This window comes from Chenopodium album, chromosome 14 (genome assembly GCF_948465745.1).
Source record: "Chenopodium album chromosome 14, dcCheAlbu1.1, whole genome shotgun sequence".
NCBI classification, from domain to species: Eukaryota; Viridiplantae; Streptophyta; class Magnoliopsida; order Caryophyllales; family Amaranthaceae; genus Chenopodium; species Chenopodium album.
In genome coordinates, this window is record NC_137847.1 from 48,304,812 (window position 1) to 48,375,984 (window position 71,173).

General features: G+C 34.9%; 8 protein-coding genes and 1 pseudogene across 8 annotated transcripts in view; 3 read left to right on the plus strand and 6 right to left on the minus strand.

The window, feature by feature from the left end:
• LOC145579397 (transcription initiation factor IIA subunit 2) overlaps positions 1-373 on the plus strand; it is a 3,225-nt gene extending 2,852 nt beyond the window's left edge. The window contains exon 4 of the mRNA XM_081636642.1: positions 1-373. This exon is cut by the window's left edge and continues 47 nt beyond it. Coding sequence (XP_081492768.1) covers positions 1-94 — 94 coding nt within the window. The 3' untranslated portion in view covers positions 95-373.
• A 714-nt stretch (positions 374-1,087) lies between these two features.
• On the minus strand, positions 1,088-1,513 carry LOC145578213 (egg cell-secreted protein 1.4 pseudogene; annotated as a pseudogene).
• Positions 1,514-7,378: 5,865 nt separating this feature from the next.
• Positions 7,379-10,317, plus strand: LOC145577394 (small ribosomal subunit protein uS5c-like). The gene is made up of 3 exons (XM_081634811.1): positions 7,379-7,952; positions 8,468-8,670; positions 9,758-10,317. Exons 1-3 carry the CDS (start codon positions 7,482-7,484, stop codon positions 10,005-10,007), a joined length of 924 nt encoding a protein of 307 aa, XP_081490937.1. The 5' UTR covers positions 7,379-7,481; the 3' UTR covers positions 10,008-10,317.
• An 11,130-nt stretch (positions 10,318-21,447) lies between these two features.
• On the minus strand, positions 21,448-27,145 carry LOC145578214 (uncharacterized). Its single transcript, XM_081635573.1, has 7 exons — positions 26,858-27,145; positions 26,487-26,630; positions 25,889-26,182; positions 23,222-23,250; positions 22,768-23,137; positions 21,968-22,345; positions 21,448-21,820 (listed from the first exon to the last, which is right to left on the minus strand). The coding sequence occupies exons 1-7, from the start codon at positions 27,143-27,145 to the stop codon at positions 21,536-21,538; spliced, it is 1,788 nt and encodes a 595-aa protein (XP_081491699.1). The 3' UTR covers positions 21,448-21,535.
• Positions 27,146-28,469: 1,324 nt separating this feature from the next.
• Positions 28,470-29,723, minus strand: LOC145578216 (ADP/ATP translocase 1, mitochondrial-like). The gene is made up of 2 exons (XM_081635574.1): positions 29,145-29,723; positions 28,470-28,739 (listed from the first exon to the last, which is right to left on the minus strand). Exons 1-2 carry the CDS (start codon positions 29,721-29,723, stop codon positions 28,470-28,472), a joined length of 849 nt encoding a protein of 282 aa, XP_081491700.1.
• An 8,688-nt stretch (positions 29,724-38,411) lies between these two features.
• Positions 38,412-39,283, plus strand: LOC145579398 (uncharacterized). The gene is made up of 2 exons (XM_081636643.1): positions 38,412-38,654; positions 38,747-39,283. Exons 1-2 carry the CDS (start codon positions 38,412-38,414, stop codon positions 39,281-39,283), a joined length of 780 nt encoding a protein of 259 aa, XP_081492769.1.
• A 3,339-nt stretch (positions 39,284-42,622) lies between these two features.
• Positions 42,623-43,996, minus strand: LOC145578217 (ADP/ATP translocase 3-like). The gene is made up of 3 exons (XM_081635575.1): positions 43,532-43,996; positions 43,216-43,488; positions 42,623-42,898 (listed from the first exon to the last, which is right to left on the minus strand). Exons 1-3 carry the CDS (start codon positions 43,994-43,996, stop codon positions 42,623-42,625), a joined length of 1,014 nt encoding a protein of 337 aa, XP_081491701.1.
• A 6,152-nt stretch (positions 43,997-50,148) lies between these two features.
• On the minus strand, positions 50,149-51,373 carry LOC145579399 (transcriptional corepressor LEUNIG-like). Its single transcript, XM_081636644.1, has 3 exons — positions 51,261-51,373; positions 50,926-51,126; positions 50,149-50,566 (listed from the first exon to the last, which is right to left on the minus strand). Exons 1-3 carry the CDS (start codon positions 51,330-51,332, stop codon positions 50,420-50,422), a joined length of 420 nt encoding a protein of 139 aa, XP_081492770.1. The 5' UTR covers positions 51,333-51,373; the 3' UTR covers positions 50,149-50,419.
• A 785-nt stretch (positions 51,374-52,158) lies between these two features.
• Positions 52,159-62,069, minus strand: LOC145578218 (transcriptional corepressor LEUNIG_HOMOLOG-like). Its single transcript, XM_081635576.1, has 14 exons — positions 61,971-62,069; positions 58,666-58,736; positions 58,471-58,568; positions 57,580-57,695; positions 57,256-57,497; positions 57,025-57,067; positions 56,872-56,947; positions 56,071-56,120; positions 55,163-55,384; positions 54,470-54,611; positions 53,680-53,789; positions 53,404-53,553; positions 52,413-52,568; positions 52,159-52,173 (listed from the first exon to the last, which is right to left on the minus strand). The coding sequence occupies exons 1-14, from the start codon at positions 62,067-62,069 to the stop codon at positions 52,159-52,161; spliced, it is 1,590 nt and encodes a 529-aa protein (XP_081491702.1).
• Between the last annotated feature and the right edge of the window lie 9,104 nt (positions 62,070-71,173).

Consider the following 71,173-nt stretch of genomic DNA (forward strand, 5'->3'; position numbering starts at 1 on the left):
CTTACAGGATGCTCTGTTCAAAAGTGAGGAGTTGCAGGAGAATGTCAGCCGAGTTAAAATAGTAGCATGTGACTCTAAGCTTCTTACTCAGTAGAGTGGCAGGCCGCAATAACCGTATGATATGGATAAGATCTTCAAATTATTGTGTTGTAGAGTAGTTTGTAGTACTTCTAATTTACTATGTGAGTGAGCTATTGAGATTTCTGATACTTGGAGCTTCATCATCCATACAACTGCCTTAATGAGTTTTTGCATGTTTCAATTTATATCAGTTTATGTGTATTAATCCTTCACTTCTTCACTTCAAAGATCTTCCAGTATAGCTGCAACGTGCTCCCATAATTTTTATTGTTCCATTTTATTTCAGCTTCCACTGTGACTATAATACTTATAAGCACTTTGATGCACAGAAACTCGCACAAAGTCATTTATTTGAAACTTGGAAATTCAAAGGAAACATTAATTTGAAGAATCAACAAGTTAAGTCTTTTAAGGATAGAAAGATATTCTATTAAACCATACTAACTCTTCTTTTTTAATATTCAATGCATTACTAGTCTATTTCTTAGTTTGTGTGCTTCCTGCTTCCTACTTCTTACAGTATGAATTTGAAGTTATGGATCTTTTATTTTCCTATGATATAGGCTTTATCATTGTGCTTTATGATTCATCATGGTAGTTAAATGGATATTTCATAATTCATTTCTCAGTTTGTAAAGCAATTTTTTTGATTTATTTAGTTTTATGATTCAACTGCCCTGCCACTTGGAAGAAGTAGATCTTTGTAGTTATCAGCGGACAAAGAATTGTTAAAAAGGTCACATCCCTGATGTCTGAAGTAGTACTGAAACTTTGGGTTGCAAATAATTATATAATGTACTTAGAAATTGGGGTTGGGGGTGTTGAAGTTCTGGTAAAATCAGGAGTATCAAAACTTGTAGTCTGACAGTCTGTTTTATTTAGAGCTAGTGTTGCTCATACTTAAACATCTGATTGAAGTAACATAGATCTTACCAAAAGAAAAAAAAAACTAACAGAAATGAAAGGCTTCAGGTAAAAAAAGGAAATTACAGCAAGAAGTGGGAGACTAAAAGTGACTGCCAGTAGTGTTATTAGTTACAGGTGGTGCACCAGCAGGTGCTGCAGTGGAGTTGTTGCTGCAGTAGGCTGCAAGCAAGTTGCCTTCTTCGGTAGTAAACCCAAGAATTCCTAGCATTGAAGGCCAGCAATGGTTGATGATGACTTCAATGGCTTGGCAGCATGGGGCATCTATGTCAGTGTATCCGTTAAGGAAGAAGCCGATGATCTCATTTGAGCATGTTCTGAGCTCTGACAGGGAACCCCAACAATCAGAAGTAGTATTAGTACCATCAGCACTTAATTGTAATCTTGCTGCAAGGTCTTTGATTTTTGGATTATTAGCAGCAGGAGGGAAGTCTCTTGCTGATGTTGCATTCAGCATCAGGAATATTGCAAGGGTTAAAAGAACGAAAACGCTGCTTTTGATGCCCATGCTGAAGTTGATTTTGTGAGATTGGTGATGGTGAAAGGGTTGTAGTCAGGTTGGCTTTTATAATGGAGTGTTAGGAGATGAGAGGTCGATGGTTTATTATGAGAAGAGGAATGGTTTTCCTGTATTAGTTTTTCAGTTGCAGAATTTAGAAAGATTGATAATTATGGTTATTAATGAATATTTAGGAATGCTTATTAATTAACCACTACTTCAGCTAATTGATTCATCAAATCAAATATCAATAATTAGACTGGACTGTGATGCTTCAGTAGTTCAGTTATTTGCACGGTCTGATTATCACAAAATGCACTTGATGTGTTGGAGCAATCGGTCAACATTTTTTTTTTCTAAAACAGTATAAATCATAAATCTTGTTTTTTTTTTTTATAGACGAGTAAAATATTTCAAGTTTCTAAAGTTTGAAAAAGAAACTGCATATGACTACAAATTGAGCGTATTGGAGATATGCTGGAAAACCACAATTTCAAATTATATTAGTTAAAAGTTGAGGAGACGAGAGCAAAGACAATAAAGGGCACGGGAGGAAAAAATGATTTCCCTTCTTACAGTGTGTTTTACCATATAGAGTGTAATTTTTTGAGTAGTGATAGACCACTACTAAGTATGGGCTCGTTAGACCCATATTAAGGGTAAAAATGTAATTTAACGTATTACTTACCCATGTTGTAAAAATGTAGTCTCCTCTCAATAACAATATTCAACACTATAATAGCAGTATACAAATCGAGAATAACAGTATACAAATCAATAATGAATCTATTTTATATATATTTTATTCCCCATCTCACGGTCATATTTGAGCTCTATGGGACTATTTTTATTACTAACGTACATTTTCTAGTGTTTTTGTAGAGTTGGTATTATTTTATAGGAATTTGCAGAATTATGTTAATTCCCGAGCTTATTGAGCCACTACAAAAATATTAGAGTCGGATCGTATTTTATGACCGTATATTTAAAACCCAGGACCGAGTTTAATTCGATGATTAAGGGCTCGATTCGTGAGGAGGTCTAAGATTTACAAAGTTATTATTATTTCGGACCAAGAAAGGAAATTGGGCTAAAGCTAAAATCAATGGCCCAACTTGCTGACCCAAACGAAGAAGCAAGCAGCCAATTGAGAACAGCTGGACGTGAATTAGCGGGCCCGATCGGGCGGCCCAATGCCCGGTCGGGGGAGTATGCTGCTTGAAATTTCTATGTCGGTGTGTTTGGCCTATATAAATACCCAGAATTCTTAGAGTTAGGAGGACGGAATCTTTCATGATTAGTCATTCTTTTAGCTTAGTTTTAGGAGCAGCTTTTCATGATCACTTCATTTATTTTGTTGATTTGCTTCATTTTTAGAGTTCTACTTTTTAGTTCATAATTCTTAGTTATTAGGTTTTTTTTTTTTTTTTTTTTTTTTTTTTTTTTTTTTTTTTTTTTTCTTCTTTTGTGAAGGATTCTTAGTTTTTAGTTTACAACAGCTAATTAGGAATTTGCAGGTTTTTGTTTTCATCACGTTTCGTCTATTTGGTCTTTGCACTAATTACTATTGCTTTTCGTTTGTTTAATGATTATTATTGTTTTACTTTCGTTTGATTATTATTGTTGATTTTTCTTGATTTTATTATACTTTATTGCTTTGATCTTTACCATGCTTAATTTAATTGCTTTGATTAGTTTAGTTTTAATTATGTGTGAGTAGTTTAATTCTAGGGTTTTTGGGGATCCATAATTAATATGAGGGGATGATTTATTATTATTGATTGTTAATGTTTAAGATTAATTTCCTATTGATTAATATAATGCTATGCAATTAAATTAACGATGGTTTAATTGTATGAGTTATACAATATTAATTCAAGATTCGAGAGATGAGAATTAATGTTTAGGCTTAGTTTCAATAGGCAGGTTAATTTATAAATGGTTAAGTCAAGATTCGAGAGATGCGATTTAATACCGGTAGATTAATACTGTGATTATAATACATAGCGAAAGTCCTTTATAATCTGATTAATTGATGCATTGATGATTGATTATTGTGTTTTACCCTGAAATATTATTTATTGGTGAACCTATACCCTAAAATTTTATTATTTGATTTCTCCCTACTTTAATATCCTTAGTTTAATTCTTTTTATAACAATAAATCGGTTACTTAATAATTTAGATTATTTTAATTAATTAGGAATAAATTGACTTGTTTCCCTATGGTTCGACCCTGCTTCCCTATCTACTTAATTAGAGGACTTACGTAATTCTTTTGATTAGGAGATACGGCTTTATCCTGTTAGAAATTAATAATAACTGAGCACCGACAAACAATTAACGTCGTCAATTTCGACCGAATTCAGACGATTTCTAGCATAGAACTCATCGTTTTTAATGGCTAGAGCCATAAGTTTGTGTCTCTCGTTTTTGGATTATGTTTTTTGGGTGGTTTTCGGTGATTTTTAACGGAGGTAGTTGCGTGTTTTTGGATTTTGACCAATGTAGTAGCTGGTGGGGTGGGTTTCTTGTCGTCGGAGGTGAAGGTGTGGTGGGCGGAGGTTTGGCTGACAATGGGAGCTATCCATGGAGGTGGGGAAAGGGTTTAAGGGAGGAAGAAGATGAAAAAGAAAGGAAAAGAAAAAAAAAATTATATTGTGGTATTGGGTAGAAGGACCCATACCAGGTAGTGGGTAATACTTACTCGTAATTTTCTAGGGAAAATTGAGAATTTTCTAGGATTGAAAAAACTTGTTGTTTTCTACCCATTCACAAACCAAACAAAGAGAGAGTGAAGGATAGCTCAAGTGGTTAAATCTTTTCTCCCACAAGTGGGATTTTAGAAGATCCTGAAATCGATTCTCACCCCCCGCCCTTATGGCTCTCTAAACACCAAAAAAACAAATCAAACAAAGAAATTACATGCATGCAAACTCAAGTGTAGCGAGTACGTACTCTCTTTGTTATTTTAATATTTGCATCAATTTTACCGATACATTTATCGAGATATAACTTTGACTATTAATATATTTTAATTTAATTTAACTTATTATATTTTAATTTAATTTTCTATTGGTAAAAATTGTAAAAATTATGAAAATAGACATTTTTTTTTTTTTTTTTTTTTTTTTTTGGGTTTTTCTAAGCTATGCTCCCCAAGTTATTTGGTTTCTAAGCTTAATCCATGCATTTTCAAAGTTATAAGTTGTGCTCTCCACCCACGATATTTTATCAACAATACCCTTTGACAACCACATGCCTAACGAAAGTTAAGTTATTTTATCAACAATGGTGTCGTAGAGTTATTAATTTGACACGTGTTCCGTTCTAATTGGTTTAACACTTTAAAAAAATTTAAAAAATCAAAAAATAAAAAAAAGGTTATTGTTAACGTCAAAGGTTATCGTTAATAAAAATTAGTGAGGTTGAGGGCACAACTTAGACGTTTGAAAAGGCATGGACACGGCTTAGAAACCGAAGAAGTTTGGGGGCATAACTTAGAAAAACTTTTTTTTTTCAATTTTTTTTTTTTTAAATAGACATTGTAACTAGACGAATTAATATTTACTCTTTTTATAGTAGTAAAATATTAAGTCAAAGAGATTAGGAGGATAATACATAAGTCAAAGTGACGTAAATATATATTTTTTTTAGTTTTTTTTAAATGAAGGAGTATTTAGGAGTTGAGAAAGTATCACTTTTAATTTTTCTTCAATTTCTTCTTCTCTTCTTTAGAAACTTTATCCTTCCGTTCTTTTTTGTTCTTTACGTTTTGACTTTTATGGTCAAACTTTTAAAATCTTGATACACTGTATTTATAAAATCAAAGTGGTAAAAAGTAGGAAAAATTATTTTTAATAATCCCAACTTTAACTCATTTGCTTTTAATAATCCCTAGTTTGGATTATTATTGAATAATCCCAACTTTAGGGGGTGTTTGCTTTCATTGGACCCAAATGACCGGTGACCTGATAAACAGGTTAACTTATTTTTTTAAGTTAAAATTGCCACATGGCACCATCTAATTTGTTTAATTTTTCTCTCTCCTCCCTTCCTCTAACCTTTTCTCTATCCTCCCTTGAACTTGACCAACAACTCCCTCCATCATGCAACCACCTTTGGTAACCCACCACAACATCATCGAACCTATCTCCCTCCTCCCCTAATCGTCGATAACTCTTTTCCCTTTCCTGGAAGTTGTTGTATGTACAATGGGGTGGTTTTGGGGGTCGAAGGAGGTAGTTTTGGGGGTTGAATAAGTGGTTTTTCAAGATGGAGGAAATGGTTTTTCAGGTTAGGTATGGTGTTTTCGGGGGTGTAGGGTGATTCGAACTAGGAGCATAGAGGGGGTTGTTTCGGCCTTCAAGGAGGGTTAAGGTTATAGAATGGGGCAATTTCGGGGGGCACAACTTGGGAGGGGAGCCATTTCTGGTTGTGGGTGGGTAGGGGAGGGCGGTCATTTCAAGTTAAGGTGTGGAATAGGGCTGTCGGAGGTGGTGATGGGGTTTGGCAGGATGTGGCTATGGTTGGAGATTTTTTTTCCTTTTATTTTATATTATTTTTTTTAATTTATATTTTATTTATTTTTTTAATTATTTCAACCAATCATGTGTTACCACGTGTCTTAGGTAACCTGTTATATTAGGTTGATGACCGTTTAGGATCAATAAAAGCAAATACCCCATAAAATTGGGATTATTCAATAATAATCCAAAGTTGGGATTATTAAAAATAAATGGGTTAAAGTTGAGATTATTAAAAGCAATTTTTCCAAAAAAGTATACATTGAAAAACATAAAATTCAAAGAGCATAGAATAAAGGAAAAATACACTTTAATAATCCCAACTTTGCCCAATTTACTTTAAATAATCCCAACTTTCGATTATTTTGCAATGATCCCAACTTTAAGGTGCATTTTCTTTCTTCGGTCCCAAAAACCGGTAATCTGATGAAGGGGTTAAATTTTTTTTTTAAAAATTATTTGACACGTGTCACATGTTAATTGCTTCAAAACATTAAAATAAAAAATTTAATTTTTAATAAATTAAGACAAAAGAAAAAAAAAACTAAAACCTTAGCCAACCGCAACCACCACCGTCGTGGCCACCTCGCCTCATCCTTAGCTTAAACCAACCCCCTCCCCCAGCCCTCACCATCGATTTGCGACAGCTCTCCCTTCCCCAACCCCGAAATACCTTCCCCACCACCGATTTGCCACCACCCTACCACACACTTACGCTTTTATCGGTGAAATCGCTGATGTAGTGCACAGAATGGAGGAGAAATAGGTTGAAGGAAGCCGGTTTTTAGGGTGGGGGTAGGGAGGGGCGATCTATTTGAGGAGTCTGGGAAGGGAGGGCGACCAATTAGGGCAATGGTATGTGGAGGGGAATGGTTGCGTGGGCGGTGCTGTGAAGTTAGGCGGCGGTTTGTGGGGTGGGGGGCCGATTTCCGGCCTGGAAGTAAAGGAAGGGGGTCGAAATCAGCAGGGATTGGGGAGGGGGTGGTTCGGTGTGGGCAAGGGAGGAGGGTGGTCACCGCCGGTGGTTGTGGGCTGGTGGCTTGGTTTTGCTTTTTTTTTTTTTTTTTTCTTTTTCTTTATTATTTCATCTTTTATTTATTTATTTTTGGACAAATCACAACCCGACACGTGTCAGGTAACCTGGAATATTAGGTCATTGACTTTTGTTGACCGGTTTGGGATTGAAGAAAAAAAGTGCAGGTGAAAGTTGAGATCATTGCAGAATAATCGAAATTTGAGATTACTTAAATTAAGTTGGGCAAAATTAGGATTATTAAAGTGTATTTTTCCTAGAATAAAAAGGTTGAGACTTTTTTTTTGGTTAATTTTTTGGATAGCACTTGACAAGTATAGATAAGCCTCCATTCCTTAAGCTTACCCATTGAAGACAAGGAAATACTTCCCTCAACCTCCCATTCCTGCTAGAGCTCAAACCTCCCTTTCTCTCTCCAATGGCGACCTCTGCAACTCCCTTCTCCACCGCAACAACCACCCGTTTCTCTCTCTTCCCCAAACCCACTTCCACCACACTCTTCTCCTTCTCCTTCTCCGACTCCTCAAAACCCCTCTTCCTTTCTCTCTCCTCAACTCGCTCATTCCCAACTCACCTCTCTTGCACCAAGAAAGAAGGAATTGACATCACCTTCTTCGAACAGGATAACCCAGATGAACAAATCACCTTCGACCCACCTGAAAAGCCCGAGGGTTTCGTCCCTCCTCGCGCCATTGATGAACCCCCTTTTGAGTCCGAGGAGGATATTGCTCGAGCTTATGAGGAGCTCTATGGTCCTGCTTACAGTGGTGAAACTTTTCTTGGGAATGACATCTATGCTATGGATTCTAAGGTTAAGAAGTCTACTGGGTTTGGGTCCAAAAGTAAGAAAGAGAAGATTCGAGATGGGTTTGATGAGAATGTAGTTCAGGTATTTTCTTACATTATTGTGTAATAGATTCTACATGAACTGAATTTTATTCAAGTTTTTGGGTAATGTTGCTTTCTCAATTGAATTGATTTTTGGGTTATTGGGTTAGTGATTTGATGTGTATTTGAATTGAATTTTCATTTTTGGGAGGTGGGTTACTGGAATTTCATGGCTATTGTTCCTATTTTAAGTTTTATATTCAGTCCAAATTGAGGTTACATTGTATAGAATCCTTTGTTGAGAAAGAGTTTTCGGATTTTAATATGTTGAAATTGGGTTTTGATTTGTGAATTCGAATTAAATTTACAAATTGGATCTGTATTTTGTTGATTTAGGTCCATATTTAGTGGTTTGGATAAGGAATTGATAAGTTTTTAGGTAATAGTAAGTGATGCTTCTTTGCTCAATCTTGGAATTTTGTGTATGAATTTGAAGGAGGGATGCAATTAGGAATTGACGGTCTTTCGTAAAATTTATGTTTTAGCTGAAGTGGTGATGGTTTCTGTACAATGCAGGTTAGAAGAGTGACTAAGGTGGTTAAGGGAGGGAAGCACATGAGGTTCAGGGCAGTTGTGGTGGTAGGTGATAAGAAGGGCCAAGTTGGCGTTGGAGTTGGTAAAGCTAAGGAGGTGATTGCTGCAGTTCAGAAGGCAGCAACAGATGCTCGTCGGAACATTATAACTGTGCCCATGACCAAGTATCTGACTTTCCCTCACAGGTACTGAAGTTAAAACCTTTCCTTTAATGTGACTTTTGCTCTTTGTTGTGTGTAGTTGTAGAGCAATGAATTCCACCTTTTGTGATATGATCCAAAGCGTTGTGCACATTGACCGTTTTTCCCCTTTCTTGTAATTTGTATCTTTGGAAATTTGAGGCTTTATTATTAGCTTTATGTAAAACACCTATCATACATGCTGACTTTTGAGCTGATTAAGTAAGTTATGCCTAGTTATGACCAATGAGCTTCTAACTTAAGTGGTAGAGGCAGATTCATTATAATGTAGGATATGGGACTTCTGAATTGAACTCTAAAGCTGCAAGGGAATATTTAGTTACTAGTGCAATATATCCTACTAGGAAGTTAATGTCAACACCATATTTTAAGTGAAACTTTTGACTCAGAACACTTTTGAATGCCAAATTCAAGTTGCAAATATGTAAAGAGCTCCAAGATGATATGAAGCTTATAAATTTGGGGATCTAAATTTGAAGAATGTTTATGAAGGTATAGTTTTGGGAATGCTTGCCAAAAGATGTGCTCGTATATGGGATTTGGGAATGCCTACAAAAACAACTTTTGTATTCTAGTAACATATTTAGTTTTGTTCAAGGGTGGTCTTCCTTAAAAGAATTATGATACCAGCTACAAAGCTTCAACTCATCCTGTCCTGGTATATTTGAATTTAAGTAGCAAAATGGGACCAAGTTGAGAGGGGAGAACATTACTGCTGTGACTCCAAAGATTGTATAGGATATTTCCTCTTATTCTTAGCCTTCACACCTCCACATGGCCCGTGGGATTTTGGAGTTCATCTACATATGACCTTTGTTTGGGCGGTATTGGTCTCTCTTAGTGCATGGGATTGACATAGGCTCGAAGAAATTCACACTGAGTGACTTTAGCACCTTGCATGATATGTTCCTGACTTCCTTTGGTTCTCACTTGTTTTTCTATGCTAGTTTTGGATGTTGATGTATGGGGACGGAGTGGGATATGAGGTTTCTGTTAAATTTATTAAATGATGCCACATCTATGTTGCAACACTTGTTTGTTGCTGGTGTAATGATACTCAATATCTTGCCAGAAATGAGGCTGACTATGGAGCAGCAAGGGTGATGCTTCGACCAGCAGCTCCTGGTACAGGAGTTATTGCAGGTGGTGCTGTCAGAACTGTGTTGGAGATGGCCGGTGTTGAGAATGCATTAGGCAAGCAATTGGGAAGTAATAATGCACTTAACAACGCTAGAGCTACAATTTTGGCAGTGCAAACTATGAGGCAGTTTAGTGAAGTGGCCCGTGACCGTGGGATCCCCATGGAGGAACTCTGGAAGTGATGCACAGTCTAATGTTTGCATCTTTGTTGATTCCTTTCTTACCCATTCTGTTACATCTAATTGTAAATTTATTACATTGTCAATGCGTTGTTCTAGTAATCTGATAGATCACTTTGTTGAACTCCCAAGTATAGCCAGCCATTATAAATTTTGAGCTAAAAGTCTTGAGAGCCACCAATGTATGAGTGATGCCTCAGGAATTTTTTTTAATCAAACGTTGCTGTTCGTTTTGAAGGAATGTGAATGAGAGCAATTGTATTTGAAGGAACATTATACATTTTCCATGCATAATGAGTTCTACAGTTCCCAAGTACAGTAACACTCAGTAGTAGAATAGTCTCTCAATCAATAACATCTATATCAGTATATCATACATATTGTGTTATATTAAAGTGTTCAATTTAGACTCTAATCTGTCTGAACACTCTGAAGATAACTGGCATTTGTTTATTAATGATGTTTGTATTAACTTGGATAATTAATTTCGCAAGTGATATGTTGATATACAATGCAGAAATATCATAAGTCATGTGGGGAAATTTTATAAAACCATGTAGGTCAAATGAAATGGGAAAAAGCTGAATTGTGCGACTATACCTGATCACTACTAGTAGTTTCCTATGTCCCATTTGCTATAGCTATCCTGTGACTCCATCACTCCATTACTCTAAATCTCAATTTCCTATGATTCTTCCGCGACTGCTAAAAATCACCGCGAGATGTTTGGCAAGGAAATAAGGAGCAATAAGCTCCGTGATGTTGTCCATGAGGCTGTTATGGACTGTTGAGCATGTCTGGTATCTACTCTCGTCCCAATGTAGCATTAAGTGGACATTGTAAAAAAATCAGAGAGTGGACCTTCTTGCTGTATGATCGAGATCAAATAGCAAAGTAGCAATGGTGTCAGATTTGAAAATTAAGATTGTAGTCGTGTAGAGTTGTAGACTTTATAGTTAGTTGGTCAGCTACATAACCTTTGAATAACCAGAGATCGCCAACTTTGTAAATGAGCATTGGATATCTGTAATAGTATTCAGAATTTCAGACTCTGAATTCCAGAGTAAACTGCAGAGTATAAATGCATTGATTGAGATATCATTAGATTGGGGATTTCAATTGGCTAGAGCAGAGGATTCTCTTCTAAGATGGTTAGAAAAACCTCTAAAGAGATTTTGCCTAAAAATATACATGTACTACCTCCGTTCTTTGATGTTCTTGGTCTGTTCATGTAGGATTGAATCACCCTATAGAAAAACCAAAACCATGATAATATATTTGTAACAAAATATTCAAATAACCATTAGTATGCAATGGAAAGAAAGTACTTTGTATGCCTTGACTTTCGAACTAGTCCAAGTTCACATGATAATATATTTGTAATAAAATATTCAAATAAGACCATTAGAATAGTATGCAATGGAAAGAAAGTACTTTGTATGCCTTGACTTTCGAACTCATAAATTTAGCTAGCACACACAACTTTGAAAAGCAACAATGCAGATCTTGAGCCCATAGTCACAACCACAAGAGATGAAGAGAACACTACAGCCAAAGACCTAAGATTTTCCAGCAAAAGTATAAGGTAAGCACTACTTGATGAGATTTAGAATGTTCTCCTCTCATTACCAAAAAAAGACTAATTGGCTCTTTCCATAAAGCCTGTATAACTAGAATGCTTCAGCAAATCTCATCACCTGGTCTGAATGCGCGATACATCCCTAACTTTAGGTACTATAACTTTGAGAACTCCATGCTTCAGTTCTGCCTTAACCCCATCAATATTGTACTTATGCCTTTCGACTAAGGTGACCTTAACAACATAGGTATTCAGACAGTTCTCATCTCTGAAGTGAGGGTCCAATTTCCTCACTCCCTTCACTGTCAGAGTGCTGCCCTCCACACTAATCTTGGCGTCTTTTTTTCTCACCCCTGGCATATCCATCTTGAAGTACAGTGCATCATCATCTTGCTTGAAATACCATGGCTTCTGCTGTCCATCAGCTTCCGTATCATTGCTTGAGCCACCAGAAGATGGCAGCTGCATCACCGTTCTTTCAGTAGCTGTGAATGGCGAGGTTTCATACTTCTCTGTGAATAATTCAACCAAGATAAGATTCAATTCATAAAACTGATCTAAGCAAATGCATACAACCTACATAAGGGTTGAAAAATTTCTAATAACTTGGAAGAAAGAAAAACAATGAGTAAATGCTGTATAATCATGTAATTTTTGTTGTGATTGAAACTAAACACAAGCTCGACTATTTTCTTCGATTCTTACAATTTCCATAAGACAGTGTAATAATCCCAAGGGAGACATCAACTATTCATTTGCATAATGTTTAATAACAAAAGAAAATGGATTGAAGTATTCACAACTCGAAAAAGATGAGTCTTAACAAATTGTGCTTGATTTCAATAGCTAAACAAATTAAACACTTTCTTTCCTCTTACTCCATATATTGAAAACAATAATCAACTTCGACATTAGCAAGCTAGCACTCTAGTAGCCATGATCGATCCATTTAACCCGTCGATTTAACACCTCAAACCAGATTATTTGAGTATTCTGGAATTGCCTGAGTTACAATAAGAATTATGTACGTGAAAACATATTTCACATGTCTACAAACAAAACTATCAAACCAAAATCAAAATTCCAAATAAATATTGGTTGAAATACAAAATTTCTTTTCATTTTACCAAATAAATTACAAGCAACAAAACATGTATAGCTTTCTTAATAATTGAATCAAACAATATAATTTCGTCCAAAATTTCATTTCTTCTGTTTATATAATAGGGAAATTACCAGAATTGGAACCCGGGTGATCCAAAATACCCGAACTTGAACCCGGATTCACCAAAGCCAAATCATCAAAACTGCAAAGAAATTTAAAATCATACAAGTATCATCAACCTTTACACCTTACTATTTCTACGTACTACGAATAATTAATAATAATATGGTATACTATCCAAACCTTGAAACCGGGTCAGGCAAAGTTTCAGAATCGGGTCGACCCATAATTTTCGACATCATCTTCTCCTTCTTCTTCCTAGTCTCCTTCAATTCCCGGTTCCTGTAGAAATTGGAGTGAAGTTGGGTTGAGAAACTCGGGCTACGAACGGGCCTGTACTCGGGCAGAAGGTGGCCCACTCTAAGATAGCTTAACCCACAAGCATTGCAAAGCGTTAATGGTCCCTTGGGTCCTAACCGCCATTGTGGTGTCTCCTGGGTTCCACAGTGGGTGCACTTCTTTCGGGTCAATGGCTCACTTTGCTTGTCCTTCTTCTTGGGCGGGCCAAATTCCGGGCTTGGTGTTGAAGGGTCAATGATGACGTCGTCTTCATCATCGCCGCCGTAATTGCTGTCGTCATAGGTGTAAGTAGGGTCGGTTAATAGTAATGACGGCGGTGTGTGGCTGAGGAGGTGGTGGTGGTGGTTTGAATAACCTAACATTATTAAACGGTTTTTCTTTATCTTTTTAAGAAAACTGGAGAATAATTTGGAGAAATAGTTGAAATGAAAAGTTTAATACCAGTAGAAATTAAACTAGTTATTATAATTCTTTTAAAAAAAAAAAAAGGTTATTATTAAATGAATAATAAATAATACGAGTAATAATAATAGTACGAGTAACCAAGTTAATTTGGAATTTGATTTTCTGTAAAAAAAAATAAAATGGAATTTGATTAAGTAGATTACAGTTTTGACTTTTGATAGGTTGCAATATTGTATTGGTTATTAGTACTCTCTTTGTCCCTATTTTTTTTTGCCCCATTAACTGTGCGTGGTCTCTAAAATGCGTCTTAAAACGTCCATATTTTTATTTTTATATACGCAAAAATTATAAAAATATGATATTAATAAAATATACAATGAGACGAATATAATAATAGCACCCATGATTATATTATCTTTTATACATTAATGGTAAATTATGATCAAAGTTTGACTAAAAAAATGACAATAGGGCAAAAATAAAGAGACGGAAGGAGTATTATAGAGTATTTTGAAGGTTTTGCAGAGATGGGTGCAACGTATCAGAGATAGCATTGGACCTATTTTCATGCAAATCTAGGGATGGCAACGGGTCGGACTCGGAGCGGATTATGCTAAATCCGACTCCGATCCGACAAGAAGTCGGATGTTAAATCCGACATCCGACTCCGACTCCGACATCCGACTCCGAAATCCGACTCTGACTCCGACTTCAATATCCGACCTCCGACTCCGACTCCGATCCGACCCGACTCCGAGTTTCTTTTACATTATTTAATATACTTTGAGATGTTGGGCTATTTGGGCCTTGACAACCCACACCCAATGCCACCATGACCCACACAAAAATCCACTATCTATTGGAGTCGGAGTCGGATAATCCGTCAAAGTCGGACATTTGTCGGAGTCGGATTTTTTTCTCGGATTTTTTTTAGGATCCGACTCCGACCCTCCTCTGACTCGGAGTCGGATTATTTTAACGGAGTCGAACTCGGATTACTTTTTTCTCGGATTCTGAGCGGATTTTTTACCTCGGATCGGGACAGAGTAGGGTCGGATTCGGACTGGATTGCCATCCCTATGCAAATCCCTTTGACTTGGACGGATATGATGTGCAGTTGGAGGAATCAGGAATGTCCAGTTTTTATTGGCCTTACCCTTACTCAAATTGGATTTCACGTGTTTAATTTTGTTGAGAGATAATTTCATGTTTAGGGAGGCAAGGTTTAAAATTCAACATACGTTTAAAATTCATATAGTTGATTCTAAAGAAAATTTAACCGTACGAGTTCAAAAAATATATACAGAGTAGTCGATACAAAGGGTACTCCCTAGTTTTCGAGTTTAATTGTTACTAAAGGGATACTATATTGTCTATATACATCTAGGAGCAATTTTAAATCCTTCAAGTAAAATGATTTGATCTCCTTCACCAACATCAGATTCATCACAAGCATGGAATGTTCTGACAAAATTCATTAAAGCCAACAGACCAACAGTACATATATAAGACTATAAGAGGCTATAGTTTGCGAAAGGACTTGATTAACAGCAAATCATAGGCAATTTTATGCAAGTTATTGACAACTTTTAAGGGAAAAACAAGTGTTATCAAATCATCAATTCACCTTATCAAATCATGAAATAAAATAAACCATGTATAGCATGATTAAGAAATAGATCTTTAAGTCTAAAAGCCATCCATTTTCATTAGAATCTCAACACCATAGCTAGCACATAACTTTGTCAAACAACACCGCAAATTCGGACCACAATGAAAAGAGTAAACAACCAAAGTTTTTCTAGCAAAGGCAAAAGATAGGTTCTACGACTGCAACACTAGAAATCTAGAATTATTTATACTTGTCATCAGAAAGAGTCCTTCATAAAGCCTGTGAACCCGAAACACTCCACAAATCTGATTCAATCGACCTGAACATGCAACACGTCCATCCTCTCCTCATCCTTGACCTTCGGCACTGTAACCTTGAGCACACCATCTTTAATCTCAGCCTTAATCTTATCAACCTTGTATTCACTGAGTGACATTAACCCAACCTCATAAACAAAGGGTTTAGGACCGGTCTCAGCATCATCCCCGAACTCAGGGTCCAACTTTCTGATTCCCTTCACCTTGAGCATATGAGAGCTGCCTACCACATGGACCTTCACATCTTCTTTGCCCACTCCTGGAATATCCATCCTTAAGTAGAGTGCATTATCATCTTGCTTGAAACCCCATGTGTCGGGCAGATCCTGATCAGAATCCGAGTAATGATCGGAGCTTGAGTCATCATCCGTGTCACTATAAAACGACCTATTCTTCCTTAGTCCTTCAACAGGTGGGAACTGCGAGCCTCCATGCTTATAAGTTGATCATGTGTGATATTTCAACAAGATTAGAATTGCCAAATTAACTATACAAGCATTTGTAACAAGTAATAAGGCCAAGACGTTTCTCACATTACGGGTCTTTTTTCTTCCATTTCCCTACAACTTAGATTCAATTTCGGTATGTAATTATATGCACATAGTGATTCATAACATAAACTCATTAATTAAGGCCCTTAAATAGTTAAGTTTATAGTATAACAAATTGATTATGATTATCTCAAACAAATTAGACCATAATTTAACAAATAAATCCAATGACCCATTTAACCCGTAGATTAAGTTGACGGCATGATTATTCCTCTCAAACCAAATCCACCGTAACATAAATATCCGATCGATCCACATAAAACAAGTAATAATCTAGAATTAGACTATTGATAGAGTTGAAATCGGTCCATAACATTATTTCAGTGAGCTAATAATACGTTGAAATAACTCACATTAGTCACATATTTACACACCAACATACAAAATCATCGATCACATCATAAAAATTTATTTTACATAGATCTTATGACTTACATAAACCCCACACAAATCCGATCCATAGACATAATATCAGCTTAACATGAAATTCCAAATACAAAGTGTAAGCTTAGATGACCAAAATTCTAGATAAAAATCATGTATGAACGAATAGCGTATCGTACAAGAAGCTAAGTATTTAAGGGTTTAAGAAACTGGGTTTTATATTCACCATTAATCCTTTTTTTACTCACAAAATACAAACAACAAAACCCCGAAAATGCAATGATTTTCAGAATTAGATAAAACACAAATATCTTCCATTAATAATGTGATATAGACAATATTTAAACAAGTAAAATAGTAAAAACAGCTACAAATGTGTAGAATGAAACTAGCTCGGAGTAGAGATTGAGGAGGGAGGCTGTCAAAATGAGGGATGTTTCCAGAACGAGCAAATTTGCAGTTAACAAGGAGGCGACGAGGAATTCCGTCAGCCGTAGACGGTGGCGCACTGCTAAAACGGCGGAGGCTGAGGAGGTTGTTACAATAGAGAGACTCTTGCCATAGACTTTGCCATTTTCTGAGCTTGAAGAACACGGTAACTCATTCTCTCTCCTCTTTTTCAAGGTGTAATAATGGTGTAGTGAGAGAAAGTGAAAAATGGAAGAAAAAGAAGAAGAGGTATGAATAAAGCAGAGAAAATAATGAAATTAAACCATGGTTAAAGAGCTGGGGTTTAAGAGTTGACTAGAGTTAGGAGGATGAGTTAAGGCATGGTTGTTATGGTTTGTGAGGTGGCGCCATTGGATTGGTTAGTGGTTACTGATGATACTTTGGACGTTGCAGAGAGGAGGAGGGGGTGGAACTGGGATGTTGGTAGGATGAATAGTGCAGGAGATCATCGTACAACTTTTTTCATGCAAATCTTCTTTTTTGGACGGATGTGAATGGGTGACCGGAAAATTGGCATTTCATCATGATATTGCTCGGACGGATTGTTGCGTTTAATATAATAAATAACACTTGTTTTTTAAAAGGTTTTGTAATATAATTAACGGTTTGATTGTAAAGCAGAATACAATATATATACGAAGTATATACTGAATAATATTTTTTTTAATAAAAATACATAGCATAATACGTATCTATTGACAATATATGATCACCAAATTGCGGAAGAAGACCCTAGAAAAATTGTGATGTTCACTTATAGCTTGAATTACGTAAGTAACACGGAGTACATTATTCTTATATATAATATAATAGTGAGATAACAATTACATTGATATAAAAAAAAAAAAAAGAGTAAATCTCATATGCTCGATAAAATGTATTATAACAATTTTTTTTTTTCAAATGCCAAAGTGTCTTTAAATTGGCAAGAGTGATTTTTTCAATACCAAAATGGCTAATTGGGCTGCATTTTGTACCTTTTCTCGAAAATCAAAATAATATTAATGAACAGAAGCAACAAATGATCAAACCTTTTTATATGATCAAATGATCAAACCTCAAACCTCGAGAAAAATTATCTCAAATACAGAGTAAAGTTCAACAAAACTCAAATGCTCAAAATATAAACATTGATCTCATAGTATAACTTTTTAGAGTCATCAACACATATTTAAGAGCCTTGGGCTACTAACAAGCAAGTTTAAAGTCCATTGCTCACTGCAATGCAACAAGCAAAATATGATACCACCAGAAAAACTATTACAAGGACAATTTCAATCCTCTCATCTTCAAGCTAAGAAAGAGACTAGTCCACAGATCAGGTGAAGTGCTGACTGGTTCACAAAAGCATGAAGTGCTCGAACATGGATCACTCTACTACTCGAATTAATTAATGAAGTAAATGTAGTACGAGATTGTGTGATGCCTTGATTGCAAGTATCCTTGCGAAGCATAAGGTCATTCCTGCAGTTACACCCTTGTACAAAGAACAGAAACCTTCATGTTTCACAATCTCACGAAAAGCATGCATCGAGTTCTTGTATCTGGTTGTTGCTTCCCCTGAATTCATCATCATCCTTCTACTTACACGAGTTATTGGATAGAGAGCTACCGGAAGACTACATACCATGGTTATAGGTATGAATTTGGCCAAGAAAGTTTGCTCCTGCATAAAGTATGAGAACAGGTAAGCTGTAAGCATGCAAATGGTGTACAAAATGACTAATATTTGTATGAAATAGTGAGAGGAGTCTTTAGGTTTCATTCTACCTTAGTCACTTTTCCGAGTCTTGATTATTTTGTACCTAGCCGAATCCCATGCCAAGACTCCAAGGAAGCTCGGGTTGTATCCTCTGTAGAGTCCATGCATGCCCTCCGTTTTAAGAGTCTGTTTGCATACATCAAACATACCGCTGTACTTCCTAGTTCCAAAATCTTTCCTAAGATTTTTTTGAGCAGAGTCCAAGGAAAATTGAAGTCCTCTGGCAACTTTGACATCATTGGCAAGACGTGTACGAGCATAATCCAGTGGATACTGAATCAATGTTGCAGATATAACAGCAGCATGAAACTTAAAATTACCATAATCATCATTCTTAGCCACTCTGTACCAAGAGTTCTTATAGATGGCAAAAACTAAAGCCTGAATGGAAATTGACAAGTTAAGAACTGTACTGCTCTACATTTGATATGCAGAATATAGGCAGAACATGAGCTAAATCCACTCGATTAAACAGATTTGTATATCACAAAAGCGGGTTTAATTTACCTGTGAAGTAAAGACTTTGAGAATGTTCACACTATTTCCTTGCCACAGGGAAGTGACGCCTTCCTGTTTGATTGTTCGGCGAAAGCAGTCCCTCATGCCCTTGTAAGGAGTAGATAGGCGGCCCGATTTTATCAACTCATTCTAATTTTGTATCAGGAGATGGACTCACTCAATAGGCGCCACAGCTGTGCTGACAGCAACAGCGACGAGGCCATGCAGGGCTGTTGCGTATTTGATTGCTCGACGACGCACAGCTATTGGTACAATCTGCGGAGGTAGAGGCAGTGGATGTGACAACAGGTTGTCATTGTGACTTGCAATCACAACAGTCACAGTGCCTTTGTTCTCAGACATGTCAACACCAATTCTTCCTTAAGCCTACCAAATGCATGTCATATTCAGCAGTTAGTTTCATACCAATCAGTTACAAATCTTACATTAATTATGGGTAAGTCATCAGTATTATCAGTGAGCAATTGATGGATTACCTGCATACCAAATAAATGGGTTATCAAAGCCCAATTCTATGTTTTAACTTCCAAGCAATTACCAGTGTTGAATACTTTCACACTCGGACATGGGTATGACACGATGCGACATACCCATGTCGGACACTGCTTGCCAAGAATCAGGTACATAGCAGATGAAGAAACTAATATAGGGTGATTAGCTTAAAAAGGGTGGAAGACCCAACCATGCAAATTTTTTTTTTTTTTTTTTTTTTTTGACACAACCATGCAAATTTATTACTAGCAAACACAATTACACAAATGAGCACATTTAATTTCATTGTACCTCACAATAAATATGAGCAACAAGATTCTCAATCTCTAAGCCAACATACTCCAAAAATCCAATAAACGTAGTTAGATTTCCAGAATTTTCATTTCAACTCCGTTTTTTAAATTTTTCTAAACAAAACTAATCATTAAAATCACAAATGGGATACTACTATCTAGAAGGCCCAAATGGATAAAACCCAGATTCCGGGTTCAAATAAATAAATATTCATCAATATCAAAAATAAAAACCAATTTGAAGCAAAATATGTAAGGAAAATCAGAGGAAGTCAAATATTTACTTGGTCAGCAAGCTAAGAGACTGGAAACACCCTATTCGATTTAACAAAACAAGAAGCTTAAATGGCTGAAATCATATAAAAATGGCTAATAATTATGGTCTTACCACCTTTATATTAACCCCAACAATAACATGAACATGAACAATATGCTTATAAATTAAATACTGTAATAAAAATAATAATGGGTATTTTGATTTATTGCAGAGATGAGTTTACGCAAATATAGAGGGATGGGGAAAATTTTGAGAGAGAAATTCATTGACTTACCTGACGGATAGAAGACCAGAGAGAGTGTGTAAAAGAAACGTTTGGTTGTACACGTATAAATTATAAAGAGCGGATGTCTTGACAGTACTAACTTCCTGGGTGCCTTTCACACACCTTGGTGGTTTTGGTTTACGAACTGTTATGGACGTACAAGTTTATGACCGATAATACGTATTACTATTATTATTACTCGTATTAAACAATATTGTTATTAATAAATTACGAGTTTTATTATAAGTAGAGAATCTGTTCATTTGAGTCACGTCATAATTAATAAGTCAATCTACTGCTTACTCTCCTTCCCTAATTTAAAACAATAATTTACCATCACTTCTGATTATCCGAATCTTGCTAGTTAATCAAAGAATGACAATAATTGATTAATGAACGTTGAACACTGTCATCAACCCAATCTATATCCTATTATAGTGTGTGAACACAAGCTAAGTTGTATGTTTGAATCATTCATTGATTTCTCAATTTTGTAACTTCTTGGGTAGCTCAAGCGCCATGACCTCAGCTCTAACATGTAAACAAGCAGTACAACAGCCAAAATTTTCCAGGAAGATGGACATTATTCTGCTGTTACTGATGATACTAACGCCACCTGCAGAGGTCCAAGTGAACCTTCTGCAGCTCTCTGAGTTCAGTACATATCAATCAGTGCCGGAGTAGAATGCCACCTTACAGGAAAAACATACGTATTCAGCTAGGATTGCACCTATAAGTATTAAATCAAGCGCTAAGATTTGTAGGCCAAAAGAGCTTTGACAAACTCTATTATAGAGCTACTACAACAAAGAATTATAGAGTGCAGGGCAAAGTATTCATGGTTCCATCAGCAAACAAAGTGAGAGGAATGATGACTAAACTGCTTTAATTGATTAAGACCAACATTTTTCCATCATACTCAGCTCCTTCAATCAACTGATTAATTTATTTGGAAAAACAACTCATGAATAAGGTTAATAAAATTGCTAGTACATGGATGAAATTTTCCTAAGGGTAACAATCTAGCCAAGTAACAACTGGAAAACAAGCTAATGCTTAAACAAAAAACTACTTGGCACATTCTAGAGTTTAGCTCGACATCATTTTCTAAGGTTATCAATTCTAGAGTACGCCAAGAAAATGAAAGCAAGAACAATGGCATCTTTAGCACAGCAATAGACCACATATGCACTCAAACCCTTATACAAGGAAGAAGCTCCTTCGCGTTTGACAATTTGACAAACCGCGTCCACAGCACCCTTGTACTTGGTTACTTCGCCAGAGGTCATCATCATTCTATGGCTGATAGTAAGAATAGGGTAAAATATCACAGGAAGACCCATGAAAATGATAGGTGCAATCCTGGCTGAATACGTATGCTTTTCCTGTATATAAGTGTCAGTCATTCGAGGTAAGTCAAAAGGGCAGCAGATTATAGAATAAATATATAGAAAGCTTATGTAAAATTTACAGTGGCCAACTCTAAAATAAAAAGAAACAATCAATGAGAAATATATAGAAATGCATTGTACCTTTGTTAGTTTTTCTCTGTAGTGAGATTTAAACACAGTTGAGGCCTGATATGCAAAAACACCAACGCATGCAGCAGTGTATCCACGGTAAAAACCAACTATGCCTTCCAATTGCAGTGTCTTCTTAAAAACGTCAAAAGCACCATTGAACTTCCAATTGCCAATGGCATTGCTGATGTTTTTGCCAGAAGAATCCAAAGAAAAATGTACTTGAGCAGCTTTGACATCATTTGCAAGGCGGATTCGGGTAAAATCCAATGGATAACGAAGCAGTAGTCCCAACATTCCACCAAGAGGTAGAAAACACAAAGGTGGTTCATAAACCTCCTTGAATAAGGTACTATTACGCCTTAAATGGACAAAAGCAAACATAGAGGCCTGAATAACTAGCAAAAACATGGTAATGATAAGAGAAAATTGTATTTATCAGCAAATTTTCTAAGATACTAATCATAAACAACGATTACAAGATCTTCCCCACTAAAAAATAAGATAATCAAAGGAACATGAACAATTATCCATGATAACCCTCTAGGCTGTACCTGTAGGTTTTTTATACCTAAGTATCTAGGATTTATTTGACATTCTTCAAAGTAACTTTGAACTCAGAAGTCAAATTTGATTGAAATAAAAAGGTCAATAAAAAAAAGTTACTGTTGTTCAAGGTTGTAATGGAGAACATTATAACTCCGTTAATTTGGAAATTGGCTTATTATATAAATTGTTACCACAGACATTTTTCCGGGAAAAAAAATAAATTAGTATCAACAATAAATAGATAGTAAACATTGGAAAATCACCTCAATTGTCAAGGGTGTGATCACGTTCATACTGTTACCCCGCCAAAGGGAAAGGACACCTTCATTTTTAATTGTTCTGCTAAAGCAATCCATCATTCCTTTGTAAGGAGTCGAAAGATGACCATATTTTAGCATCTCATTCTGACATTGCATCAGGCTATAGACACGTTCAATAGGAGCCACAGTTGAGGCTGAAATAACCCCAGACATTCCTTGCAGGATAGCATATGACCCAGGATTTTGTTCCCGTGGGTGTACTTGCTTCTTTGGAGTAATCACAGAAGAGGAAGATATGTTTGGTGATGGTTGTAATGAGTTTCTATTTGCCAACAAGGCAGGATCTCTGAGTAAATTTTGAGCTACAATGGTGCTGCCAAAAATGTGAGAAGATCTAACTCATCTAAGAGAGTGATACAACCAATTCCGATCTGGGAACTTGGAAGTATGTTCACACCTATCTGTCATTTCAGATAAAAGTGTTGCCTGCAAGAATTATGTAAAATAGTAAGACAATGTTATCTGAGTGAAGCTATAGATAAGAGCAAGTTTTTTTAATTTGGCTTTCCAAAAGGAGACGGCTTTGGGTACGAATGTATGACCCAAGCCGAGTGCTCCTTACATTTGTACATGTATAAATCATATAATCCTCCTTTGGGCAGTGCTGTTCCCCAAAGGGGTGTTTTTTCCAGCAAGGTCTTTCCTCTTATAGTTGCCTTATTTGAATATCTCAATGAGAATATTATAGTAACCATCTCGGAAGTCGTCATAACAAGGGTGACTAGAGACTCATAGTCAAGGTACTCAAGGAAATTTCAAAAGCTACATAGCAATGTGTTCAATCAACAAAAATGACAAGATGACACACCTACAGTTGAGAATATGACAAAGATACAAGATTTCAGCTATTTAACTACAAAGAGAACTCAGAGAGTATCTTCAATGAATAGCTAACAATAAGAATATGTCTAGATAGCAGGGTTTGAAGAAAGGAGGAAGAGGGTGTTAACACCATTTTCCTTTACCTAGATACTACTTTTGGTAAAAGAAAAGCAGAGAGAACCAAAAGGTCCAACATGCTAAACCAAATTCTTTCGATTTTGAGAAAAACACAAGTTCACTTCTCCCTACCCTTCCTTACCCTCTAGGCCTCTACCATTGTTACCCAAACACACATACACACAGTAATGCTCTCACCAAACAACCAAGAACATATGGAATAGATGTGTCTTCAAACTAATACACCTTCCAGTATGCAGTATCCATCCTCACATATACTTCACACTATCCTTTACAGAATGTCCTAAAATATTCCTCACACTTCAATTCCAAGTAATCTATATAGTATTCTTTCTCCATCCCACCAACCATTTTTGGTCTCCTTCACAATACTACTGTCAAACATATTTCTGTCCTTACTCAATTGTAAACAATATATTCACATTTACCAAATATTATAAAAGCGTGCACCAAATCGAATTATAGAGTTTATTTCTTGGGAGCAATATTATTCATTTACTTCCTAGGAATATTAACATTGTCAATTAAGGTATGTCAAGGTATGACCCTTTTACATGATTGTGCCCTATAATCTCAATCAACAAACTTGAACCCCAATACCTCTTAAGATTAAGGGCACCCTATATATAAAATTTTGGTAAGGCACGGCACCTAAATCAAATTATGTTGTGATGTTGAAACAATGAAAGGGTCATTTTTTATGATTATATCAAAAATTAACAATATCAAGCAATATATTCTCTCATTTCCTACACCCATATTTCAATTTGCTCCTGAAGAACAAGCATCATTATTAATTTATGTTCCTAAACAAACCCCTGGAGTATCACATTCATCAAAACCCAAAATTAAAACCCAAAAACCGGTAAAATCCCATTTTCAAACCCCTAAATCTAATGAGTTAGATTATAAGCCAATGTACTTAGAAACATAGGAGAAGATAGCATAATTTGAGTTATATAACTTCTATTTAACATGAACTGTATATATTTCACAAATTCTTAATATAATGAAATTGCAAAGTGCAAGAAATCGAGAGAGAGAGATTCTAATAAGCAAAAATTGATGATGGAAAATTAAGGGAAAAGTACCTGTTTTAGGTCTGATCTTGATATTTTGAAGGATCAAGGAGAGGAGTGGAGTCCCACAAAAATGGAATATGAGACTATGAGTAGAGCAGTAGCATTGAGCGAGATAGTTTGCTTTAGAAAGTTGGCAACGCTTTTCTTTCTATGGCAAATTGGTATACAGCTGATAGGGGTGTTCAAAAACCAGTTTAGACCAGAAAAATGGACTACCGATTTAATCATCCAATTCATTCCAAACAACTTTTCTTTTGGAGTGGAGTCTCTCACGGGTCAACCCGACTTGAGTATGCGACAATTTTTTTTTTTTTTTTTTTACAAGATTCTTTAGAAGTGAAGGAAAATGTAAATTTTCATGGTTGTGAGTTAATTACTCCAGTAACAATTTTTATTACTAGTCTAAATGTGACTTGGTAATGCAAAAACCTTTAAATTCAATCTTCGATCAATTATTAATTTGTATCATACAGTATGGAGTACTCCTTGATATTAAGGAGTAGAAAAATTATAAACAACATTGAATAGTTAGTGTGTGTAGGAAAAAAAGTCAAAAGTCCATTCAAATCAATTCGGTTTGATCAGGTTATATTGGTTCCGTCCAATTCACTTGTTTTGGTCCTTGTATAACGATTTTAGATTGGTAAACAGCTCTTATGTTGCATAACGACACTTTACCACTTTCCTAGTCTTTTGGAAGACAGGCTTATTTTTGAGGATAGAATGTAACCACCAAATAAAGATCATTACTCCACATAAAATACAAATTGAGCCAGCAAGTTCTACAATTGAACCATTTTGCACAACCAAAAGCCAATATGAGAAACGATCAGTTAGACTTATTATATACTAGTCAGAATGAAAGATGGTTCATATATTCTATAGGCAGCATAAAACCTTGTCACCATTAAGGAAAATAAGCCCTTCATGTTTCACTTTCACTACAGAGATTAAAAAAAAAGACAAAAAATCCTTGAATTTCATCTCAATACAAAGGGAAAATTTTGTATGAGTAAAAGCACCATGTAATGAGCTCTAACAACATCATTTTTGCACTTTACGCTCATAGCATATTGTTGCGTACGTGTAACCAAAGAAAACAATTGAGCAATGGATTGTGGAGTAAAGCCCTTGTATAAGGAAGAGACTCCTTCATAATTAACTATTTGTCGAACTGCATCCACCGCTCCATTGTACTTAATTTTTTCGCCGGTGGTCATCATCATTCTATGACTTACTGTAACGAATGGGTAACGTAAGAGAATAGTACCACAGACCGTCATTAAACCATACTGTATAATGAAAATCTTGTTCTCCTGCAATTGCCAAACAATCATGTGTAAGTATATCATACAAAGTAAAGAATGGATAAAGCTTTTTTCCCCGGGAAAACTCAAGAAAGGAAAGAAAGACCCGTAAGCTTAATATGAACAAATCTATCTTCTAAAGACACTAGTCATGTTGATTTTGAACTACAAAAAAATAATAACCTTGTTCTGGTTCAATACAGATTTAGCCCATTCCGAAGACAGATATGGTCCAACAACTCGCAAGGAATGCAGGGAGGTATCCTCTATATAAACCAAACATGCCTTCCGATTTAAGTGTCTTGTAGAGAACATCAGAAGCACCACTGAACTTCCTACTGCCAACACCGTCATTGCTGAAACTACTTTTAGTGGAGTCCAAAGAAAAGTAAAATTTTTGAGCAACTTTGACATCATTAGCAAGACGAACACAGGCATAAAAGAGTGGATAAAGAAACTGACAATTCGACATCAAAAGTGGCCAACGCCAAAAATGAGGTGTGATTGGGAAAAGCACCTCTCGAGTCAAGGATGTTGTCAAGTTTCCTATCACACTAATGCTGCTGCCACGCCAAAGGGAAAGGAAGCCTTCATGTTTGATGGTTCTCATAAAGCAGTCTTTCATTCCCTTGTAGGGAATAGAGAGATGACCATCTCATTCTGGCATTGCATCAGGATACAGACCCGTTCAATAGGAGCTGTAGCTATCACTGCTGCAACCTGGAAGGCACAGCGGAATAATCCAACAGGCATAGATACATAATTCTGTTTACGAGAGTTGGAGTGTGTATTTGGAGCAACCGCAGAGGAGGCAGGAGGTGAATTTGGAGATTGTTGAAAGGAGATTTTGTTTGCAAGAAGGGCAGGATTTCTTGGTAAGTTCCAAGACAAATTGTGGTATGGTATCGAAGAATAGTTAAGTTGCCTATACAAATCCGGTAACATGGAGGTATGCTTTGATCTTTCACCCATTTTCACAAGAATATTTGTTGCCTACTTCCCTGTAAAAGTGTAAGCTTACCAGCTTCTGAGAGATTATATAATGGAGCTGAAGAAGTGAAGAAAAGAAGCAGTTTACATAATTATATACCCCGAAAAAGGTAGAGAACAGAATGATTGCACTTTCATACAATTAAGATCATATCGCAATTAATATTTAGTCATTTTTGGTTAAATAGAGCTGTAAAGAGTCTGACATAAGATATGCATGATTCAACTACTACAAAGGACATACAACATCAGCACAAAAAAAAAAAACAGTAATATTGTAAAACAACTCATGAATAAGGTTAATAAAATTGCTAGTACATGGTTAACTTATGAAAATTTCCCAAGGGTAACAACCTAGCCAGTAGCAACTGGAAATACAAGCTAATGCTTAAACAAAAACATGGGCAAAACCCCATGAGTTTCATTCAAGAGTTTCAAAGAAATTCTGGGTGCATTCATACTATAGCTCGACATCATTTTCTAAGGTTATCAATTCTAGAGTATGCCAAATAAATGAAAGCAAGAACAATGGCATCTTTAGCACAGCAATAGACCACATATGCACCCAAACCCTACAAGGAAGAAGCTCCTTCACGTTTGACAATTTCTGCGTCCACAGCACCCTTGTACTTGGTTACTTCGCCTAACCTTGAAGGTGTGAGCTTGAAATTTTGAACTAAGCTATATAGATTTCAATTTCTGCATAATGAAAACATAATAAGAGAGACAAAGAACTGTGAAAGCTAATCAAATACGAAGTACAAGTTAAGATCACCGCTGCACCTAGCTTCGTTGCATAATTAATAGCTCCAAGTAACTCAATTATTCATAGTACAACTGTTAATATCAAAGCTTCCATAACTAATCCTAATTCTGTAGGCAACAATTTATAACCAAAACAAAAGAATATACTAGTATGATATCATTGAATTGAGGCTGATAGACACTTAACCACCTTTGTAATTTTTGAAAGGGAGGCTTACAGCTTAAATTTGATTATTTAAGGATAGTATGTAACCACCAAAGATCATTACACCAGTACACCACATTGAGCTAGCAAGTTCTACAACTCAAACATTTTGCACAGCCAGAAGTCGATATGAGAAATGATCAGTTAGACTTATTATATACCAAACAGAATGAAAGATGATTCATATATTCTATAGGCAGCATACCGCCTTCTTACAATTAAGGAAAATAAACCTTTCACAGTTTAATTTTCACTACAGAGATAAAAACCTTGAATTTCATCTCAATACAGGCAGAAAGAGTAAATGCACCATACATGTTATGAGCTCTGACAACATCATTTTTGCAATTTACGGGCAAAGCTTGTTGCGTACAAGTAAGCAAACATAAGAATTGAAGAATGGATTACGTATGGAGTAAAGCCCTTATATAAGGAAGAGACTCCTTCATATTTAACTATTTGTCGAACTGCATCCACCGCACCATTGTACTTGGTTTTTTCTCCAGTAGTCATCATCATTCTTCGACTTACTGTAAACAATGGGTAGCGTAGTACAAGAATACCAAAGACCATCATAAAAGCAGGTATTATGAAAATCTTGTTGTCCTGCAAATGCCAAACAGTCATATGTAAGTATATCATATTAATGCTAAGAATGGATAAAATGAACAAAGCTATCTTCTAAGTTCTAAAGACACTAGTCATGTTAATTTTGTAGTGTAACTGAAAGCAACTTTTTCAAGTTTGCAAAAATTGCAAGGTCTTGAAAGCCCACTTTGCAGACGTGTCTTCAAACACTATAAACAAAATCCATGGAAGACAATTACAGCATAAATTTTTCCCCAAAAATTCTCCTTTTTAGCCTTCGTGAACAACCTATGAAAGTGTCAATCCAATTACCAAGGACATGTATGAAAAACCCATGCAACAAAGATTTGACAACAGGAAAGAGAATTGATAGATGATCCTCAAAATTACAAGCATGGCAGCTATAAACAAAACAAAAAAAACCTTGTTCTGCATCGATACAGATGTTGCCCATTTCGCACACTGATGAGATACAACAACCTCAAGGCATGCAGGGAGGTATCCTCGATAAGGACCACGTATGCCTTCTGATCTGAGTGTCTTGTAAAGAACATCAGAAGCACCACTGAACTTCCTACTGCCAATACCATCATTGCTGAAACTACTTTTAGTGGAGTCCAAAGAAAAGTGAAATTTTTTAGCAGCTTTGAGGTCATTAGCAAGACGAACTCGGGCATAATAGAGTGGATAAAGTAATTGAACATTCGAAATCAAAATTGGTATATGCCACAAAGGTGGTGTGATTGGGAAAAGCACCTGACGAGTCAAGAATGATGTCAAGATTCCTATCACACTTATGCTGTTGCCGCGCCAAAGGGAAAGAAAGCCTTCATGTTTGATGGTTCTCATAAAGCAGTCTTTCATTCCCTTGTAGGGACTAGAGAGATAACCATATTTTGTCATCTCATTCTGACATTGCATCAGGATACAGACCCGTTCAATAGGAGCTGTAGCTATCACTGCAGAAACCTGGGCGGCACATCGGAGTATTCCAACAGGCATAGATACATGATTCTGTTTACGAGTGTTGGAGTGTGTATTTGGAGCAACCACAGAGGAGGATGGCGGTGAGTTGGTGGATTATTGGAAGGAAATTTTGTGTGCAACAAGGGCAGGATTTCCTTGTATATTCCAAGGCAAATTGTGGTATCTCATCGAAGAATGGTTAAGTAGCCTATGTAAATCCGGTAACATGGAGGCATGTTTTGATCTTTCACCCATTTTAACAAGAAATATTTTTTGCCTACTTCCCTGTAAAAATGCAAGACCGTAAGCTTACTTGCATTTGATAGAGAGTATATAGCAGGGCTAAAGAAAAGAAATAGTCTACATAATTATATACCATGAAAAGGAAGAGAACAGAGTGATTAGACGTTCATACAATCAAGATCAAATCGCAGTTCACACCTAGTCATTTTTGGTTGAATAGAAGTTGTAAAGAGTCTAACATAAGATATGATTCAACTAACATATGACATACAACGTAAGCACAATAACAATAAATACAATTAAAATGCTAACTTTTTCAGCCATAGTGTTTTTTACATTTGATGGTTCATTCAGCAAATGCAGTAATATTGTAACATAATTATGATAATGGAATTACAGTATACACTACATAATATATAATTTAACATGTTGAGTTACTACAAAGCCCATGTTCATGATTTTCTGCTTCATTATTTATCAAATACGGAGTAACACTTACTAAAGTACTAAACCATATCCATATGATATCAATGTACGATTTAATAGTAGAATTGAAATTAGTAAAGACAAACACAAGTTGTGTTGTATTTTATTTTATTTATTCATTTTTTTTTTTTACGGAAGTTTTGTTGTAAAGATGCATGATTAAGGATATTGACATAAAAAATTTCTTAATTTGGATAATAGCTTATTGTAAAATGTTAAATGTCTATGGTCTTACTAACTCCAAACAATCATAGGAGAAATTCATATTCAATTCAAAGCTGGATAACAGTCCTATTCAATACACCAGTTGTTAACATTCAATAATCCCCAATGCAGCGGTGATTGAACAGGGCAACCAGAAAATTTTCTATCTATATTGACGTCGTAGTTGTGCAAGAAAAATAAATGCAAATAAGCAATTCATATATGCATCACTTTCATCATTTTGACGTACCAAATTCATTATGTGCCAGTCATGTGGAAGAAAAAGCAAAAATGTTCAATGGACCTTCATGATCCAGGTTATATACAGGGGAGAACTCAAAAAGAATAAAAACCATACAATAAAAAAGGGAGAAACCCCCTGAATATCAATTCAATGCAATGGAAAAGAATATGTTTCAATGTAGGACAGTCACCAAACAACAAATGAAGTAGATGTGCCATTACACAGATAGACCCTCTAGTATGGAGTAATATCAATTCATTAACATTGTCACACTATCCTTATTGGGATGTCGTAAAATAATCTTTACAGTTTATGCTAAATAATTAACCTAGTCAAGTACTTGTTGCACTACTGTTTGCATTTCTTTCTCAATCTCACCATTCCTCTTTTGTCTCCACCCAATAGTTCCACACAATTATCACTACCTGCTCGTTTTTAATCTTTTTAATCACATTTTTACTTCGTTTGGATTAAAGGAAAGGCGGGAAAAGGAAGGGAAGAGAAATGAAGGGATAAATTATCTTTCATTTGAATAACAAATGAGGAAACAAACGAGGAAGGAAGGGAATTGAAGGGAAAAGATATAAAGGGATTAAATTGCAAGAAATTGATCTCTCCAACAATTGAGGGATTTGGAAGGAAAACTCATCACTCTTCCATCCCTTCCCTTCCCAACCCTTCCCCTTTGCATAGTATAATTAACCCCACGAGCCAAATCAAAGCACAAAACTTCATTTATGGGCAGAGGGAGTAAATTAAAACAATTCGATCATATTTTTCCAAGGAATGTAACTATGTAAGGAGCATTGTCAATAAGGTCTGTTAAGGATTCACGAATCACGATACGTCCCATCCCAGTTAGTCAGTTACATAAGTGTGCCCTGAAGTCCCAGTCAACTAACATTACCCAATTACCCCTAAAGCCTTTAAAAAGAAGGCTCCTAATCAAGCTTCACCTAAAAAGAGGGCTCCTAATCAAGCTTCATCTAAAAAGAGGGCTCCTAACTGGCTAACCAAGGCTTCATCTAATGTCTTACCTGATAAATTAGACACCTAAAGTTCAATAACAAACCTAACAAATTCAGTAACAAAAGTAAGTAAATAATTTTAAAAACCTGAATTATTTTTTGGTGTTTAAAGGGCATGGTGAGAATTGATTCCAAGATCACCTGAAATCGGGAGAGAAGCTCTAATTACTTGAGCTATCCCTCACTCTCTAAACAATAATTACTAAATAGTAACATTGATTTTCCTGCGACAATTTCTTCTTCCATTTCATAAACCCAAAATTTAATATTTCTAAACAAAAATAAACATGCACGCTTTTCTACTATAGTACTAAACAAACATCTAAATGGAAAATTATGTTATTGATCAAAACCCAAAAAAAATCATGGAAAAAAAAAATCCAAATAAAAGATAAAAATTCAAGTCTTTTCTAACCCCTAAAATAATTATATAATTCGTATAAAGCACTGTACTTGAAAAGAAATAAACAATGGATAAAAAAAAAAAAAAAAAAAAGCAAAATTGATAAGAACTGTAAATGTAACATAAACATGTAACAAAAATGGCAGTAATTAAGAAAATAAAGGAATGTACCTGAAATTGGTTGCACATTAATGGAGTATACTGCAGGAATGTAGAGTAATGGAGACATTATTTGGTTGCTTTGGCAAATTGGCGACGGAGTAGAATCTTCCGATCTTGGAGGCGTAAATTGATCATTCATTCGTACTATGAAAACAAGGAATATGAATATTTTAAAGATGGTCCTCATTTGCCAGAAAATAAATAAAGATGTTCTCTTCCTACTTTTTTACTACAACTAGTATTTTTATTTTTCCCTTTCTTTTGAAGAAGAAGCCTAAGCTTAATGACTTGTGAAAATGTGAAAATATTATACTCCCTCGCTAAGCCTAAGCCTAAAGTTAAGTCGGTGCATTCATCACAGATTTTTTATTTTTATTTTTTTAATGGCAAAACCTAAAGATCGTCTTTAAGGGCGTTAGATGATAAGAGTTAAATGTGAAAATATTATCCTCCCTCAGCTCCCTCCCTTTTACTCCCTCCTTAAATACATCATTTTTCTTTTATTAATGTTTTTTTTTATAAGTGCATCACTTCTTTATTTGATAACTTTATAGTATATTTTATTATTTCTTTCTCTTACTTTAAACCCCACTTAAATTTTTTTATCATTTCTCTCTCCTCCATAGTCTCCACTTATATAATAAAAATATTTACTCTCCCTTACCTTCTTTCTCTTTCATGATCCCCATCTAACTTTTATTATAATAAATTAATCATCCACTCATAATATTATATTAATCTCACCGAAGGAGTAGTTTGGTTACCACAAATTCCTATGGAAAATGAAAATTCCCATAAATTTCAATTTTCATGGGTTGTTTGGTTGCCTTGTATTTTGTAAAATGTAGGCAATGACATTTCCTTGAGAAATCATAATAGCTGTGGGGTACAGGAAGTTTCTCACCTTGTAACCCCCTTGGTCAATTACACTTCCCACCTGAATTTTTAAAGTGAATTTACTACTTTAGCCCTGAAATAATAAAATTGGCCCTGTTTTTTTTTTTTTTTTTTTTTTTCATTTCCCTCCTTTTCCTGTCACTTTTGTTACCCTCTCCAAACTCCTTTGCTTTTCTAGTTGTGGGCTTTTGGGTGTTATGGCTATTGACTCTCATATCTCTCCATCTCTTTTCTTCCATAATCAACCAAGGAACCAAATTATAGGTATGTAACTTTATCCTCTTCTTCCTTGATTTGTTTATCAATTTGATTAGTAAGAACTAGTACATCTACATTTTCATTTTTCTAAACTTGTGTAAAGGATTTGATATGGAGGCTTGTCTAAATTGGTTTAGCAAGGGTTGAATTTTGCTTTCATTATTTCTCCGGAAATCTTGTTGCACGTAAGTAAAATGGGTGATATAAATTATGGGGTTCTTGAATTGACAGAAAAATTATTCCAATTTGATAACCTAGGTTTTTAAATTACCCCTTTAATTTATCTTTTAGATTAATTCTTGTAAGAATAGAATATTTCTAAATTTGAATGTAGAGCATAGCATGGATAGAGCATAAGGAATTATTTTTTGCAATTTTCTGTATGATTTTGCATAATCACTAAGATAATGCTGTTTCTAGTAAAAAAAAAAAAAAAATTAAAAACGTTTTCTGGATTCAAATTTTGGTTTATGGAATCTTCTGGATCTTGCTTCTTTAATTATTTCTGGGTTCAATTTTGTTAAATTTCATAAATAGTTGGATGGTTGGGGTTTAACGTTTTGATTAGCTTGTAGTATAATTGATGAACAAAGGGCTTAAATTTGTTTTGGGGGTATTAATCATGAGTCCATGATTCTGGAGATACTTTGGCTCAAATTATTTGTATTTCACTATGATTAATCACAATTTCACCATGATTCTTTATTGCTAAGAATTTTAAATGCCAGCTTTAGATATATATGAATTTGGTGTATGCTTGAACTTGGGCCCCTCCAAGGAGTATATACATTCTTTGTTTGCGTAAAAAAATATAAGGATATATATTAAGGCATGGATTTAGGAGTATAAATTTAACTACTAGAGCATATCTTAAGAGTATAATTTGAAGATATTGGTATATTGTGATTTGTGAGATTATTGCTTGATTTTACAATTGTTACTTCAAACTACACGGCTAAACTTGATGATTGAATCCTATAGTGTATTTCATTTGTGCTTATTTCATTTTTGTTAATGATTTTACATATTTCCAATCAAATGCATCTGGATTATTGTTCATTTTAAGGAGCTCTTTATGTAAATGAATATAGTTTTTCAACTTTCTATTTTATTTCATTGTAAATTGTGAAGTAGAATTAGTATACATTTGGTGATATAAGCTTATGAAGAGCATTGTTTATAAATATTTGTCAACAATCAGCAACTCCTCTCATTATTTTTGAATTTTGCTATAAATAAGATGTACAATATGCAAAAATATCTGTCTTTCATATATATATTTTCTAGGTACGATTAAGTTTAGATATTTAATACAACCTTCCTTTGAATATTTTAAAATTACTCTTATGCAACTAAGACTAATTTTTATTTGTTACTCAGTGATAAGTGTTTTATTTGTCCACTTGTCATGGCTTTTTAAACCCAATTTTGTACTCTTTCCCCTAATTTAATCCCTTTTCCTATCTCTTTTTGTGCACATTTATAGCTTTTCGCTTTCCCGGTCTTTTTTTATGTGTGTGTTCATGTTTGTAGATGCAATGAGAAATTGGCTATTTAGCATAATGCATGAAAAGCTATATTGGAAGCAAAGCACAGTACAAGAGGAGCGGGCTTGCACCCTCCAAGGAGGAGCGGGCGCTCTTACCTGAGCTACCACAAACTGACTTCCACCTGCATTACTAGGAGTGGGCGCGCAACCTTCGAGGAGCGGGAGCTCCTAATCAAATTTCTACAATCTGCCCTAACCTGTGCTGGCGCGCAGGGAGTCCAGGAGCGGGCGCTCCTATATACTGGAGCGGGCTCTCCTACCGTTCTAAAACCCGATTTTTTTACGGATTTTACAATGTAATTTTTGGGTGTATAAATACGACCCTTGATTTCAGTTTTTGGGATCTTCTTCCCTTTAGTTTTCTTAGTCCCTTAGTTTCTCTAAACCCTCTTTAATTAGTTTAGTTTTCCTCAAAACTCAATCATTGTATGAATTAATTGAAGTTTGTTCTCTTGAATTCAACATTTCCTCAACTTTGAAGCTTCATTAGTAATCTCTTTCTTGTATCTCTTGTTCTTTAGTTTCTGTTTTTATTTACTTTGAATTGCTAATTTCTTCCTTAATCTTGTTTAATTGTTGTTGCATGTTCAATCTATCTTGTTCTTACTACTTTTCTCAACTTGTTAATTTGATCTAGAATTAGAACTTGTTGCTATGATGTTCTTCACCATGATTAGTGAGTAGTTAATTAGCTAGGGGTTGGGTTAAGACTCAACCAAGCCATGGGTTGATTGATATTTATGCTTGCATGTTCATTTTGGGTTGATGATTGATTATTAAAGAATTGGTTAATTGCATGTGTAATCAGAAGGCCACTTATTGCTCATGTATTCACGTCTATGCTTGCATTGAGAGATGAAGTCTAGTTGTGAGCCTTTTCTTATACGATTATGCTAAATTCCTCTTGATTATGGTTCCTTGTTTGGATGATGTAGTAGTCTTAGTTGTAATAATTAGGTGAGAAATCCCGATTACTTGTGCCTTAATGCTTTCTTGGACCGATCGAAAGACAAACCATAGTTAGTAGTTTACTTCTCATCGTTAAGACTTGGTTGGCCTATCTTGTTAGTTAAGTTTGGTTTAGGAATGCTTAGTGTTGTGGCTTCGAAAGAAGGCAATGTTGAGTTCCCTTTCTATCACCCAATTTGTGTTCATGTTTGCCTATCGTTTTGATCTATTGGTTTGGTTGGTGTCGATTTCCATTTTCCCCCTAGTGTTTGTCTCCATAGTAGTCATTTAATCAAAACTCCCAATTTGTGACCAAACTAGCTTACAGCCGTTTCATAATCTTCGTGTTCTTGACCCATTTCCTCTGTATATGATCTTCTACTTACCCTAGACTTGTCTTAGGTTGGTTTAGGTAGAAATATTGTTTGGTTTTAGGGTGATTGTCCAACGACCGATTATTCCTTTACCACTTAGCTATGGCTCGTATGCCTTTAAGTAAAGAGAAGAAGATTGCAACAACATGTATTGTCATATATAGGCAATTGATGATCATGTTAATGAAAATAATGATTGATCTCGTGTATCTTCTTACTATTTTGAACGTCAAAATTCCAACGTCCATAACCTACCTATTTGATAATTCTATGGAGGAAAGGGTTTATGCTAGGATTTTAAATATTAGACCAATGATCCAAGGGAGTGATGTAGCATGTTTAAATAACCTTAGAATGGATAGAGCTTGCTTTTATAAGTTCTGTGAGATGCTTAAGGATGTTGGTAAATTGCAAGGAAATAGGAATTCAAGTTTGGAAGAAATAGTTGCTTTATTCCTTTTTACACTTTCTCATCATCGAAGAACTCAATTATACTTTAGAAGAAGTGGGGAAACAATTTCAAGGCACTTCAACTTAGTTTTACAAGCTCTTCTTAGATGTCACCATATTCTATTTAAAAAACCAGAGCCAGTGACTGAAAATTGCCAAGATGACAGGTGGAAATGGTTCAAGGTAAGTTGCAGCTTATAGTAATTTTTTTTTAACAAGTGCATACACATATATATATAATCAATTAATAAGTGAAAATTTATTGTAGAATTGTTTAGGTGCTTTGGATGGAACACATATCTATGTTCGTGTTGGAGACAAAGATAAAGTTAGATTCAGAAATAGAAAAGGAGAGATTTCTACTAATGTCCTAGGTGTGTGTACACGAGATATAAAATTTGTGTATGTGTTACCTGGGTGGGAGGGTTCAGCACATGACAATAGAGTTCTTCGTGATGCACTTTCTCGAAAAAATCCATTAAGAGTCCCTCAAGGTAATGAGAACATCTAATTTTTCATAAATTAGTAAATTAAATATAAAGATCTGTTGAAGACTAAATGGGTTAAAGACTTTTTTTTTTCTTAGGTAACTACTACTTATGTGATGCTGGATATATGAATTGTGAAGGATTTTTAACACCATTTAGGGGTCAAAGATATCATTTGAGTGTTTGGAAAAATGGTGCTCAACCACTATGTACTGAAGAGTATTTTAACATGAAGCATTCTCAAGAAAGAAATGTCATAGAAAGATGTTTTGGATTGCTGAAAATGAGGTGGAATTTTCTACAAAACACAACTTGGTATCATCGTAAGGTCGTATGTAGGATTATTTTGGGTTGTGCTTTGGTGCATAACTTCATTCGAACCTATATGAATGTCGATCCTTATGGAGCATTTGATTGAAAATTATATGCAAGAAGATGCTGGTGAAAGTATTGAGGTTATGGAGACTAGCACAGCATGGAATTCTTTTAGACATGACCTAGCAATTGAGATGTATGCCTCTTGGTTGCAATCCAAGGCTGATTAAGTAGTTGTCTTGATTTTAATAACTACCCTCGTACAACTTGTATTACGAATTTTGTTTGTAAGAATACTATTATTATTAATTGTACCATGACATGATCATACCAGAGCATGGACAATTTTGTGTACAATTTTATGAATTATATATATATATATAGACTGTTTTTGTTTTTATGATGTTTATTATTTTGAATGAGTTTTGCATACTTGCTAAGTATGAAGTTATATATGTCATTACTTATTATATACTTAAAGATCACAAAAATTTTGTATGTCTCCTATAATATGTGTGCTGGACAGAGTACATGCTTTCAAATGAGTCAGTGTACTGGTCAAGGGAGCTTCAAGCAAAGTGCTGGAAGCAACTCTACCGGAAACTTGTCGAGATGGTCACTACATGAAGATCATGCACTTGATAATGCCCTGAATGATCTAGTCGATCTTGGTGGATGGAAATCTGCAACGGCCAATTTAAAAATGGTGCTTATGCTAAGCTTGAAGCTCTTATGAAAGGAAAACTCCCTGGTTGTGACAAAAAAGCTAAGCCTCATATTGAGTCTCGAGTTAAGCTTTTGAGAAAGCAATACGATGCTATTACTGAAATGCTTAGCCCTAGTGCAAGTGGATTTGGGTGGAATGATGAGGGAAAGTTTGTCACATGCCTGCAAACTTTTTGGGATGAATGGATTAAGGTAATTATTAGAACTAATGTCCTATATTGTTTGTCTAATATCTTTAAAAAAAACTTAATGACTGAACTTTGTTTTATCATTCTACGTGGCAGATCCATAAGAATGCTGCAGGGTTACGCAACAAACCTTTTCCATTTTATGATGACCTAGGAAAGATTTTTGGCAAAGACAGTGCAGTGGGAAATGAAGCTAAAAGTGTGTTTGATGTGCTTGAGGAGATGGAGCAAGAAGAGAGAGGTGGAGAAGAACAAGAAGTCCATTGTAATGAAGAGGAACCTAGTCCAACGTCTGAATGTAGTCCTACTGGACCTCCACCATCAGCAACACGATCTACTACCAAGACAAAGAGAGCAAGGACAGAAACCATTGAAGCCTTAAAAGACTTTTCGACCAAGCTTGCAAAAATTAGTGACGTGATTGAAGGTGTAAGTGAACATATTGGTCGTCTTGCTAGTTGTTTTCAACATGAGTCTAATTCTGCAGAGAGAAGAATGAAAGTGACAAGTGAAATCATGAAAATGGAGGGATTATCTCCAAATGAGATTCTTACGGTCTCAAAGAAGATTGCTCTTAATCCTCTTGAAGTCGATTTCTTTTTCAGCCTTCCAGGCGACTACAAATATGCTTAATTATGTCCAAGGTTTGTTGATTCCCGATTAATAGGATCATATGAGATGCTCTTCAAGTCTCTTAATTAGCAAGACTATTATTGTTGCTTTTTGTGATGATACACTACAATACGACACCAATATATATGTGTCGGCTAATTTACTATTGTTGCTATGTCGATTAAAATATTTTGTGCAGCTTACTGTGATTTAAAATAGCAAGATTAAATGTAAATTTTTTGTAATGCTCGTAACCTGACATTTTATGGCTTTCATCAGGTTAACTCTTTTTTAAAGTATAATGTATCTTTTCATTTGTAAGGGAAGGAAGGAAGAAACAATACTTCTGTAAATTTTTTGTAATGCTCATCTTTTGTAAAGTATAATGTATTTTTTACGCTTATGTGGACTAGTGGAGCATGTAGTTTCCATATGATTGAGCTTTGATACAGAGGATTAGATCAGTGGAGCATGAAGCTGTCATGAATGAATGTAAAAAAGAAAAACGTAATTTAACTCTTATTAAAGAAAAAATTAAGAGTTGTTTGTTTGTGGCAAGTTTCAAAAATAAGGAATGTATTATAATTTTGATAAAAGGTAGTTAAGTTTGTTAAAATACATGAGAAATGTAGCAAGTGAACTTAAAATTTCCAAGTATCAACCAAACAACTTTAAGCCAATTTCAAGGAATTTCATGTAGTAATTAGATTCCCATGTATTACAAATTCTTTTGGGAAATAACTTCCATTGCAACCAAATAGTCTCATTTACATATATCGATGCAAATTTTTGATGGCAAATATCTTTAATTTCACACTAGCAAATATAAAAATTAGATATTAATAAAGTATTCGTCGAGACGAATAAAACTAGATCTCATATGACTATGTTTGTTACTCCCTCCGTCCTTTAATTAGATTCCTAATTCGAGCATTTATTCCTCACATAATAGAGAGAAGTTGGAATCTAATTAAGGGGACAGAGGGAGTATTATATATAAAGAGAAATTTAGAAGATTCCCTCTCATTTTTAAGAGTTTAAAGATTCTAAATAGGACTAACATTATGAAACGAAGGAAGTAGTAAAATTAACATTAATTTCACCGATCGACGCGTGATTTTGTCATGCTTTCTGAACTTAATACTGTTTTAAGTAATATATTAATCCCTTATCTAAGGCCCCAGGGCGCTTATTAGCAAGATTCTTTTTTTATTCATTTGATAATTTTTGCACATTTTTAAATTTTAAAATAAGTTATGGGTAGGGTATAAAGGTGTCAAACGGCTAAAAAAAGTGATTCGATTTAAATTTTAATTTGTAAGATCACAATAATTAAGTACAAAGTGCTTCGCTTATTTAATCCTGAACTAGATCCGTCTCGACTCAGTTGAATACGATCTAGATGATGAAATTTACTATGTACTCCGTATAAAAGATTGTTACATACATTTATGCAAGTTTTATAGCTTATCTTTAAAGTATGTTCAATTCACCTGATTTTTGCTTCTCTAAACTTATCCAGGCCCATATTTGACCTAGGGAAATCGTGGCGGTTGACCAAGGTCAACACAAAATAAGGGCCCAAATTCTAAATTTTAAGGGTATGTTCAATTCACTTGAATTTCACTTATCAGAACTTTTCTAATCTTACATGATCTTATTAAACATTTTTAAAACAAATTTTAGTTATAATTTGTAATTGGGTAACCTTTAGTAGAACTTAATTTTAGGGCTGTCAAAAGTTGACATGACACAATAACCCGACACGAAATAAGCGGGTTTTGGTCAAGAATTCTCGATCCGTTTACATAATTTGGTCGACACGAACACGACACGAAATTAAATGGGTTAGGTTTGGGTTGAAATTTTCAACCCGAAAACGACACGCATAACCCAATTATATAAATGGGTTGAACGATAACCCGTCAACCCGAACCCGACACGCTCAATCTATTAACTAGGTAGTAAAAAAAACACTACTTAATTACCTTGACACCATTTATACATTTTGGTAATGTTTTGGTGATTAATTTGGCAAAAAAGATTATAATTTTCATCTTTTGTAAATTAAAATTTAATTTGGCGGTTTATTTGAGACAATTCTTATGTATGATTGTCTTGTTAAAGCTACTAGTTTTAAACCCTTGTGGTATCTCTTGCTAAAACTACTAACATTAAACTGTTATAGTATCTTTAATGAAATAAATATGTTTTTCTTTTTATTTTTTTAATTGAATATTATTAGTTTATTGCATACTATGTGGGTAAAAGGTTACACGGGTAACCCGTTTAATAAGCAGGTTAGGTTTGGGTCAAGGGTTTTCAACCCGTTTAATAAATGGGTTAGGTTTGGGTCAAGGGTTTTTCAACACGTTTAGCATCGACACGAACACGAATCCAACACGACACGGCCCGTTTGACAGCCCTACTTAATTTTTTTCTGAACTTGACTTAACTGAACTTATTTGAGTTTATTACACCTAAAATAAGTGAAAATAAGGTGGTCCTAAGTTTTCAATAAGGTGGCCAATTTGGCCTAGGGTGAAGAACAAGAAAGGTAAAAGGTACTCAGGGTTTTGTTTTTGCAGGATCAAGAAACGCAAAGGATCAAGCTTGGAACATCTTATGGCTAGCGCCGTCAATGGATTTTCTCAACCCCTTATTTGAATTATCAAGCAGTTCACAACATTTGTACCTCCAATCCATGCTTTAGTTCTTGTAGTAGTATGGTTAAGAGGTTTAAATATTCTCCTTGTAGTCTCAAGTCAGTTAGGAGCTAGCCTCCTTTTTTAGTTCTTGTATTAGCTTATACTATATTTGTTAATTAGAGGATAAAATATAACCACCAAAGATCATTACACCACAATGAGCCAGCAAGTTCTACAACTCAAAACATTTTGCATAGCCAGAAGCCGATATGAGAAACGATCAGTTAAACTTATTATATACTTCCTCAGTTTTTTAATAGTTGCAACACACCTTTTATCACGTTTTTTGATGAGTTGATTAAATTAGATAAACGAATTGATTAAGCTATGAAATTTTAACCGTAGCAACTTATCTTTTTCTTCTTATCGGTGGTAAAATTTTGTAATTTAATTTATCCGTTTACCTAGTCTAATATCTCCCTTAAAATGGGTGCCAAACAGGTGTGTTGCAAGTAAATAAAAACGGAAGAAGTACCGGATAGAATGAAAGACGATGCATATATTCTATAGGCAGCATACCGCCTTCTTACTTGAAAATAAACCCGTCATGGTTTAACTTCACTACAGAGATAAACCTTGGATTCCATCTCAATAACAAGCAGAAAATACTGTATGAGTAAATGCACCATACATGTAATGAGCTCTGACAGCGTCAGTTTTGCATTTTACGGGCAAAGTTTGTTGCATACAAGTAAGCAGACATAAGAATTGAAAAACGGATTAGGAATGGAGTAAAGCCCTTATATAAGGAAGAGACTCCTTCATATTTGACTATTTGTCGAACTGCATCCACCGCACCATTGTACTTAGTTTTTTCACTGGTGGTCATCATCATTCTTCGACTTACTGTATAAAATGGGTAACGTAGGGCAAGAATACCATAGACCGTCATAAAAGAGGGTATTATGAAATTCTTGCTCATTTTCTCCTGAAAATGACAGTCATATGTAAGTATATCATATCAAAGCTAAGAATGGATATATGAGCAAAGCTATCTTCTAAAGACTCTTAGTCATGTCAGTTTTCTGAAAATTTAAGGTCTTGAAAGCCCTTTTGCATACTTGTCTTTAAACACTAAAAACGCGATCCTATGAAAGTGTCAATTCGATTACCAATCGAGGACTTAAATGAAAAACACATGCTACGATTTGACAGCACACAACAGTAAAAAGAATTGATAGGTGATCCTCAAAATGAAGCATATTGACTATAATGAAATAATGCTTAATGAGGTAAGAAAAAAACCTTGTTCTGCATCGCTACAGAATTGGCCCATTCAGCACACAGATATGATCCAACAACCCCAAGGCATGCAGGGAGGCATCCTCGATAGGGACCAAATATGCCTTCCGATTTGAGTGTCTTGTTTAGAACATCAGAAGCACCACTGAACTTCCTACTGCCAACACCGTCATTGCTGAAACTACTTCTAGTGGAGTCCAAAGAAAAGTGTAATTTTTTAGCAGCAATGACATCATTAGCAAGATGAATTCTGGCAAAATAGAGTGGATAAAGAAACTGTAAATTTATGCCAAAAAGGTGGTGTGATTGGAAAAAGCACCACACGAGTCAAGGATAATGTCAAGTTTCCTATCACAGTTATGCTGCTGCCACGCCAAAGGGAAAGGAAGCCTTCATGTTTGATGGTTCTCATAAAGCAGTCTTTCATTCCCTTGCAGGGACTAGAGAGATAACCGTATTTTATCATCTCATTCTGACATTGCATCAGGATCCAGACCCGTTCAATAGGTGCTGTAGCTATCACTGCAGCAACCTGGGAAACACAGCGGAATAATTCAACAGGCATGGATACATGATTCTGTTTAGGAGCATTGGAGTTTGTATTTTGAACAACCACAGAGGAGGCAGGGGGTGAGTTTGGGGATTGGTGGAAGGAGAATTTGTGTGCAACAAGGGCAGGATTTCTTTGTATATTCCAAGGCAAATTGTGGTATGGTATCGAAGAATAGTTAAGTAGCCTATGCAAATCCGGCAACATGGAGGCATGCTTTGATCTTTCACCCATTTTCACAAGAATATTTGTTGCCTACTTCCCTTTAAGAGTGTAAGCTTACCAGCTTCTGTGAGATTATATAATGGAGCTGAAGAAGTGAAGAAAAGAAGCAGTTTACATAATTATATACCCTGAAAAGTTAGAGAACAGAGTGATTGCACTTTCATACAATCAAGATCATCATATTGTAGTTTACATCCAGTAATTTTTGGTTAAATAGAAGGTGTAAAGAGTCTAACATAAGATATGCATGATTCAACTACTACACAGTACAACTCAGAACAATAACAGCAAAACAGAAAATACAATTCAAGTGCTAATGCAGTAATATTGTAACAAAATAATGAGAAGGAATGAAATCACAGTATATAAGTTACAGGTAGAGTTTCTATATGCCTATGTTCATGATTTTTTGTTTCATTATTATCTAATTAACACTTACTAAACCATATAAAAATAACATCCATCTACGGCTTAATAGTAGTATTAAAATTAATAAAGACAATTAGATGTGGTGTTTTAAAGATGCATAACTAAAGATAACTTATTGCAAAATGTTAAAAGTCTATGCTCTTACGAAATCAAAACAATCATAGGAAATATTCATATCCAAATTCAAAGCTGCATAACAATCATATCCATTACATCAGCTGTTAACGATCATTAGTCCCCAATGCAGTGGTGATAAGATTAAACTGGGAAACCAGAAAACACATTCCTTCTATATTAATGCCGTAGTTGTACAAGAAAAATTAATGCATATAAGAAATTCATATATGCATTACTATCATCGTTTTAATATTTTAAAGAACCAAGTTCATTATATGCCAGTCAAATGGAAGAAAAAGCACAAATTTCATTATATCTGATCCAGGTTCACTATTTGGGAGAAATCCAAAAAGATTAAAAACCCATAACAAAAGAAGGGGTAAAACCCCTGACTTTCACTTCAATGCAATGGAAAAGTACATGCATCAATGTGAAACAGTCACCAAACAACAAATGCAATGGATGTGCCACACTACAACCAAACTGATAGACCCTCCAATATGCATACATGAACATCGTCATATACTATCCTTTTTGGGATGTCTCGAAATAATCTTCACACTAATAATTCAAGTAATCGTTAAATTTAAAATACTCTTTGCAGTTCTTTCTCCATTCAACATCACATAGTATAATCAATCCACGTACCAAATCAAAGCATGAACTTTATGTTAGTATATAAGCAAATTAAACGGAAAAACTTATCTCAATGTTGTGTAGACCAATTGACAATTGCCGCGTCGTGGTAAACCACTGTCCTAAAAGACGATTCCGCGCTACCCAGTGCAGTAGACATCAAGCGGTCGCCCTCCAGGATAAGCACAGCGCTAGAATTTGTGTGCACTCACAAACCCGACTGGAACCAGAATACTTGCCCAAAAACCGAAGGGATAAATTTAGAGAGGGTAAAAGATAACTGATTTTTGTGTGTCTTATGGAAGAAAAGAAACATGAATATATGTATGTATGTTTTAAGAGGTTGGAGCATAGCTTATAAAGCATAGGAAGGTGTGAAACGGAAGCCAGCAATAATGGGTAAAACCATCAGCCATTAAAGGCATAAATGCCATACTTAATCAACATTAACTAGTCATTAAAAGAGCTAATAAAAGGGTAATTCAAGGGAGCATAATTACCGGCTATTAAGAGCAATCTCAACAGCCACACACAATTAATCATTAATGTGACTTTCTTTGTTTAACATCAAGAACTTCCAACAATCCCCCACAGGTTCGAAGATGTGAAAAGAAAGAAAGAAAATTGGTTTTGGGCAAAACAAAACAATTGCATAAGTGTTAATGTCTCGCGACTTGAATTAACACATAGTGGACATCAAGCTATGATCCCTCACCTACCAAGTAACCTTCGTCTTGAACTTAATAGGGAGTTAGGGACCCGTCACATTGAGCCACACAATTGAACATGTATAATATTCTGAAATTCCGCGAATAAAGGTGACGCATTATACTGGCCATACGTCCAGCCTGGATGCTCATAGGTGCTCTAGAGTATTAGCCCACCCAATACTCATAGGAAGCGGCCACACTTCCACACCTAAGTAGGTGAATCCCATCAAGTGTGAGCTACATCACACCACCAAAAATATGGATATGGGTTCATTAAGAGTCATTTGCTCATCCTCTTTCCGTTTGTAACAAGCACATATCAAACATCTAGGGATGGACAAAAATCAAATTTTGTGCTTCCGAATTATTTCATAATGTTCCCCTTTGAACTCATGATGAGTAGGAGTTGATTACTCATAATTCATACTTGAGCTTTTAGTCCCATCCCTTCCGATGTTATCAAAACTAGTTTTATACACAGGCCTTTATTAGTTAACGGATCCGTAACATTCCTTTTAGACTTTTACGTAGTACTAGTGATATCACCCAATTTGACAAATTATCTTTGACATAAACCATTATAGGCATGGTTCAATCAAAAGTAACCACAACTTGCAAATCACAACGAATTCCCCTACAATGGGATACTTGCAAGCACAATTGCTCATAAGAGCCATATACTCTTGGCCATCTTGCCTCATAACCTGTCAATTCAAGAGCAATAAATTTAGATTATTCTGCAACAAACATAGCAAAACAAGGTTGCTTTGCACAATTTCCAAAACATAGCTCCACCACTTAGTGGTGCAGACATGACCGTCTGAGTTTGAACTCATCGTCAAACTCCAAGAACTCATGGAAACTTGCATTTGTGCAAACTCTAATCTTGTGTACTTTTCAAGTACCTATGCAACCTAATCTTGTGTTATGATCATTACTCGAGTTAAGAGTATACCTGCTTAATCAACTTACATAATAAACAATGTTAGATTAAGCATAGTTCCCAAAAACATAACACTACCAAATGGACACAAATTGCTCCCACATAATCTTGCCGATCTTTTTCTCCTGCAAATGCCAAACAGTCATATGTAAGTGTATCATATCAAAGCTAAGAATGGTTAATGAACAAAGCTATCTTCTAAAGACACTAGTCATGTTAATTTTGAAGTGTAACTGAAAACTATTTTTTCGAGTTTTCAAACAATGTAAGGTCTTGAAAGCCATTTTGCAGACTTATCTTCAAACACTATAAACACTATCCATGGAAGAAAATTACAACATATATTTTCCCTATGTCAATATCCTATGAAAGTGTCAATTCGATTACCAACCAACTGAACCAAGGACTAGAATGAAAACCCATGCAGCATGGATTTGACAACAGTAAACAGAATTGATAGATAATCCTCAAAATTTCAAGCATAGCAACTAAAATGAAAGAATGCTTAATGAGGTAAAAAAAAAAACCTTGTTCTGCATCGCCACAGATTTGACCCATTCACCACACAGATATGATCCAAAAACCCCAAGGCATGCAGGAAGGTATCCTCGATAGAGACCAACTATGCCTTCCGATTTAAGTGTCTTGTAGAGAACATCAGAAGCACCACTGAACTTCCTACTGCCAACACCGTCATTGCTGAAACTACTTTTAGTGGAGTCCAAAGAAAAGTAAAATTTTTGAGCAACTTTGACATCATTAGCAAGACGAACACAGGCATAAAAGAGTGGATAAAGAAACTGACAATTCGACATCAAAAGTGGCCAACGCCAAAAATGAGGTGTGATTGGGAAAAGCACCTCTCGAGTCAAGGATGTTGTCAAGTTTCCTATCACACTAATGCTGCTGCCACGCCAAAGGGAAAGGAAGCCTTCATGTTTGATGGTTCTCATAAAGCAGTCTTTCATTCCCTTGTAGGGAATAGAGAGATGACCATTTTTTATCATCTCATTCTGGCATTGCATCAGGATAAGATTTGGAGCAACCACAGAGGAGGCAGGCGGTGAGTTTGGGGATTGTTGGAAGGAGATTTTGTGAGCAATAAGGGCAGGATTTCTTGGTAAGTTCCAAGACAAATTTTGGTATGGTATCGAAGAATGGTTAAGTAGCCTATGTAAATCCGGTAACATGGAGGTATGTTTTGATCTTTCACCCATTTTCACAAGAATACTTATTGCCTACTTCCCTGTAAGAGTACAAGACTGTAAGCTTACCTGTTTCTGTGATAGAGTATATAATGGTGCTTAAGAAAAGAAACAGTTTTCATAATTATATACCATGAAAAAGGAGAGAACAGAGTGGTTAAACATTCATACAATCAAGATAATATCTCAGTTTATATCTAGTTATTTTTGGTTGAACAGATGTTGTAAAGAGACTAACATAAGGACATACAGCGAAAGCACAATAACAGCAAAACAGTAAGTGCTAATTTTTTCAGCCATAGTGTTTTTACATTTGATGGTTCATTTGGCAAATGCAGTACTACTGCAAAATAATAATGATAATGGAATTATAGTATACACTACATACTATATAATTTTACATGTTGTTGAGTTTCCACAAGCCCATGTTCATGATTTTTTGCTTCATTATCATCTAATACGGAGTAAAACTTACTAAACCATATCCATATGATAATATGATATCCATCTACGGTTTAATAATGGTATTAAAATTAATAAAGACAAATGCAAGTTGTGTTGTAAAGACGCATTATTAAGGATATTGATATAAATTTATCTTAATTTGGTTAATAATTTATTGCAAAATGTTAAATGTCCACGGTCTTATAAACTCCAAACAATCATAGGAGATACTGATATCCAAATTCAAAGCTGCATAACAATCCTATTCAATACACCAGTTGTTAATGATCAATAATCCCCAATGCTGTGGTGATTGAACAGGGCAACCAGAAAACAATTTCCCTTCTAGATTGACACCGTAGTTGTACAAGAAAAATAAATGAATATAGCAAATCGTATATGCATTAGTCATGTGGATGTGAAATCAAAATTTTCAACGAACCTTCATGATCCAGGTTATACTGGGGAGAAGTCGAAAAAGAATAAGACCATACAATAAAAAAAAAAAAAAAAGGGAGAAACCCCTAAATATCAATTCAATGCAATGGAAAAGTACAAAGTTTCAATGTAAGACTGTCACCAAACAACAAATAAAATACATGTGCCAATATTCATACATTAACATTGGCACACTCACCTTATTGGGATGTCCTAAAATAATCTTAACATTATTAATTCACCTAGTCAAGTACTAGTTAAATTTGAAGCACTACTTTTATCAAGTAAATTGGGACGAAGAAAGTAATCAATAACATAACATAATGCTAAAACAGACACCGGGAATGACACGTGTTATTTTTTTGGTGTTCCAAAATGTTTTTTCTTTTTATTTTTTATTTTTTAATTTTTTGTCAAATCTTCAAACAATCTTTTACTATATCAAGGAAGATATTTTTTCAATATTTAGTTAACATATATATATTTCATATCTTTTATACCTTGAGTATAAGGTAAAAGGTAATTCATTATTATTGCCCAAATCATGTGTCGATCAAAATTTGTCAACTAATTAAATTTGGGGGGGGGGGGGGGGGGGGGAAGAGTGTTGTATCAATAACCTAGATGTCTTTGTTCTAAGGTATAACTTTGGTAAAAAAAAAATCATGTTATTTTACGCGTATTATAAATGTTATGATTCTCTCTAATTTATTTATTTTTTTAAAATTATTTTAGCTAACTAAAAGCTGTAATTAAGAGAGTATTGCATGGTACCAAGACTACCAACCTTAGTGTCTTTGTTAAATTAAGAACCGGTATAAAACTAAGTAATTTTGTTTATATTGAAAGAAAATATAACTCTCTTTTGTGTAAATTATTTTATAACTTTTGAACTTTTCAAAGATTGTAAAATTCATAGTAAAATTCTGTTAAATCCGTGCATTGCATGAGATCTAATCTAGTTGAAAATTAAGCTAAAGTTGAGACGGTTTTCAAGTTCAATTAGAAGGTCAAGCTCGAACTCTACTAAATTAAATGAGTTCAAACATAACTCAACTCAGCTCGTTCACTTAGTCATGCTCCTAAACGAATACATAGAGAATAAAATATTTACAAGGAACTATGAATAAATAAATAAAGAGCGAATAATTAAACCGTAGCAAGAAATAATTTCCAGGTAACCATCACTGATTAAAAGCCGATTGTGCCTTTAACAAAAGAATGGGGGTTACATTATACTGTATTTATATATGTAATATATATAGTTTTTTCTATTTTAGTTGTAGTTCTCCTACAAATTTTGTATATCCATCCTTAAACCTCCAAATTTCACAGCAACGTCAGCAAGTTGTGAGAGTCTCCAAAAGCACAACTCAACCTCCCCCTTACTCGACTTGCTTCAACAAAAACTTAAGTATGTCATACTAATCAGTAATCACCATGCTACGAACCCTTGTTATTTACAGTAGACCACCCAAAAAACAAACTCCAAAGTAGCGATGTCTGCTCTTTATCTCCATAACTTAACACTCTGGTCATGACTAGCTGAGGCTATCAATCCTGTCGTAGGCGAGCTTGCCAATGCAGAAATGAGGCCGCTGTGTGCCTGAATTGTGTTGATTGTGCTGCTTTGTGTAGGATTCCACAAACCAAGGAACTGCAACCAAAAAGCAGCAATCAGAATTACAGAGAAATCTGTCAATGCATAGAAAGAGTGCTTATGCTTAGGGCTCATTTAAGTAGTGCACTCCCTTGATTGAGCAACTCATATTCTGCAACCAAGCACCCAAGATTCACTTTTCAGCTACAGCCTATATAGGATTGGCAATATATACTACATACAAGAAAAGGAGTATAAACAAAAATGAGCATATTTTCATCAAACAGCAGATTCATGCACCAAGCATATTTTGTTCCATCAAGGATCTTTGTGTAACAATACAACAAAAATACCTCCGGAAAAAAATCCCTCCAAACCTGCCTAGCAAAAATTTCAACAAATATTTGTAACAATACCTGGTAGCTTCCTATGATCAACAACATTGGATCTCCTGGGTGAAAGGTGCATGACTGAAAGCTGTGGCCCTTTGAAAGCAATTCATAAATGCATCTCCCACCAGACACTATTGACCACAGCCGCACACTTTCTTCACTAACAGAGGCTAGGTAATTTCCAGTCACATCCCAGCAAATAGAGCGAACTTCACATTGATGTCCCTTAGTTGACAAAAAAAAAAGGGAAAGAAACATCATTACCATGTACAGCAAGGGTGAACGTATGTGAAGCAGCAAGCCAGAAAAGGAGAGAGTGATGAGAAGCATCAATGAGACAGATTATATTCATGTTATACCTTCAAGTCAAACTCAAAAGCACCAGTCTCAACATTGAATATGCTGACAGCATTTCCAGATGCTGTGGCCATAAGTCTTCCCGACTGAGGTTGGAATCTAACCTGTCTGATTGCTCCCTACACAATGCCATAGAGAAAAGAAGTTAAGCATCAATGTCGATGAGTAGGTAACTGAAATCCAAATCAAGCAAAGAGATAAATCGTAGTTGGGTTATCTTTAGTTATATTAATTATAAAAAGTAGATGTGATGAGTGTGTTGTTATTTTCAAGGAAAGGACTAGGTAAGAATGAACATAAATAGGGGTTCCAACTTCCAAGAGGAGGAAATATGAAATAATAAAAACAAATGGTAACTTTTCCCACAAAAAAAAAAAAAAAAAAAAAAAAAAAAAAAAAAAAAAAGATTTAAAAGAAAAGTGTTCAATTGAATCAAGGCCAAAGGGAGTAGACATGAATAGACATGGATTAATAAAGAGCCTACTCAAATTGCAAAAAGAATTACAATCTCCCTCAAGTGTTGGGGACTGTAGGATGAATCCCCTCCAACGCTAGATCTTAATACGATTCAGCCTTCTCCCCTCCAATCATGATTCAGCCTTCCCCCCCTCCCATTGCACTCTAAAATATTATTAACATCTAACCATACAAGATTTAACCACTCAGGCTTCATTAGTTGTTTAAATGTCCCCTCTTCTAAACCCAACTTTGTGAATCAAAACAATTGGAAACCCTTGATTCCAAGCTCACATATTTTCTCTTAACACTTTTCCCAAACGAAGGCTTGGTAGTATTTGGGATATTCATTCTCTCTCCCATAACAATTGTGAAATTCCTAAAAGAGGTGAGAGCATGTTATCAGTTGACTTCCAATGTGGAGGAAGTCAATATGTACACATTTTATCCCTTGCCAATCTGCCAATCAAGAATATTAGAGAACCATGGTGAAAAAGTTTTCAGGGAAGTACCAAGTAATGAAGCAAAACTCGACAGATACCAAAACTAGAGATATTAAACTAAGGCTAAGTTGATTTTAGATTCTCTCATTCTCCCAGAGGCCAAGATAAGTGCACTCGGAATAACAAGGATCAAGATATTGGACTGTTGGAGTAACTTCCCATACTGTTGAACCTACGTAGACAGTAAAAAATTACCTTGGAGACTCGCAAACAAGTACATGCCTTAATATCCCATAACCGAATCTCATCATTGCTGTCACTTGAGCACAAAAGATCCATCTGTCTTGGGTGAAAATCCACTGACATCACATGATCACTATGCCCAGCTAGTGCAAATAATGATTTGCTTGGCTACAACAAAGACATTTAAAAATAAGCAATCATATTTCAGTTCATGGAGTACAATCCAAGCAAGTGAATGGTAAGAAAGAGAATTCATTTCCAACAAAAACAACATTTGTGAGATAATTTTCTGATTTGGATTGTAATAAACTAAATTATTGTTAAGCAATTGCAATTTAGCTGTCTAGCCTCTACATCTTCAAATAGCTTCCATAAAATAAGAATTGAGGCCCGAAAGAAGGGCTAACCATACACAGTTAACTGAAGGGCACACACTGTACACAGAAGAAGTAAGAAGAGCTTAATAATGGCTTTGCATATTTATTGTTGTTCAACCATGGAACCACAAGGTAACAAATAGCCCTTCTATGAAAGCAACAGGAGCCTTGAAGAGAGTAGCTTATTATTGCAAGCAGATGTAGAGAAGTTTTTCAAAATGAATAGCAATTAATTAAAGTTAAAAATAAATAAATAAATAAAATGAATGAGTTCTTTGTGACTCATTCTAGTACTCAATTAATGAAGACACTCATGCATATGGAAATTGGCTTCCATTCATATTAGACCTCAATGTCAACTTAGAAAGCCGATACTTTTAGTTCCTACATATAGTTAGTCAAGCACTTCACATTGAGTATTTAGTGCAAAATTCATGTAAAGCAGAAAATAATAAGTAAACAAGACAACATTAGAACTGAATCAAGACATGACATCAATGAAAAACAGAAAATTAGCCACCAATTACAGGGTAAAACAAAATTGGTGAAGCTGAAATGCACGATATGCATCACAAGCACTTTAGAAGAGCACAATTGGTGACTTGTCACCGGTTATAAGCACTTACTCCAGCTACATCCCATATCTGCACTGTTTTGTCAAAAGAAGAGGTAGCAAAAAACTCTGAGCTTGGATGAAACCGAACATCAGTTATCAGATGAGCATGGGTTTCCAAAGAACTGGTGTGTTCTAAAGTATCCATATTCCAGATCAAAGCCTGCAAAAAATTTAACTTTATTAGTACAGGCAATAAAAAATCACAGCAAAAAAAAAAAAAAAAAAAAAAAAAAAAAAAAAAAGCTCTTTTTAACGCTTTATGCATGAACCATACATAACATCTCACCTTCTTGTCATATCCAGCACAAACAAGCAAATTTCCATTCGGAGAAAAATTGCAAGAGAATAATTTTGCTTTACTTGCATGGAGACTTCCAACTTCCGTCAAAGAAATACCTGTCCAACATGCACACATTAATTCATAAATTAATGTGAGCCAAGAATACCCCTAATATTTATACTTAAAAAAATTAATAGCTTTTAACATCTTTCTAGTTATGTAGTATACTAGAGAAGTAGAGAGGATCGGCATCTAAGGATTAATTATACATTGTCAAAAAGCTCCCAACCTTCACATCCTGACACAATTTGGCAAAATCCAGGAATTTTCCATGGCTTTCCTTTACAGTAATTCATAATTTTACAAAATAGCTAAAAGATGGATTCAAGATCGTCAGTGCCTTAAGAGTGCATGCATAATTACATGTGCATATAATCTATGAGGAAATGCAGTGTGGCCTAGAGAGCTTCGAGAAATGAAAATCTACCCATAGCAAAGTCTATGAAACAGGTATAGAATTGATTTCAGCCCAGCGCAGCCCAGAGCTGAGCAATCGGTTTAGTTCAGTAAATCAGAACAGGCCCTAAGTATTGGTGAGGATATGGCTCCATTATGATAGTGACACAATAACCTGATCTTCGTTTAAATTATTTAAGGATGATGATATTGAAGTAATGGTAAGAGACTGTTTGATTTTCATAGCAAAAAAAAAAAAAAAAAAAAAAAGAGCAAAAAAAAATCAAATGATTCGATAATATTTTTAAAAGATTAAAAAGGTGGCAGTCATAGCATTTACCAGTATCCCCCCTTTTTACATAAGACGCAGACGAATGATGGAGAATGCATGGAGCATTAGTGCAATCACCATGGTCATCATATGGTGAAAAGTACATGTCAACACTTTCATTTATCTCGCTAGCTTCTTTATCTCGGCCAACCTATACAAGTACACAGAACGATATAGTACACAAGCAAATCTTCAAAAAAAGCAATATACAGTGCTCAAAAAGTCAAGGAAAACTAGCCTAAATATAAAATTTATTAGCGAATATGATGGCTCTGGGCATCATAAGCAACAACTCCTCATGTTTAAATCTGTTATTAATTAGAATTTAGAAGACAAGTCCCCAACGTCTTAAGACTTCTGAAGAATACCAAAACCACCCATTGTTTTAGAGTTGAAGTTGTAGTACCAAAGTCTTTCCTCCGCTAAAGTCCAGTATGGCATTTCACTTCTCTTAGCAAGCACTAGGTATAAATAACCATTCTGATAGAAAAAAAAGCAGCTATTGGCGAAAATTTACACCAAATACTGTTCTTTAAATTGTCATTGCTGCTATAACAAAGTCCTTATGCCTTCATCTTCTAACATTTTGAATTCACACTTCATAATGATCATTGATTTGCTATTTAGAAATTTGGATGTGAAGAGAAATAAATCAAAACAGACATTCCTCACTTATAAATCAAAACGTCCTCAGTGACTGACCTGGCCATATGTCCTGTCTATCCCGTTTTTCAAAAGCATATCTGAATCAGAAGTCAGTGGAAAAGACGGCAATGTTTTTGCTGATGTACTTGCCAGAAACTGAGCAAAGATCTCTTGCTGACTCTGGGACAGGGGCATGTCAACCTGTGACTGGTTGTGGGCTGACTGCAGATATGAATTTAACACCTGATGCCCCAGACGAGGTGAAACCTGATTAGCGCCCTGCAAAATATATCAAAACAAATGAGATTAACAGATAATTATTCAGGGACACCGGGGAGGGATTGTTATAGTATTCTGAATTTGGTTGAATAATTTACTGCTACCTAAAGCTGCTAGTCTTCTCCTGATCTAAAGAAATTAATATGAAATAGAATCTCCATAATGAAGACAAAGCATTTCAATTTGGCAAGGAAATGAAAGTTCATTTTTATTAAAAATGACCAAGAAACAGAAAAATCAATACAATCAAAGCAAATATATAAAGACTGCTTAAAATTTGAAAACATCAAACTATGTCAACGGCATAAACAAAATGATCCAGGTTGGCAGTGCTCTGGGAGGCCTAGAATTGAACAAACTTGCTCCTAGCTGGTCCAAACTAGTATAGAGGCCAAAGCATCTAAGGCTACTATGTTTTCTAAACATTACAATGGGATGGTAGCAAAGTGAAGGTATGTCTTGTGTGGGATTTTCAGTGTAGAACCAAAATTTTGTTGACCCTGTTTTGCACTCCTAATTCAATTGTACCTCAGATATTTATAAGTGAGACCAAGGAATGTCACTAATATCAACCAATGAAAATGAGGTGCTGTGGAATTCAGGATTTCCAGAGCAATTACACCAGGTCAATCTAGTTATCATAAGAGGTGCTATTCCAAACAGTAAAGAGCTAATAAGGCACTCACCATCAGCGGCCATCCTTTCAGCGGTGCAGAGTTGAGCGCACTGTCCGACCCTGCAAGAGTTATCATTGATAATGATTAGTGTAAATTAAATTTTGCATAAACAAGTTACCAAAATATAACTTATTAACATACTTTGACACCACATATAACTATACGCTTTAATCAATTATGTCTCCCACTAACATTCTCCAGCTCCATCTTGGGTCATAAACATATAGGCAGTTCAGGCAGTTCAAAGTTTACTCATCTTCAGTATCATAATTTACCATCCCAATTATCTCAAATACAATGCTTATACTCATAATTTATGATCTAGAGGTGTAGACTTCTAGTACTACTTCCGTTTCTTATTATGTGCAACAAAGGAATATTTTATGTCTCACAAATAATACCCCTTTGTTGCACATAATAAGAAACGGAGGTAGTATATGTTTTACTTTCCAATTTATGACTGAAACCAAAATGAAAATATTTATCAAGTTTCTTCAGAAATCAACAGGTGCATTGGTGCAGTCAAAGTCACTCATGAGTCAGCCATAAATATGAAGATGCAAAGTTAGTTATTATCTCAGTCTACAACAATAATAGCCATGACATAATCAATGCTATAACATATAAGAATTCAGAACCTACTTAATGGTGAAATAACGTTTAACTTATTCTCTCCCATCACTCAAACAGACACAACAGGAAATTAGCAACAGAAATTAGTAAAGCCTGTGGCAATAATGTAGATCACTAAAAAGATGCTGACTAAGAAAAGTAGAAAACACGTAAATATTAATGACATCAGCAACTAACCTATTGTTGTGGACTCTGCATGTGTTGATGAGCTGATGGGAGCGGTTCCATGACTAGCACCACGTTTTTTATCCTGCTGCGATTACAATTATAGGGAAGTTTAGCACTCTAAAATATTATACTGGCACCTCAACGCTAACATCATATACCTACTTGCCGCTGTTGCACTTGTTTACGGGAATTTTGCTGAGAGTTACTGTGACACGATAAGAACAAGAAAATGATGTGAGCGAGCATAGCAAATGGCAAAGGGAAATATTATGAATGCATAATAACAATGCAGCTCAAGCCACCATTTTCACAAAACAGATTATAAATCAATGTCAGAAGAGGTAGAGCTAAACATAGGGTAGTATAAATAAATCAATCTACCACAGAACTGACCTTGGACTGTTTCCAGCTAACTTGGAGCTAGCCCGGGTTTCAGTATTGATCTGCGAGTTTGTATCAGTTTTTCTAGTCATTCGCCTATGATTTGCTCCGCCACAGGGTTTTGGGGACAGTTGTGTTAATATGTTATCACAATTACTACCAATTGGGAGCTGCACAGAACTTTGTGGATTGATCACAAACTTTGATGCCTCAGAACATGGACTATGTGAAGTGGTTCCAGATACTTGTTTGCCCTGAAAATTGGAAGTGACTTAACTGATAAGAATAAGAAACAAAACAAAGTACAAGATTTCCTTTAAAATACTGCCAGATCACCTTGTTTGATACCGTCTCGGTAGCTTGTGCATGATGAGGATACATATAGAAATACACATCATGAAAGATTGACCACCATTCAGCTAAAAAGCCTTGAGGAGAATCAATTGCTGAAACTTGAAAAGAAAAACCAACTCATCAACTATTAGAGACAACAAAGAGAAATGAAACATTAAAAGATAGGTTGAGGTTGACAAGAAGCTAACGTCAACAAACACCCCCAATATGTCATAACTCATAAGAAGCAGCAAAGAAGTATGATAATTAACAAAACATAACAGAGTTCAACCTCAAAATGCATAAAACTAGGAGATATACACCAAAACAAGCCCTCACTATATTACTGCAGTTCGGCTGACAATTGTCCTACATGGCCACACCACCACTATATTGAATGATTTCAACAATTCACATTGCTTAATCTTTCCTGGTTTTGGCCTAACTCACGTTATCAGTATCTCACGCCTCGATACAAATGTCAGTACAAGGATCCTTTAAAAAGGAACGAAGCATATGAACAATTTAGGTTTCCAACACAGTCATGAGCATAAACATCAAAAATAGCATCCACATACGCTCTGAAAAGCCTTGATCATTGCCTTTCCACTGACATAGAAACAATATATGAAAATTAAAGCAATAATCAATCAGCATCATATAAAGTGGATGCCAATTAGCTTATTCGGCTAAAGTCTCGGGTACAAGACCCAAGACCTAAACTAAATCCCCTCTACATCATTATCCTTCGTGGCTCTCCCGACGGCAAAAACAAGCATCACAATCCATTAATTAGTCAGGAATCCATATGTTCACCCATCAATACCAAATCAATAGAAAACGTTAAAAATTGTGAAAAAAAACCCCAAGCAAGCTATGATTAGGACCACATACCAACAGAACAAACATCAGCATTTGCCTCTTTTGCGAACACCTCAGCAGTCTTGTGCATGTTCTTCTTCACCATATAATCGTACAAATACTTATGAAAACTGTAACACCAATCACAATTTCCCCAATCAAAATTCAGGAAAAAAAACACAAACCCAGAAAAATCAGAACAACAAGCAACAAATTTACAAAACTCACATCTCCTCAGCATCCCAACCATTGTTAGACCCCATCACCGTCTTCTTACTCCAAACTCCAAAATTCACAATCTAAAAAGTTTCAAAGTCCAAAAATGCACAAATTAAAGATTTTCAACAATTTTCACACAAAAAAACAAACGATCAAAGCATAATCTGAAATGGGTACTAAAAAAAAGGCCAATGCACAGAATTTCAACAATTTTACCACAAAACAACCCATTGGACAAAACCCAGTTGAAATTAATCAGAGAAAATTGTACCTGATCAGAGAAAACGAAAGGGACAGTGCCATGTAAAAGAAACAATGAAAAATAAAAATCAAAAATTGGGTTTTTGGAATTTTGCAAGAATAATTGAAAGGGTAGAAGGTAAAACGCTACTTGTATATATCTAGGCAACAATGCTGGGGTTTGCTGCACATCTACTGGGCTACTGCGCGCTGCTGCTGTGCTACTGCAGCACTGGGTGCCATGAACGATGAGAAGAAGAAAGGATTCAAAGTGCTTTTGTTTTCAATGCAGCAGTAATTGATGTACGGAGCAACAAGTTTCTATATATTGTGGGGTCCTTGAAATTGCTTCTATTACTAGATTTTGCTACAACTATACTTTATTTTTCTTGATTAAGACGTATAAATGTATGGATTCAATTTTTTAGGGGAATGGTGTCATTGGTGTGGTACATCAGTACATGAAACAAGAGTACTTGTAAGAGTGTTTGATAATTGGCATAATTTAATGAGAGTACATCAATAAAGGGAGTGTGTGTTTGAATAGTACTTTGTTAGTAATAGACAACAACATGGCTTTAGTGGGGGTGGGTGGTGGGATGACCTGCGTCTAGTCGGAAATAATTGTCACGTATATTGGTTTGTACTCCGTACAATGTTTAGAAAAGTCGTTATTGGAGATTGAATGAATTTGGAAAGTGTAGAGGTGGTTTAGCTATTGACAGTCTATCATTAACGGCTTTCATGTTTAATGTATGATGTATTGTTTACTTAATTATGAAGCATGAGGGGTGGGACAATGTGACTATTATATTCAGACAAATGGATTGGTATTCCGTAAGAAATGTATAAGAGTTGAGTTGTGTAGCTTCTTTGTCTGGATTGTCTCTATTCAATATTTATTACTATCAATAATAATTACATACTTTATTCCTAAATAAAAATTAATTTTCTATTGAAATTATATCCTTATCCCTATCCTTCCTTCCTTACTTATACCATTTAAAAAGTATGAGAAAACACTTATGAATAGTGTAAGGACTATAATATCCTTAAAATATATGTTTACCTATATGCCACTATTGATATGATGTTGATTGCCTCTAAGGGCCTGTTCACATTTACTTAATTTCAGTTCAGTTCAGTTCAGCTCCAATCAGTTCAGTTCAGTTCAGTTCCAATCAGTTCAGTTCAGTTCAGCTCTTAATTTCCCTCTCACATAAAATATTCATTTCAGCTCAATTCAGTTCAGTTCCAATCAGTTCAGTTCAGTTCAGCTCTTAATTTCCCTCTCACATAAAATATTCATTTCAGCTCAATTCAGTTCAGTTCAGTTCCAATCAGTTCAGTTCAGTTCAGCTCTTAATTTCCCTCTCACATAAAATATTCATTTCAGCTCAATTTAGTTCAGTTCAGTTCAGTTCAGTTCCAATCAGTTCAGTTCAGTTCAGTTCAGCTCCAATCAGTTCAGTTCAGTTCAGTTCAGCTCAGTTCAGTTCAGTAAATATGAACAGGCCCTCAGTTTTTCCTTGTATGATTTAATAATTCAATGTTGGTCAGTTTTATCTTCTAAAATGTTTATTTACTTGTCCTAATTCCCTACCATTTAAAAAGTATCCTAAAACACTTATGAATAGTGTGAGGACTATAATATCCTTAAAATGCTTGTTTACCTATATGCCCCTATTGAGTATTGCCTCTAAGTTTTTCCTTGTATGATTTAACGTTGGACAATTATATCCTCTAAAATGTTTAATTACTTATTTACTCTCGTTAATGTTATTTGTCTTATTTTAACTCTTATGTAGACATTTATACTCCTAAAATATTGTTTGCATATTTTCTGGCATTATGTTGCCAACTGAAAGAGCTTTCTGGACATAACTAACTATGGCGCGCGCATTAGCCACCCTAGCCAAGATAAAGATAAAAAATAAATAAATAAATAGAAATAACAGCAAGTTTTGTGTGTGGTTAGTCGCATCGTGTGGCCACATTGATTTATAAGAGTATTTTTTTTCATTGTTTGTATGAGTAACGAAAATAAAAAGTTGAGAAATGGAGTGACCAACAATCAAATTGTTTGGGAGACGAAAAAAGTGTTTCTTTTTTTAAAGAAAAAAGTCATTAATGCGTTTTTGGTAATTGATGTTCACATATATATATTTTATTTAAATAATCATCTTTCTTATTAAATTTGGATTTTGTTGGAAAGGAAAAAAAATAATGACGTCATAAGCAATTTTGGAGAGATATTTTTTAATGAACAAATGACAAGCGTACAAAGATGATGTCATCAGTTTTTACTTTAATAAGGTGTCGCTTGGTTGACATGGGAATTAAATTCCCATACGCATTTGTATTTCATTGGAATTAAATTTTCATATCAAATTTCTTAGGAAATGGTTAAATTTATATGGTTATTATGAAGACATTTACAAATTATGGGAATTTGAGTCATCGAAGGGGTTTGGTAATTTAATTCCCATGTTTTGTGTGAATTGGAAATTCCAATGAATTTGCATTTTCCATATTTTCCCTTTTTATGGTCAACCAAACAAACACCTTATTTCTCACTTCACATAAATTTGCAATTCCTCCTCTTTTTTTTTTTTTATGTAACCAAAGAACACCATAGCATCCACAATGGCTAGCTACATGTAGGGCTATGCACCGGTCCAAATCCGGAATGGATCGGAACCCGGAATCGACTTTTTTTTTGGGACCGGGACCGGACCATAATCAACCGGTCCGGGTTTCAGTCCAAACCTGTTTATTCCGGTCCGGTCCAGTTTTGGACCGGAATGGCCCGGTTATATTCTTTTCTTTTTTCTTGCATTTTAGTATCTTAATATATACATACATTTTTAACGTCTTGTTTTTGTTTGCGTGCTTTCCTATTTTGCACCTAGAATATATAAATTACAAGTTTTGTACCTAAATGTTTTAGAAATTTAAACATAAAATTTAAAATTTTCACCCAAAAAATTACAAAAATACACTTTCCGGTTCATTTCGGTCCGGACCGGAATATTCTGGTTTTTACCCGAACCGGACCGGAAACCCGAAATCACCAATTTGTGAGGATCGAAGACCAACCCGAAATCCCCCGGTCCGGGCCGGTCCGGTCCAATTCCGGTATGATCCCAGTCGGTTTTCCGGTCCAGGTCCATTTTTGCACACCCCTAGCTACATGTACATGTAGTTTTGAGTTACCACGTCATTAATCCCCAAACTACATAATTTAAGCTACAACCTTTACAATGGTAAGCTACATCCTTTTATAATAAATAAACCATAAAAAAATAAAAAATAGCAACAAACAAATACATAAATAAATAATATTAAACAAATCATTTAATGAGTATTGGGTGGATTGAAACTACAGAGCTATGTAACTTGGATTAGCTACAACCTATATAGCTCCACAATGGCTAGCATGTAGCTTTATATTATTTTCTAATTGCAAGCAGGTCCTTTTATGCAACCATTGTGGATGTTCAAAGTAGTTATAAATTTAGTCATAAAAGCTTTTTGGGAAAACTTACCGTCAATTTACTATTCCAAGCCTTTTGTCTAACAAAAATGATGATTAGTAGATGCATCCTTTTTATGGAAAATGTTATACATAATACTTAGGGCTACATATAAGCATTAAATACACACTAAAAATCGTACAAAGTTAGGAAATTATAAAAAAATATAAACACTTATTTACGCGTGTGTTTTGTCATGAATTCCTAATTTTATACTCCCTCCGTCCCTTAATTAGATTCCTAATTTGACATTTATTACTCACATAATAAAGAGAAGTAGAAATCTAATTAAGGAACGAAGGGAGTACAATTTTATGGAAAATGTTATACATAGCCGGTAGCCCTTAGGGCTTAAGGGCTACATATAAGCATAGAATACACACTAAAAAATCGTGCAAAGTTAGAAAATCATAAAAATATAAACATTAATTACATTGATTTACGCGTATTTTTATCATGAATTCTTAATTTTATATAATTTTCGAGAATGTATTTAATGCTTATATATAACCTAGGGTTATATATAGATGCATCTTATGTTGCACGGACTCGAGTTTGGTTGTCGTATCCAAGTAGAAGGGATAGGAAGATCTGATCCTCCAATTCAAAAAATAGCTAATACGGGGATACGGTCAAGTAGAAGTGTCGGAAAATTTTGTAGATACTTCGTTAAAAAATAATAGTAATAACTATTACTTGTATTAATATGAGTTAACTAAAAAAAGGGTAATAATTATAATTGGCACTGTTGTAAAATAAATAGAGGCCCAAAGTTGTTGACTAGGTTTAAGCTCACTCACATATTGAATAAAAAAACCTAGCGGCCACACTAGTGTAGAATAAATAAGTTAAAAAAATAACCTTTTAATGTTACTTGTAGTAACTTACTCCTATGTGAAAAGGAGAGTGAAAAAACTTAAGAAATTAAATAATTAGATGCACGTAAAAGAAGGGAGAGAAAAAAGAAATAGAAATGTCGAGAAGCAAGCCATTGAAAGTTGCAGAGCTTGAACAATTATGTTTGCCCAGTCACAACCACGAGACACCACCTATGACAATCAAGATCCCGACACTCACTCTGGTACACTTCACCGATACGAGAGTCGACGCCTCAATACAAGCGTGTTGATTGTCGTGTTGCGTGTCGTATCAAGTCGACACGCGATACTCTAGGTTGTGGAGAGTGTCGTGTCAGAAAATATAAACTCCTCAATCAGAGTGATTTCCATTGATCAATATTTATAGGGTTACAATGAGAAACCTAATCATATTAGGTAACTATAAGATACGTACAGATATCAAAGATAATCTTATACAAAATATATCCTAAACCTAGGATGAGAATATTCTATGGATATTCTCTATCACACTCCCGCAGTCGGAGAGGGAGAAAATCGGATGCTCGGACTGGATCTGAATCACGCATCAAGCGGTAAGGATAGTATGGTAACCCATGATCAAAAGAGAAGTAGTAGACATGTGCCGGTGATGACAATGATGAGAAGCAACAGCCACGACCTACGTAGAGTATAGATAAGCACTGCTAAGCCGGAGGAGAAGGAGAGGAGCCGCACAGACTTGGGCTAAGTTGCAGATCCAAAAAAGAAGAAGCTAAGGGATCAAACCATCATCGGGTAGAAGACACTACACTACTACGGGAAATCACAGTTGAAGAAAAAAACAAATAAGATAGCCTAAATTCCACACCACTTAACCACTAGAAACTATTTACCTCTAAAAAAATTGACCCACACAACAAGATAAATTCCACCAAATTAAAACAAGCTAAGTAGTGGCTGGATTTAGAGAATAAGAAATTCCACCGCATGTACTTGTGATAATTAAAATTGAGAATAAATTGAAAAGGTAAGAAAAAGTGTTGTTAGTGCCAAAAATCCAACACTCCCTTTAAGTTATTATAGTGTAGTTGTTCAAGGCTCCAGCCAAGTAGAAGACCTCCGTTGGAAAGGGGTCAGGAGCAAGACTACAACGTAACTAAGGTGGTGGAGGCCAACAACGACATTGGGAAAAAGAAGACTATCAAAGGGGTGGGTTGTCTCGTGGGTCTGGCTCATCCAAGACTACTATATCAGTCATTGGATACACTACGCAAGATTGCAATTCACTCACAGATTAGGTTAAAGAAGGAGAACTATGAGTGATCTAGATGGCGTATTAGGTGGAGAACCAAGAGGTAGAGGTAGATCATAGAGCTCCTGTGTGTGGTGGGAAGTTGGAGCACAAAAGGGGTTGCCGATGATGGTCAACCATCATACTCTATAATTAAATCGCGGAAGCCAAAAAAAAAACAGTGTGTTTTGTGTAATTGTTTGTGAATCCCGCCGGTGGGTTTAATTTTCTAACCCACCGGCAGGGGAAGAGAAAATTTTAGATCTAAACAATCCCAAGATCTAACCTAAGCTGTGATACCATGTCAGATAATATAAACTCCTCAATCAGAGTGATTTCCATTGATCAATATTTATAGGGTTACAATGAGAAACCTAATCATATTAGGTAACTATAAGATATGTACAGATATCAAAGATAATCTTATACAAAATATATCCTAAACCTAGGATGAGAATATTCTATGGATATTCTCTATCATGTCGTGGTAATACAAGATGCATCACTTTTGAAAATGTAAGTTTTAATTTAGAAGTATTACTTATCTTTTTAGTTAATAAAATCTTTCTATCTCTTTCCTATCATATGGGCTCTCTTTATTTTTTCTCTCTATCTCTCTCCACTCCAAAAATTCCTTAGGAGTCCGACATTTGGATAGTAGTGGTTTTAAGTTTTCAATGGTCATTACATTAGGTACAAGTTTAAATAGATAATCTCAACTACTCCCTCGTTTCAGAATATTTAACACATTTTCAAATCTATCATAATTTAAGGGAGGTTTTAAGGGCTTATTTGCTTGCATAAAGAAAATAAAGGGAATAGTTAAATCATGGGAATTTGAAAATAGATGAGTAGTTTGGTTGGCAATAAAAGTGTGAAGGCGGGAATTGCAAATTCGTGGAAATTTAGACTTCCACAAAACATGGGAAGTTATTACCCAACCCCCCCCCCCCCCCCTTCAATATCTCTCTCCTCTATTCCCTCTTAAAAAACCCCTAACCTCCATTGTTGATTTTTGAAAGGGCTTCAATCGATAATACCTATGGAAAGCCCTAACCTTTGTTTCTTTAAATTTTGTTGTTTGTATTTTAGGTTTATAATAATGATTTCTCTCGCAAAAGAAAGAGTTTCGATATCCTTCAAAAGACAATGTTTTTTCGATCTCATTCGAAAGACAAAGTTTTTTAACCTCCTTCAAAAAACAAAGTATTTCTCCTCTTTTTAAGGGGGAATTTCTTAGCTTAAAATCCGAGATAATAGATCTGATGGATTGTCGTGACATTGTTTCGTTGGTGAAAAATTATGTGGAGTCGCAAAGGTTATCAATTTTTTGAATATTGTCAGATGAATTCGATGGAAATCATCCATACGACTACAAGGAATCGTTAGATTATCTCTCCAACAAGCCTGTTTTTTCCAGCGATATAAGCGGAAGATGTTCCACATTACAAGATTTGCTCAACGATTGTCGTTTTTATGAAGGAAATTTTTATTTGATTCAAATTATGTATTTGTTAAATTCAATTATCATTGTAGATATCATATGACTTTATTAATATGTTAATTTTACTATTTAAAAAAAAAATAAAAATACCCAACCCTCCTTAGTAAGTCAAAACTCTCATTATTTGTAACTTCCTTTATGTCAAATTGTCAACCAAACAACTTTAGACAATTCCTAAGAATTTGATGTAGATATTTAATTTTTATAGGAAGTAAATTCCCATATTGATAACTTGTTATTTGATATAATTTTAGGGCGATTTTAAACCTTGTTTACTTGATAAATTGGTGTTTTAGTTCACTTTTACTCTATTATCGTGCAATTTTTGTGTATCATTTGCTTCACGGGTTGTTAGTATTTTTGTTGAGTTTTTAGGTCCAAAGACGACCATTTGAAGCATATGGATAATAAACCGAGGTTAGAAGCCGAGACAAAGGAGCAAAACCAAAGAAAAGGGCCTTAAAGACCCTGCACGGTCGTGCCACATCCTGCACGTCCGTGCAAGGGTGTTCCAGCAAGCAATATCTTTCTGCCAGAGCTTGCACGGACGTGCAAGAATTCAGCACGTCCATGCATGACCCCAAGCACGGCCGTGCAGAAGGCTGCATGTCCGTGCGACTTGCCCAGGCCAAATCAGACTTTCTGTCTTGCTCTACACGGCCGTGCACTAGGTGGCACGAAGTTGGACGGACGTGCCTCCGTGCAGACCTGCAGACGAGCCCGACTCTTGTTTTCTCCATCCTTTTTATTTAGGGGTCATATAAATACTCCCCTTAGCTCATTTGTACGGGCATCCAAGTTTTTAGAGCTTTTCTCTTAGTTTGTAATCTTAGAAACACAAAAACTCTTAAATCATTAGTTAGATCTTAATTATTAGTTTGGAAATTTCAATCTCAATCATTGTAGAAGACAAGTTCCACCATTGTTACTCAAAGTTGAAGCTTCTAGTAACATTTCTTACTCTTCTCTTCCATTTTAATTGCTTTAATTTTTGATTATTTACTTAATTCTTGTATGCTTAGATTGTTAATTAGCTTAATCTTTAGTTTGAATCTTATTCATGAGTAGCTTGAAATTCATAATTGCTTTAATTTTCATGGATTATGAGTAGTCTAATTTTCTAGGGTTTGGGTAAAACCCTCAATGTAGTCACCAATTACTTGTTGCATGTGTTATTTTGGTAAGTGTTGGGTGTTAATTAGTTGAGCTTAAGTGGTTTAATTGCTTAGTTCTTGTATATGGTCATTGCTAGAACTATTATCCAAGCTTTCTCAACGAAGGATCGAGAGATGAACTTGAGTTAGCTCCCTTATGCTTAATTGACTTGAAATGCCATGAGAATAGGAATTTCCAGTCAAGAGAATGTCTTTCCAGTCAAGAGAATGTTTTTGTCATCGTGATTATGCTTTAATACTTGTTTTATGTTTTGTAACCACGAGAGTAGGTTGTATTCATGATTCAAGTAATCCCTCTAGCTTGAGAGAGTAGTTGGGTGCTTTAGATGACTTCCCCTATATTATCCCCTTAATTTACCATTGCTTGCTACATGCTATTTGTGATTTGTGATGAAGTTGAGTGGTATATCCCGAGCCCTAAAATCCTCTAAATATTGTTAATCTCCCCTTAACCTTAGTTGATTTGAATTAGTTCATGTTACATAAAACCAAACCAATATCGATTTTATTTAGCTTATTTTAACGCTAGTATCTCGGTGGTTGATTCAATGCCTCTCTTGGGTTCGTCCCTTTCTTACCCTTGCTATTAGCTAGTGAGACCAAGATAGGATTTTATCTTTGGTAGGCTCGACGACGGCCTATCACATATCAAACAAAAAAGTCCTAAGAATCACTTTCTTAAATCAAACAACTTTAGACAATTCCTAGGAATTTGACGTAGATATTTAATTTCTATGGGAAGTAAATTCCCATATCAAACAAACAAGTCTTAAGTATCAATCTCTTAAATTATGTATTAATAAAAGTTAAAAAAAAACTTGATATTTCAATAAAATACACTAATTAAGTATTTCAATTTAGTAAAAATAAGTTCAGTTCGGCAAAAATAATTCCAGTTCAGTAAAAATCAATAACTTAAAAGAAGAAATATAAAATAGAATCAGTAAAAATAATTTTAATTTAGTAAAACTAATTTTAGTTCAGTAAAAATAATTTCAATTTAGTAAAAAAAAATTTCAGTTCAGCAAATTAAAGTATAGTAAACGGGGCCTAAGATAAACCCAACAAGATCATACTTATTAAAATTATAATAGCAAAAAAAAAAAAAAAATCAAAATCCCTACCCTATACTGTACAAAGTAAAAGATTACTGTTAAGATTAGTGTGCTACCAACTATACCCTCAAATACATGTACAAAAATGTGTATTTACTTTTTTACTCTCACTAATTAATAAGTTTACTCTCATTAATATATTTAATGTTTTTTTTCATTAAACACATCATCAATTGATCCAAAGGTTTTTTTTTTTTTTTTTTTTTTTTTACAAAAACCTTATAACGCCTTTTTTTTAATAAAAAAAATTATACTTGCTCTTCTTATTTACAATCTTGTCGTCCTTTAATTGCAACTATTGTTAAGATTTATTAGCTTTTAAATTTTACATTGTTTGATGGCACATAAACAACGTTATGGAATTTGAATAGGATTCATATTAAATAGTGATATTTGAGTAGATGTTATCAAGAGGTATAAATAACTTAAAATCCTAAAATCAAGGGAAATCGATGATAGGAAAAAAAAAAACTGGTATTAACTATGGAGAGAATTCAAGAGGAAAAATATAAATAAGTGGTTATTGCTTTAGTATTAGATATATATATATAGAAATTAGATGGTCGTAGACCATTAAAGAATTTACATTATTAAGTTTTTAGCTACAACAAACATTTCACATATTATTACTCCGTATGACCAAAGCTAAAAAAAAAAATCATTTGAAGAAAAACACGCTAGGTATTATTGAATCATGCAAATCAATTAAGAGTTCTAAACTAACAATAGCTTAAGATATGAAGGGATGCAAATCAATTAAATATCAATTAATAATAATTTTGAAATAACACTGTCAAACTTTTGAGGGTTTTAAACAATATTCCCTTTTTTTTTAAAATGCATCGGTTTAAGTTTTGCACTATTCACATGCCATTTTTGACTTAATTTTTTTTGTTACCGAACTAAACCTATTTCATTGAAGTTCAAGAATCAAGGAATTTGTCTTACAGATTCTGATAACTGGCTTAGAGCCAACAATAAAGCTAGAAAAGTATACCTGACTCGAGGAAGAAGCCCCGGCTAACTCTGTGCCAGCAGTCGCGGTAAGACGGGGGCATGTATGTGGGTTGCGTGCCCCGTCCAGGTTTCAAGTTTTGATCAATATTTGCGGAGTTGATATCCTTCTCGAAAACGATTTTCCCGAAGGCAAAAGTAAGAACCATCGCACACAGGGATTTTCGAAGGACGCGACCCTCAACCCACGGAAGGAGCACAGCGGAGGAGTCATTCAAAAAGAAAGAGAGTCCTTTTTAGGTGAATTTTAGGTAGTTCCTGAGGTATAATACTTCTTCCGTTCTAGTAATATTTCAACAAAGTGAACTTTTGCACTATTTATCATGCTTGTTTGACAAAAATTACGATTTATACATAAAGGTAAAATTCAGTTATGCAAGGTCTTGTTAGATTCGTCACGTAAAATACTTTCACAATATCAACTTTTTATAATTTTTACTCTTATATAATTATAAATATTTAACATATAAAATGTGCTTTGGGATGTGTAATTTCATCCTCGTTGCAATATTTGTGGAACAGAGGAAGAATAGAGTAAATTAGTCATTATGTCTACTTTCATAATATAATCTTGTTACAATTTACTAATAGACAAGTAATGATATTAATGGTCAAAGTTATGTCTTAGTCGGTCAAACTGATGCATTTTTTTTTTTTTTTTATAAAAAAAAGCAGTAATTGTCATAAAAGATTTTGGTGTCTTTCTTATACTTCTATAAAGCCACCATATAGGCACATAAATCAAATAGTACGTATTAAAACTACTATACATGTCTACCACCCAAACCAAAAGTGTAATACACACCCATACAACTTCTATGCCAGAGCTAACCCCTTCGCGCGCATAGGCCACCCTAGTTATTTACATTAAAAGTTCAAGCATGTCAGATTTCAGGAACAATAAGAATACTTCAAATTCGTATAATACAATTAGAGATTTTTTTTTTTGACGGAGAGAGGTATTAATGTTAACTTTAAAAGATCTGACATGCATTAAAAGCTACATAAGAGTTACGACATGTTTTATTCACTTTATTTTAACTTATTTTTATAAAAAATAAATTTAGATCAGATCAAAAATAAGTTCAGACACACTAAAATAAAGTGAAAGAAGGATCCTGTCTAGACCTCAACCCTCACGAGTTTTTTGACTCGCCCTTACGGTTTTTTTGATCCAGTATTTGTAAGCCATTACACTTGGGAGTATAGAGAAGGGGGGGGGGAGTAAGAAAATCCCCACCCCTAAACACCCTCACTTGATAGGGTTCGAATCCCATGCCTCTAGAATTGAGTTAAGAAAATTACCAATTGAGACAACACTTTGTTGGTAACAATAGATAATAGATTGGATACACAAGAATTCAAATGTAAAAATCGAATATATCTACGACCTCTTTCTTGAATACGTATTGTCCATATCCTCATATTTCTCGAGTCTTGATAGTGAATAATCTTTGATACAATTATTTTTTTAGGAAAACCGAGCAAAACATTCATTAATTATCAAGTTTCCACCAAAATTAAGAGACTTTGGGGGAAAGAACACATACAAACTTTCTCCAGACATTCACTCGTATCCCACCTTGCAATTAGTTCTCTATCAAAAACAACTTGTTCCCCGTCCATAAACAATAATAAGCATTCAAATGATCAATGCTTCAAAAAAAAAAAAATAGTTGCATTTTTTTTCTTTTTTTGTTACTTCTTCATAAATCTATATCTAATATTTATCTATTAAAAAGTGTTCCTAATTCAAGATATGTACCACATGACACCCTTCATAGGTATTAGAAGTATGCCACA

Excerpts from the sequence above, each read along its gene's own strand:
- LOC145578216 (XM_081635574.1), bottom strand. The coding sequence starts at position 29,723 with ATGCCTGTTGGAATACTCCGATGTGCCGCCCAGGTTTCTGCAGTGATA. Across the intron at positions 28,740-29,144 it reads CTGTATCGATGCAGAACAAG|GACAACAAGATTTTCATAAT; the intron begins GTTTTTTTTGTT and ends TGGCATTTGCAG.
- LOC145578217 (XM_081635575.1), bottom strand. The coding sequence starts at position 43,996 with ATGGGTGAAAGATCAAAGCATGCCTCCATGTTGCCGGATTTGCATAGG. Across the intron at positions 43,489-43,531 it reads CATTATCCTTGACTCGTGTG|TTTCTTTATCCACTCTATTT; the intron begins GTGCTTTTTCCA and ends ATAAATTTACAG. Across the intron at positions 42,899-43,215 it reads CTGTAGCGATGCAGAACAAG|GAGAAAATGAGCAAGAATTT; the intron begins GTTTTTTTCTTA and ends TGTCATTTTCAG.
- LOC145578214 (XM_081635573.1), bottom strand. The coding sequence starts at position 27,145 with ATGGGTGAAAGATCAAAGCATACCTCCATGTTACCGGATTTGTATAGG. Across the intron at positions 26,631-26,857 it reads CTACAGCTCCTATTGAACGG|TTTCTTTATCCACTCTTTTA; the intron begins GTCTGTATCCTG and ends TCGAATTGTCAG. Across the intron at positions 23,251-25,888 it reads TTGTTAGAGCTCATTACATG|GCAACACTTTTATCTGAAAT; the intron begins GTGCTTTTACTC and ends TAATTCTTGCAG.
- LOC145579399 (XM_081636644.1), bottom strand. The coding sequence starts at position 51,332 with ATGGCCACAGCATCTGGAAATGCTGTCAGCATATTCAATGTTGAGACT. Across the intron at positions 51,127-51,260 it reads CTTTTGAGTTTGACTTGAAG|GGACATCAATGTGAAGTTCG; the intron begins GTATAACATGAA and ends TTGTCAACTAAG. Across the intron at positions 50,567-50,925 it reads TGATCATAGGAAGCTACCAG|TTCCTTGGTTTGTGGAATCC; the intron begins GTATTGTTACAA and ends TTTTGGTTGCAG.
- LOC145577394 (XM_081634811.1), top strand. The coding sequence starts at position 7,482 with ATGGCGACCTCTGCAACTCCCTTCTCCACCGCAACAACCACCCGTTTC. Across the intron at positions 7,953-8,467 it reads TTGATGAGAATGTAGTTCAG|GTTAGAAGAGTGACTAAGGT; the intron begins GTATTTTCTTAC and ends TGTACAATGCAG. Across the intron at positions 8,671-9,757 it reads TATCTGACTTTCCCTCACAG|AAATGAGGCTGACTATGGAG; the intron begins GTACTGAAGTTA and ends ATATCTTGCCAG.
- LOC145578218 (XM_081635576.1), bottom strand. The coding sequence starts at position 62,069 with ATGGACCTGGACCGGAAAACCGACTGGGATCATACCGGAATTGGACCG. Across the intron at positions 57,696-58,470 it reads TGCTGATGTTTGTTCTGTTG|TTTCAGCAATTGATTCTCCT; the intron begins GTATGTGGTCCT and ends TTTCTTTTCAAG. Across the intron at positions 54,612-55,162 it reads TAGACAGGACATATGGCCAG|GTTGGCCGAGATAAAGAAGC; the intron begins GTCAGTCACTGA and ends GTACTTGTATAG.
- LOC145579398 (XM_081636643.1), top strand. The coding sequence starts at position 38,412 with ATGGAAATCTGCAACGGCCAATTTAAAAATGGTGCTTATGCTAAGCTT. Across the intron at positions 38,655-38,746 it reads TTTGGGATGAATGGATTAAG|ATCCATAAGAATGCTGCAGG; the intron begins GTAATTATTAGA and ends TCTACGTGGCAG.